This window comes from Phyllobates terribilis, unplaced genomic scaffold, assembly GCF_046119375.1.
Source record: "Phyllobates terribilis strain yellow unplaced genomic scaffold, ASM4611937v1 Scaffold_5__5_contigs__length_657084704, whole genome shotgun sequence".
Lineage (NCBI taxonomy): Eukaryota > Metazoa > Chordata > Amphibia > Anura > Dendrobatidae > Phyllobates > Phyllobates terribilis.
Window position 1 is genome coordinate 220,570,488 of NW_027362765.1, and position 72,089 is coordinate 220,642,576.

General features: G+C 44.0%; 1 protein-coding gene across 1 annotated transcript; it reads right to left on the reverse strand.

Annotated features, from left to right (window-relative positions):
- Nucleotides 1-12,227: 12,227 nt before the first annotated feature.
- Nucleotides 12,228-36,749, reverse strand: SRSF6 (serine and arginine rich splicing factor 6). The gene is made up of 6 exons (XM_073683820.1): nucleotides 36,565-36,749; nucleotides 19,779-19,927; nucleotides 16,684-16,796; nucleotides 14,685-14,887; nucleotides 14,315-14,596; nucleotides 12,228-14,154 (listed from the first exon to the last, which is right to left on the reverse strand). The coding sequence occupies exons 1-6, from the start codon at nucleotides 36,669-36,671 to the stop codon at nucleotides 13,416-13,418; spliced, it is 1,593 nt and encodes a 530-aa protein (XP_073539921.1). The 5' UTR covers nucleotides 36,672-36,749; the 3' UTR covers nucleotides 12,228-13,415.
- Between the last annotated feature and the right edge of the window lie 35,340 nt (nucleotides 36,750-72,089).

Consider the following 72,089-nt stretch of genomic DNA (forward strand, 5'->3'; position numbering starts at 1 on the left):
CTGTGAAACCTCATACCACAGTTGGATTGCAGAGCTTCAGGAGGACAGATATAACTGCGCTAATCTCTCAGGCTCATTGTATGTGAACACGTCACACTCAATAAGGTTGGTATTTTATGTTTTTATTCATCACAATTGTTTATTTAGCTTGTTTTATGAATGTATAGCACAAAGTGTGAGGATATTTCATAGAAATAAGGCAGATTAAAAAAGAAAGTGTGCTGCTCAGGCATATACAGTAGTTCCCTAACACATATTCCTTCTCTTGCTTCAGATTATCTGCTGAAATGGAGAGGAAAATGTACAATTTATCAAAAAACCTTGATGTTGAGGAAGTAACAAACATGCTGTTAGATGATGCAGACCCCACACTGAATGAGGATTTAGGAGAGGAAAGTGAGATTGATTATCATGATGAGGTGGAAGTATGTGAAGTGGATTCTGAAACAGAGCAAGATGGTGACAGTGATGAGGATGAAGATGTAGAATCTTATTATATGGGAAAAGATAAAAAAAAACAACAATGGAACAAGAAGCCACTCCAGAAAAAACGTAGGGAACCTCAAAACATTATTACTCACCTTCCTGCAGTTATAGGAACTGCAAGTAATGCAAAAACTGCAGTTGAATGCTGGAATAGTTTATTCACAGATGACATTCTGGACTCTATTGTCACATATACCAACCAATATATAGACATTATAAAGGACAAGTTCATCTGCAACAGAATCATCAAGGCCACAGATGAAATAGAACTGCGTGCTTTTTTTTGGATTATTATACCTTGCATGAGCTTATAGGGCAAATAGACAAAGTTTGGAGGAACTTTGGAGTAAAGATGGGGATTGAGTTGAAAAATTTGGCCTTGCTATGTCCATAAACAGATTCAAGCTTCTAATTCGTTGCCTTCGGTTTCACGACAGAACTACCCGAACCGAACGTAAAACACATGACCGACTTGCTCCAATTCGTGATATATTCCAAAAATTTGTTGAAAACTGTAAAAAAACCTATTGCCCTGGGGGGAATCTCACTATTGATGAAATGCTACCTGGTTTTCGTGGTAAATGTGCCTTTCGTCAATAGCCTAACAAATATGGAATAAAAATGTATGCCCTTGTTGATGCTAGTAAGACCTACACTTACAACCTGGAAGTTTATGCAGGAAAACAACCAGAAGGTCCTTACTGTGTCAGCAACAAACCCAGTGATGTTGTAAAAAGACTGGCTGAGCCCTTATTTGGATCGGGTCGCAATATAACAGCTGACAATTGGTTTTCAAATTGTGATCTGATTGATTATCTGAAAATGCAGAAGCTTTCATATGTCGGAACTGTAAGAAAAAATAAAAAAGAATTGCCTACACAGTTTGTAAGTGTGAAAGGGAGACAACAGTACAGCAGTATGTTTGCATTCCACAATGGAAAGGTTTTGGTTTCCTATGTACCACAAGCAAAAAAAAATTGTACTTCTTCTATCAACACTTCATGATGATGATGCCATCGATCCTGGGACTGAGGCACAAAAAACCCCGGAGATAATTACATTTTATAATGCAACCAAAGGGGGTGTTGATACAGCTGATCAGATGTGCTCAACTTTCAGCGTCAGCAGAAACACCAAACGCTGGCCAATGGTCATATTTTTTGCTATGTTGAATTTGGGTGGTATAAATTCACAAGTCATTTACCTTGAAAACAAGCTTGAACCACTCCGTAGACGATTCTATCTGAAAAAATTGGCCCATGAACTAGTGCTTGGAGAGCTACGCAGGAGAAGTATGAAAACAATCGGTATCCCCTCTCGCCTTCAAGTTCAGCTCAAAAGATTCCGCCCAGAAGATGATAGTGAAAATTCACCACCTGCACCACCTCCCAAAAGAAGGAGATGCACCACCTGCACCACAGAAAGCGGAATCAGAAGGCTTTCTAATTATGAATGTCAAAAATGTCATAATGCAATCTGCCTGACACATGCAAAAATGATGTGTAATTCTTGCTCTTGGCTCTGCAAGTGTAATTTTTCTGGGGAAACTTCAGGATCTAATTCTGATTGAATATGTGTTTAATAGTACTTAAGTTACCTTAAAATTAAGTTTGTTTCCATAAATTTTCTTTGTAGAGTTTTTTGACAGAGTCGAACTGGGGACTATTTGGCGGGAGTTTTGAAATGTTTGTATTTCAGAGTTATTAGTTTTATGTTAAGTAAATGGTTTTTTTTGCACCTGATTATGTGTAGTCTCTTTTATTACATCCCTATGAAGGTCACTGATCACTTTTAGAGCACTGAAATTGCAAACATTAGATATTATAGGTATTTTTCTAGCCTGCGCCTGACAGTCACATTGTATGTGAACTCGTTAGAACCGATATTGTATGTGACGGAGGGTTAACTTGGTCACACTATATAAATCCATGCCGGTTGCATGGATTCATATAGTGTGACCAAGTTGTCAAGCACTTTTCCAAGTGATGCTAAAATCACTTGGAAAAGCGCTTGATAACCCGCATGCAGAAATGCATGCAAAAACGCTTGACAAACGCTTCTACCTGGCAGGAAAAACGCATGTAAAATCGGCATGCGTTTTTCCTGCCAGGGAGATGCAGAAAAAAATCAGCATTTCCGCATCGTGGGCACTTAGCCTTAGCCCTAAATTTTTTATTTTCACAAGGGTAACAGGAGAAATTGGACCACAAAAGTTGTTGTGCATATGCTGATACCCCATGGCGGGGAAAACCACTGTTTTGGCACACAGCCAGGCTCAAAAGAAAAGTGGCACAGTTTAACCTTTTCAACACAAAATCGGCTAGAATGGAGAACGGACACCATGTTGCATTTGGAGAGCCCCTGAAGTACCTAAACAGCGGAAACCCCCCACAAGTGACCCCATTTTGGAAACTAGACCCCCCCAAGGAACTTATCTACGTGTGATGAGCACTTTGAATCCGCAGGTGCTTCACAAAATATTATAATAACTTTGAATTGTGAAAATAAAAAAATTACATTTTTTCCACAAAAATGATCTTTTAGAGCCCAATTTTTTTTTTTTTTTAATTTACAAGGGTAAAATGGATCCCAAAATCTGTTGTGCAATTTCTCCTGAGTATGCTAATATGTAGAGGAAAACCACTGTTTGGGCGCATGGCGGGGCTCAGAAGGGAAATTTTGGAATACAGACTTTGATGGAATGTTCTGCAGGCGTCATGTTGCGTTTCGAGAGCCCCTGATGTGCCTAAAAAGTGTAAACCCCCCCACACTAGTGACCCTATATTGGAATTGATCTAGTGTTTTCCTGTTAGGAGAATTTTTTCTCACACTCATAAATGGTGTCCTTTCGTATCCCCCTTTTGTAAGATTCTTTGCACTTCTTTGCGACCTTCCTCTCTTTGATCACTACTTTTTGGAACTGAATGAAGGTCCCGGTCTGGCCTGCACATCGTGATAGCATGAAAGCGTTGTACATTACCATCTGTACGATGTGCACGGCCAGCTTCTTCTATCACACCTTGGCTTTTACCATAGCACTGTACAGCTGGAGGAATCAGAGAGAGCAACTTCCCCCATGTTCTTGTTGTACTCCAGTACGCAGTTTGATTTGTGGACCTGTGTAGATGTACCTCGTACAGCGGTTGGAATGCTGCCATCACCAAGTATGGTGGTCAAGAAAAGAACATCCCTCTTGTCCTTGACCACCAGAATGTTGTCGCTATATTGGGCTTTGCTCTCACCCTGAACAGCTGGCAATGAGTGTCCTAGGAAGGCCTCTTTGATTTTTAGGGACAGTAGTGCAGGCTGCAGTTGATCGTTGAGAGGGACTTGAAGAGTGGGATGCTGGTATAAAACTTTTCTACATAGAGGTGATAACCTTGGTCCAGCAGTAGGTGCACCAAATCCCACACAATCTTCCCACTCACTCCCAGGACAGGGGAGCATTCAGGGGTTGAATCCGGGTATCCTTCCTTTCCTGAGCTCTAAACATCTGGGTGTACCCTGAGGTACTCTCACACAGCTTATAGAATTTAATTCCATACCTGGCCCTCTTGCTGGCAGGTATTGCCAGAATTTGAGCCTCCCCTTGAAATGTATTAGGGACTCATCGACGCAGCGTGTCCGGTGTATAGCCATGCAAAACACAGGAATGTTATATATAAAAAAAAAAGTCAACACTCCAATATTGCCGAATTTCTGGTTTCTTCACTAACCCCATCTGAAGAACCAGGCCCCAAAACTTCATTTCTATGGTGTCTACAGAGGTCCAGTTGGCAAATGATGAAGTTGGATTTTGGGATAAAAATTGCTGTGCGTACAAATTTGTCTGTGACACCATGAGATTTACAAAGTCCCCAGAGAAAAATACTTTGAAAAAGTACATTTCTATGAGGCCAGTGGTGTCAAATTAGATTCCTGCTTACACCACAAAATTAGGAATATGTGGCTCATAATTTTCGCCAGACGAGGTCCATACGCAGTCAGTAACGGTGGGCGCTGGTTCATTTTCTGTCCTGGGGGTGTCTGCCTAACAGTTCGGTATCACTAGAGCAGGGATGTCAAACTCAAATGACCAAATTTAAAAACTTGGACAAAGTCACAAGCCAATCTTGATATTTATAAAAAAAAATGTCTTAAAATGTCTACAATAAGCCCTTAAATCAGAGAGATATGTCACACAAAATAGTTGATAAATAACATTTTCCACATGTCTACTTTACATCAGTACAATTTTGTAAACAATTTTTTTTGTTGTTGTTAGGGAGCTATAAGGGTTAAAAGTTGATCAGCGATTTCTCATTTTTACAACAAAATTTACAAAACCATTTTTTTTTAGGATCCACGTCACATTTGAAGTCACTTTGAGGGGTCTTTATGACAGAAAATACCCCAAAGTGACACCATTCTAAAAACTGCACCCCTCAAGGTGCTCAAAACCACATTCAAGAAGTTTATTAACCCTTCACAGCAATTGAACGTGAAAGGAAAAAATGAAAATGTAACTTTTTTTTCACTAAAATTTTTACTTTAGACCCTAATTTTTTTATTTTCACGAGGGTAACGAGAAATTGGAAACCAAAAGTTGTTGTGCAATTTCTCCCGAGTACGCTGATACTCCATATGTGGGGGAAAGCCATTGTTTGGGTGCAAGGCAGGGCTCGGAGGGGAAGGAGTGACGCTTTGGAATGCAGACTTTGATGGAATGGTCTGCGGGCGTCATGTCACGTTCTCAGAGCCCCTGATGTGCCTAAACAATGGAAATGCCTATCAAGTGCCCCCTTTTTGGAAACTAGACCCCCAATGAGTTTATGTAGCTGTGTGGGGAGCACTTTGAACCCCCAGGTGCTTCACAGAAAATTATAACATTGACTTGTGAAAAAAAAAAAAAAAGTTTTGCCCCCGTTTTGGAACTGATATCTGATTTTTATAATGTGTCATACGTCAGTTGTAGAAGACAACCTGACGAACACTATTTAGTAGTCCATGGAAGTATGGTACCTTTTGAAGCATTCTTTCATGCACAGGCCAGGTGTGTCGGGGCAGAAATGGTGTCCTTGCGTATTCCCCTTTTATAACACACTCAGCACTTCTTTTGTGACTTACCTTTTTTTCTGCTGTGAGGGATCTGCCCCAGGAAATGCTGGTCTGGTACAATTCGAGGTCCTTCAGTTCTGGAAGTACTGGGGCCCACTACGTCACCACTGCCAAACATCAGGGCCTTGATCACTACCTCCTGGAAGTGAAGGTATGACATAGAAGTCTGGCCTGCACATTGTGATATAAGGAAAGCGTTGTGCATTGCCATCTGTACGATGTGCACGGCAAGCTTCTTATACCATACCTTGGCCTCTCTGAAAGCACTGTATGGCTGGAGGACTTGATCAGAGAGATCAACTCCCCCCATGTACTTGTTGTACCCCACAACAGAGTCTGGTTTGACAACCTGTGTAGTGGAACCTAATACAGTGATGCGGGTACTGCCATTACCATTTACACTACCGTTCAAAAGTTTGGGGTCATTTAGAAATTTCATTATTTTTGAAAGAAAAGCACATTTTTTTTCAATAAAGCTAACATTAAATGAATAAGAAATACACTCTATACGTTGTTAATGTGGTAAATGACTATTCTAACTGCAAACATCTTGTTTTTATTGCAATATCTAAATAGGTGTATAGATATCCAACAACCACCACTCCAGTGTTTTAATGGTACATTGTGTTTGCAAACTGTGTAAGAAGGCTAATGGATGTTTAGAAAACCCTTGCACAAAGTATGTTAGCCCAGCTGAAAACAGTTTGGCTGATTTGAGAAGCTATAAAATTGACCTTCCTTTGAGCTAGTTGAGAATCTGGAGCATTGCATTTGTTTGTTCTAGGAAACTCTTAAAACGGCCAGAAAAAGAGAACTTCCATGTGAAACTCGACAGTCTATTCTTGTTCTTATAAATGAAGGCTATCCCTATGCGAGAAAATGCCAAGATACTGAAGATTTCCTACAATGATGTGTACTACTCCCTTCAGAGGAGAGCACAAACTGGCTCTAACCTGAGTAGAAAGAGAAGTGGGAGGCCCCGCTGCACAACAAGACAAGTACATTGGAGTCTCTAGTTTGAGAAATAAACGCCTCACAGCTCCTCAACTGGCAGCTTCATTAAATAGTAAGCACAATACGCCAGTGTCAACGTCTACAGTGAAGAGGCGACTCAGGGATGCTGGCAGTCAGGGCAAAGTAAAAGCCATATCTGAGACTGGCTAATAAAAGGAAAAGATTAATATGGGCAAAAGAACACAGACATTGGACAGAGGAAGATTGGAAATAAAGTTTTATGGACAGAAGACTCAAAGTTTGAGGTGTTTGAATCACACAGAAGAACATTTGTGAGACGCAGAAGAACTGAAAAGATGCTGGAAGAGTGCCTGACAACATCTGTCAAGTATGGTGGAGGTAATGTAATTGTCTGGGGTTGCTTTGGTGCTGATAAAGTGGGAGATTTGTACAAGGTAAATGGGATTTTGAATAAGGAAGGCTATCACTCCATTTTGCAACACGATGCCATACCCTGTGGACAGTGCTTGATTGGAACCAATTTCATCCTACAATAGACAATGACCCACACATCCAAATTATGCATGAACCATTTAAGGAAGAAGCAGGCAGCTGATATTCTATCTGTAATGAAGTGGCTAGCGCAGTCACCAGACCTCAACCCCATTGAGCTGTTGTGGGAGCAGCTTGACCGTATGGTACGCAAAAAGTGCCCATCAAGCCAATCCAACTTGTGGAGGGGCTTCAGGAAGCATGGGGTAAAATTTCTCAAGATTACCTCAGCAAATTAACAGCTAAAATGCCAAATGTCCGCAATGCTGTAATTGCTGCAAAGGGAGCATTCTTTGACGAAAGCAAAGTTTGAAGGAGAAAATTATTCTAATAAAAATCATTATTTCTAACCTTGTCAATGTCTGGACTATATTTTCTAATGGAAAACACAAAATTGTCTAGGTGACCCCACAAACTTTTGAATGGTAGTGTATGGTGGTCAAGAGAAGGACATTCCTCTTGTCCTTGACCACCAGCAGGTGGTCACTACATTGGCCTCTCTGATTTTTACCGACACTGCGGTACCTCACGCAGAGAGGGACTTGAAGCGAAGGACACTGGTATAAAAGTTATCCACATACAGGTGATAACCTTTATCCAGCAGTGAGTGCACCAAATCCCAATTTTCCCACTCCCTCCCAGCACAGGGAGGCATTCAGGGGGTTCAATCCGGGAGTCCTTCCTTTGTAAACGCTAAACTTTTGCGTGTACCCCGAGGTACTCAAAGTTTATACAGCTTGATCCCATACCTGACCCTCTTACTAGGCAGGTACTGCCGGAATCCAAGCCGCCCCTTAAAGTGAGTTCGGGACTCATCCACGCAGATATACCTTTGGGGCACATACACTTCAGCAAACTTGTTGTTGAAGTGCTCGATGACCGGCCAAACTTTGAAAAGACAATCAAAGTTTGGGTCATCGCGTGCAGGATACCTTGCGTTATCGTAATGCAAGAACTTGTGGCTGGCCTCAAAACATCTCCGGATCATGACCGTTCGGAAACTGGAGCGTTATACAACACCAACACTCCAGTATTGCTGAACTTCTGGCTTCTTCAGGATCCCCATATGAAGGACCAGGCCCCAAAACTTCATTTCTTCTGCGTCTCTAGGAGACCAGTTAGAAAATGATGAAAAGGGGTTTTGTTCCAAATATTGATGAGAGTATAAATTAGTTTGGCCCACCATAAGGTTTAAGAAATCCTCAGAGGACAAAAAAAAAAAAACTTTGAAAAAGTCTATTTCTGTGAGGCCGGTGGTTTCAAACTTGATTCCGGATTCCGCCACGAAATCAGGAGCTCAATTTTCAGGGGGCGAGGTCCATATGGGGGCAGTAGTGGGGGGCACTGGTTCATCTTCTCTTCTGGGGCAACTGCGTGGCAGTCCAGCAGCACCTGAAGAGGAAGAAGAGGATGAGGAAGACGAGGAATCAGGAAAAGAAAGAAAAGTGGGATACTCACCCTCACTGTCAGAGGCAAGAAAAGCGTATGCCTCCTCCACTGAATAGCAAGTTTGGGATCAACGGGACTTTTTATTTTCTTATGGATGTGGTTCGTGTATATCAGTACTTTATTTAGAGAGTGTGTCAGTGTGCTTGGTGTGAACTTTTTTTCTCTGAAAAAAAAAAAAAAAAAAAAAGGAAAAAAAAGGGAACTACCGTAGGTGGTGCAAAAAGCGAGCACAAGTGCGGTTCGGTGAACAGTCACCAATCAACTCTCTGCAGCAGCTGGGTGTGCGTAGATGTGGTGCAAAGGAGGGGGGAGGGGGAGGGAGTGTAAAAAAGAAAGCACGAGTGCGGATCAGTGATCTGTGGTTACTAATCAGCGCTCAGCCGCTGCAGAAAACACGGAAGAAAAAAACAGACAAAAGTTGAGCGATCAAGTACTGATCGGCACTTGGTGGGAGAAAGGGGGATGGGAAGGAGGGGGAAGCAGGAGAGGGGTGGATGAGGGATCAAAAAATCCATCTGCCAGATGTTGTCTGTTGCAGGAGCGGCAATTGTGGTGTCACCGATCAACTCTCAGCGGCTGCTGGAAGCACGCACGGATGTCGTGGTGGTGCAAAGTGAGGGGAAGGGGAGAAAGAATTGACAGGGATAAAAAAAAAAAAAAAAAGACTCCGGAAAAGCAGCGAGCAAGGACGTTGATCAGGACACACAAAATAAAAAACAAAACAAAACACTGGGGGCGAGGGGGATTGGGGTGGATGAGGGGAGAACAGATTGAATTACAAAAATCTTCTGTTCTTTCAGCAGCAGGTTCTGGAGCCAGAACCGCAGCAGCAGGATGCCGGAGCGACTGGAGCAAGCAAGAAGGTCTTGTGGTGTCTCAGAAGATTCTGTGGCACTACAAGGCCCAGCACAGATCAGTGTGACCGCTCTGTAGGGCGGTTACGGGGGGGGGGGTGTGATAGGGTGGTGACAGGCAGGTCACAGGCCGGTCAGGTACTCTGACCGCACCTGAGATGGCTGGGGCCTGGGCACACACCACAAGGGGTCACAGGGAGGTGACAGGCAGGTCACAAGCCCCGTGACCACGCAGTAGTGCTATGATTGGTGATCGCAGCTATCATAGCAGGTTGGGGCCAGGGCTGGGATCTCCTAGCAACAGCCTGGGAACGGTGTTCTTAGGAGCACAGATCCTAGGCTGCACATCAGTTTCTTGCAATCTGATTGCTGGAAACAGTGAGAAATGCTGTGATTAACTGTTCAGAACTGAACAGCCAATCATAGAGATTGTGGGTGCAGGGGGGGTGGCACCGGAAATTTTATGCGATCACCGCGACTGAAGTCGGGTTGCCGCATTAAAGATATGGCGTACTAATACTTATCAGGCCCATGGCACAGATACGCATTAGTACGCCCTGGCCCAGAAAGGGGTTAATAGATCTTAGAATAAAATTAGCACATAATCATAAATGGAGCATACTGGAATAATATAAAATGTTATGCAAAAGCAGTAAAAAGCATATGGCTTAATAGCCTAATTTAAATATGTAATTATTATTATAGCACCATTTATTCCATGGCACTTTACAAGTGAAAAAGGGGGTTTACATAGCAAAAACAATTACAATAATCTTGAACAATACAAGTCAGCAACTGGTACAGGATGAGAGAGGACCCTACCCGCGAAGGCTCACAATCTACAAGGGATGGATGAGGATACAGTAGGTGAGGGTAGAGCTAGCCGTGCAGCAGTATGGTGGAACAATGTTTCCATGGTAGGCAAGAGACTAATATGTTGGGTTAGAGAGTTCCAGAGTTGGGGGGGGGGGGGGGATGCACAGGAGAAATCTTGTATGCAATTGTGGTTAGAGGCGATAAGAGGAGAGTATAGAAGATATTGTGAGGATCGGAGGTTGCGTGCAGGTAAGTACCAGGAGGCTAGGTCAGTTTTGAGACAGGTTGTGGGTGGCTTGGTATGCTAAGGTTAGGGTTTTGAACTGGAGTCTCTGGGCAATAGGGAGCCAGTGAAAGAGGAGAGGCAGGGGGACAGGTGGATTAGTCAGGCAAAGTTTAGGATAGATTAGAGGGGTGTGAGTGTGTTAAGAGGGGAGGCCACAGAGCAGGATGTTGCAGTAGTCAAGGGGGGAGATGAGGGCGTGCACAGTTTTTTTTTGCAGATTCTTCATTGAGGAGTTGGAGTCGGCAGGAAGTGGAAAGGGCTTGGATATATGGTTTGAAGGAGATCAGAGTCCAGGGTTAACCTGAGGCAGCGAGCTTGTGGTACTAGAGAGTGGGCAGCCATTGACTTTGATGGATAGGTCAGATGGGGGGGTTGGAGGAAAGATGATTAATTCTGATGTGTTCATGTTAAGTTTTAGAAATTAGCAGTGAAAAAGGATGAAATAGAGGACAGACATTGTGGGATTCTGGCTAGTAAGGTGATATCAGGTCCAGAGAGGTACATTTATGTGTCATCAGCATAGGGGTGATACTGAAAGCCATGAGACTATGAGCTGTCTCAGGCCAAAGGTGTAGTTGGAGAAGAGCAGGGGTCCGAATACTGAACCTTGCAGGGCACCGACAGATAGGGGGCAAGATGAGGAGGTGGTGTGACTGGGAGACTCTGAATGTCCGGTCTGTTAGGTATGAGGAGGTCCAAGATAGGGCCATGTCTGTGACGCCAAGAAATGAGAGTCTGTAGTAAGAGGGAATGGTCCACTGTGTCGAAGGCAGAGGACAGGTCCAGGAAGAGGACAGAGTAGTGTCACTAGGATTTGGCAGTTAGGTCATTGGTGACTTTAGTCAGGGCAGTTTCAGTGGAGTGATGAGGTCAGAAGCCAGAGGAGAGGTGGGAGGACAGTTCAAGATGGACATGTTCCAGTAGTTTTGAGGCATAGGGGAGAATGATATGGGACGATAGCTGGACAGAGGATGGGTGTGATTGAGGCATGTTTGAAACATGAGAAGAAAATATAAGTTATGGCTTTTGGAAAAAGGGGAGGGAAAAAAAAACAAACAGAAAATTGCCTGGGGCTGAAGGTGTTAAATAACAATTACCTAATGTCTGCTTTTCAGTAGCACAATTTATAAAATGTTTTCTTTTGTTAGGATGTTAAAAAGGTTTAAGAATGTAGCACCAATTTTTTCAAGGAAATCTACCCTAACCCACCTCTTCAACCTGTCACTAAAAACTGGTGTTTTTCCATCAATACAGTTGTATGAGGGCTTGTTTTTTGTAGGACGAGTTGTACTTCTGAATTACACCATTGATTTTACCATATAATGTACTGGAAAACATTCCAAGTGCAGTGAAATTGCAAAAAAAAGTGCAATGCCAAAATTGTTTTTTTATTTACCATTTTCACTATATGGTAAAACTGACCTAGTAATATGATTCCCAAGGTCAGTACAAGTATGGAGATACCAAATATGTATAGATTCTTTTTTTATTTAAGCGGTGTGAATAAAAGTAAAAGTGTGAATTTTGGAGGAAAAAAATAAATGAATTTGCTTAATGTCGCAGATCAGCTGTCATGTGCATGGAAGATGCCATCTCAGCATCAGAGCCTGCAAAGGAAGGGGACACAAGTCAAAGGACATGAAGTGGTTAAAACATTGTTGAAATTATTTTTTGATTTCACCTTCCCTTTAAACAAAAAAAATTAACACTTATTACAATGAACTCCAGAAAAGTAGCTTTCACAGCAGAAGAAAACTTTATTTGCTCTACAAAAGTGAACGTACAGAAACATTCTACAAAATGAAAAATTTCGACTAAAAAAAAAATAATAAAGCCCTGCATACACAGTACAAACGTTTATTTACAATGTCAGCAGCTAGACTGAAATGGGAACAACAATAAAGGGAATCTTTCACATTTGACCTATCTAAACTATGAATATGGTAATATAGGTTATAGACAGCTGAAAAAAAGTCCTAGCTGTGTGCATCATAGATGCCTTGCTGTGGAGAAATCATTTTTTATTACTTTAAACAAATGACCTTGCAGGTTCTGGGGAGGATGTTACCTGTAAGACAACTCTGCCTCCAGAGCTTGTTTTAAATAGAAGGGGAAATTACCAGTCAGACAAGTAACTAACACAGAACAGGAGAAATGAAATTTGTCTTCTTGCTTCTCGCAGCTCTGCTGTATTGCAATAATGCCACCCTGTCTGCTTGTGAACTGTTAGCTGAAAGCAACCTGCAGATGTCTCCAGTATAATCACACACAGCTCTGCATTGAGATCAAGATAGCAGAGAGCAGCCATCACACTGGTAACCATTACATAGCACACAGGTTGCACTGGTAACTACCCCTTCATGTAAAACAAGCCCTGGAGGCAGTTATCATCCAGGCAGCATCCTCCCCAGAACCTGGAAGAGGTCATTTATATAAAGTGATAAAGGATTTCTCAACAAGGCATTTATGAGGCATACAGGTAGGACTTTTTTCAGCTGTCGATAACCTGTAAACCCATATTAATAGTTATATTAATAGTTTAGATAGGTCAAATGTGGTGACAGATTCCCTTTAAAACTCCTCAAGCACTGTAGTTTAATACTTTATACCATCAAGAAAAAAAATACAATGAATTTCAGTGTGTACATAGAATTCACTGTGGTAATTTGAAAGCATTGTTTACTATATTAACACACTGTACTAAACTGAAGGGGAAAAGACCTTTCGTGCTAAGACCTTAGAACTAAAAATTTCATGCAAAAGAAATTATTGCCATTATATATGTACAAGGCTGACATCCTTCTGTTGCAAGGGTATCACAAAGTGAGGACATGCCTACACTGAAACATTTAACAGGGTGATTATCTATGGGAATCAACTTGTGGGACTCAGTCCTAACCTGGGCAAGTAAATCTACTTTCCTACTCTGGGGAACTGGAACGAGACCTGGAACTGGCAGCAGAGGCTGGGCGTGGAGAAGGTGACTCTTCCTTGCTAGCAGATGGTGGGATAGGAGATTTAGACAGGGATCTGGCATCACCTTTACCATTTTCCCTTGGTGAAGGAGATCTGGAACGACTATGAGAAGCTCTCTCCTGTTTAGGGTTTGATCGACTCCTGGAACGATCCCTGCTTCTTGATAGACTACGAGACCGGTCATTTTCTCCGTTGGACTGACTTCTGGACCTCTCTCTGGAATCTTCCCTATTTCCTTTTGATGGACTATGAGATCTCTCCCGAGACCTCTCTCTAGATCTCTCCCTATTACCTTTAGACTGACTGCATGATCTCTCACGAGATCGGTCCCTCGTTCCCTTGGATTGACTACGTGATCGATCCCTAGAATGATCTCTTCTACCTTTAGATTCTCGTTTGCCTTTGGAGTGACTTCGAGAACGCTCTCGTTTGCTCTTAGAACGACTACTGGATCTATCACGTTTTGATTTACTGCGACTACTGGATCTCTCACGTTTGGATCTGGGGTGGCTGCCAGAACGATCACGTTTTCCTTTAGAATGACTACGAGACCTCTTGCGTTTTCCTTTTGAGTGGCTGCGGGATCGAGATCCATGTTCTGATTTGGGTTTGCTTCTTGAACGGGACTTTCTCTGCTTTGATGGAGATCGAGAGGTTTCCTTACTTCTAGACCGAGATTTGGACCTAAAACAATAGATTGAAATGAAATGATGGCAAAGTAAAACTCCTTGCTTTATCTGAAAGTTTACACCATTTACTGCAGCATAAATCTGTATAATAAAATACAAATTAGTATTAAAAGCCATTCATTGTTTTGTTAAAACAACAAAAAAAAACCCTTTACCTTGACTGACTCTTAGCAGGTGAATGTGAACGGCTCCGTTTTACTGGAGAACGAGAGCGGCTTTCCTTAGCTGGGGACCGAGATTGACTTTTCTTAGCAGGGGAATGAGAGCGACTTTTAGCTGGAGAACGGGAATTACTCTTTTTTGCTGGTGAACGAGACCTGCTCCGCTTAGCCGGAGAACGTGAACGAGTCTTTTTGACAGAACGAGAACGGCTTCTGGATCTGCTATGGCTGCTACGCCTGCTTCTGCTGCGAGATCTTCTGCTTCTTGATCGTGACCTACTCACCCCACAGAAAAAAAAAAGTTAACCGAATATACCCCTTGTCTATAAATTGTAGTACACTTGCCACAAAATGTCTGCATTACCTTGACCGGCTTCCAGAATAAGACCTCCTGTGGCGTGTTTTACTTTCAACCAGGCGAATTTTTCTGCCATTTATCTCAGTGCCATCCAGTTTTTCCAGAGCCCTCTTCATATCGGAATAAGATCGAAATTCTATCACACCCTCATTGCTGCGCTCTTTGTGCGCATCTGCATAGGTAACCTCACCTGCTTGCCTCATAAAATCCTGCAGAGAAAAAGAAAAATAGTTAGAAAACTACAGGGGCTGATTGACTGCCCTTAACCCCTTCCCAACATGGCTATTCTCAGTGTTCTCCTTTCAAGAGCCCTGACTTTTCAGTTGACAGCCATATGATTGCTTATTTTTGAGGTAAGAGTTCAAAGTGCGGCAAAATTGCAGAAAACAAGTGCGCAGTTCCTCAATTTCTACGGGTGGAGGGGTTATTTACAATATTCATTTTACTGGATACCAAACATTGAGGGTTTTTTCCCAGAAGTGGTCAAAATTTTGGGGGAAATTTGTAAAAAAAAAAATAAATATTTGCTTGAGTCTCATCAATTGTGTGAAGGCTTCTTTTTTGCACCCTGAAATACTTTGCTTGTATGCAAAAAATGGGTTCAATAATGTTTTGATCGCCTCTTATTGTTGCAGCAGCCCAAAAACTGCCAGAATTGCATTTTTTTTGTTAAGAGTTTACAGATCAGTTTAACTTCATATTTTCATACATCAGACTTTTACAGACGTAACTACCACTTTTCTTTTTTTCTAATGGGGGAAGTGGGCGATTTGAATCGTTATATATTTTTAAAAACATTTTTCACTGTTTAGTTTCTGTATTTTTTTTTCGGTCTTCTGACAACAGCTATAACTTTTTTTTTCTACAAAATAGCTTTATGAGGGTGTGTAATTGCAGGACAAGTGAAGGACAATATTCTTTTACCATATAATGTACTGAGAAACAGGAAAAAAAAATTAAGTGCAGTGAAATTTTGGCTTTGCTTTGAGGGTGTTCATTGTGCAGTAAAAGGACTTGGAAAACATGATTTTTCAGGTCAGTACGCAGATACCAAACATGTTTTTTTTAAACATTTTTTAGTTAAAATTTTGAATTTTGTAAAAATAAATAAAAAATTAGGCTTGTGTTGCAATTTTGAGACCTGTTAATTATTTTTCCACCAACTGACATGTTTGAGGACTTTTTGTGCATCGAACAGATACATAGATATTTTGGGCCAAATATGTTTTGATCGCTTTTTTATTGCAATTTGTGGGAACTGCAGTGACCAAAAACATTAATTCTGGAGTTTAGATTTTTCCATTTTGGATTCACTACAAAAGATAAATATTTTCAGATTATTATTATTTCAGGCAATTACACACGCAGCAATATCATATGCTTTTTTTCACATTTTATATTTGTTTTCTTTGAGGACTTTAACCTGTTATTGATCCTAAAAATACACTGCAGTACCACAGTATTGCAGTGTTTTGTGAAATCACCAGTCTTGTGAGGTCCAGCCACAGGCCGGGCCTTAACAGGAGATTTCTCATGGCAGGTACAGAAACCTTCTGAAGGCCTATGGCTGCCATAGCAAATGATCGGAACCTAAATTACATCACACAAGTTAAAGGGAGCCTGTCACCTGAAAAAAATAGTTCAACTGGCAGTTTGATTAACCCCATATCTGCAGGTTAATAGGTTTTTAAAAGGTGACAGGTTCCCTTTAACAGCCGCCATGTTGAAGTTTCATAAATGCTGCAGTCTGATTTACCAGAGGCATTTAAGGGGTTAAACTGATGTGATTGTAACTACAGTAGCTCTGATGGCAGTTACTGTCAGGAGCCAGCTATGCAACAGAGCCAACACATGTGCTACATAGGGCAGGATTCGCACAAGAGTCTGCTACATACAGCGTAGTGCATGAATACTGCACATGTTCGGTGGCCATATTAAAGGGTTAAAGTCCTGTAAACAAAGTAATTTTCATTGTCTATTGGTAGACTCCATTTACTTTACTTACCTTCAGATCCTGCCAACTACACCGACTAGAGAGGTTTTCCACAATAAGTCTGAACTCTGTGCGAACAGGTGGACCATATTTGTCTCTGCCAGATCTTTGGCTCCTGTAGCCACCTTTACACATAGAGAAAAATGTCAGGGCTGCATACCAACTGCACAAGGTATTATCTAATGGTTTGTGTTTTGGGAGGGCTTTAAAACTAGAGAATGAGTTTCTTTAAATAAACCTCCTTTTGAAGCCGTGACTCTGGCAAGTGATTAGCAGCAGGGATGTTTAGTTACTCACTCCGTTCTGCTGTGTTAAGAATGGGCATGATTAAAGAGTGCACTCAGTCAACCTCAGCACCAAAATCTTACAGGAATTAATGACATTACAAGGTTTAACTTATTACATGCATTTCTACAAAGTATTTACAAGAGATGCCAGTCACTTCATTATTAAAGGCAGGAGGTATAAGTGGCACTTGGAAGCACACGCAAGGGGGGAGGGCACCTAGTCCAGATTAAAGCCGGTTTTGTCTAACCCTTGTAATCCTCACCATCACCCTGCGTCTAATGGCAATAGGCTGCTGTCGTCATGGCTTCCGGTAAGGTCAGCCAAAGGGTCATAGGGCAAGGGTCACACAATGTTTGGAAAGGCCAACCAGGAAAGGCAGTCATCTTAAGCCTCAATGGTCTCAGCCCCCACTGGTCTCTTTCAAATTGAAACATCAAGGACGGTTAAAAAGGATTTTGGAATTCAACATGCAAAAAGGTTAAGAATATACAAGTTAACAAAAATACATTCATAATACCATTCTATTTGCCTCCCACACAAGAATTAATGTCCTACCCGTAAATTACATCTTATGTTGTAACATTACCACCTGTGATGTCAGTGGGTTTAAAGTTACCAGTGACAACACAGAAAAAAAACCTTCACCCATTTGTAATTTATCAGCCCATGCTGTTCCTCCATGCCCTTTCATAGTATAAGGGTTCAGAACTGGAGAGTGGGCAAGAAACAATCTAAAAAAATTATGATTAAAGAAGTTTTGTCTGGGAAAAGTGTGCTAAAAATTCATAAATACCTATTCTTACAAACTGAAAAATCCTTTCTAAAGTGACTGCAATGGGTTGTATGCCACTTGAAGACCTGTGGGCACTGTATATTATTCCTGGCAGGCTGACTAGCGGCAAACCTAGCACAAACCAGCATAAGCAGCACTTGACCCATTTCTTAGGGCCCCCATATACAGACGAATGTCAGCCAAACACGCTGATAGCTTCAAGTTTGGCCAACCATTTAATGTGTATCTGGGTCTCCAGCCGACTGATTGTCAGCAGAGATTTTGATCATGCATATCCGATTACTGACTACCAATCACATTGTTGTACCAGAGATAAGCAGCTGTCTAATGTGTCAGCCAGTGTCACTCTCAGAAAATACAGGAACACTAAGCCAAACAAATCCTCTTGCTTATGGGAGTGTTTGCTGAGATGGCTGATGGTCAAACAATCGGCTGAAGGATCATTCAGCCGACAACAATCTAACGTTTATAGCCAGCTTTATTTCTGGCTATGTGATGGATCGACCACAAGTCCATACTGGTTACCCCTATTCACCACAGTAAACAGACATCAGCATATTCTATCCTGAAGTTGAAAAAGGGCTAGCCTGTCAGATGAAATGTTGCTAATTTTCTGTATGCGTTGCTAAATAAAGAATGTACCACTGGATGGAATATGATAAAGTCCGTTGAGGTTTACCATGGTAGTGGTAAACCTGGGCATGCACAGTCTCCTAGCAGTCTAAGGTTTTAGGAGGCACAGACCAGAGCTGCAGCATCAGCATCAGCACAGCAGGAGAGATTCCTACTATAGTGGTCTGTGCCTCCGGTATTAATCCCTGCCTGTGCAGGTCTTTAACAGCCCCATCTACATTTTAGCACACAATTCTCACAACAGACATTCTACTTTACATTTGTGGATAAGGCAAGGTTGACATTTGCATTGGCATTCTTACTGGAAGAAAAAGTGCAACATGCTGCACTTTTTTTAAAAAAAATATTGGTCTCCTAATATGAAACTGAACAGACCCCATTATAGAGAATGGGGTTTATCTGGTACAGTTTATAGCAGAGAGGATGGATGTTTCCCATGCGCAACAGAAAACCAGAATACAATACTCTAGTGTGTGAACCTAGCATTGTCACTAGACAAAGCAAGCATGTGTTAAATAAAGGTATTTATGAATTTATTTATACTACTGTTTTCACTTTTCCTGGACAAAACCCATAAACATTTTTACCCAAGTGCAGCAAGAGCCCTCTGTTAGTCTATCAACAGAAAACATGATTTTCCTGTAACACTGAGCAATAATGTACAGAAAAGCTAGGACTTGTAAATTCTTGTTTGATTAGAAGTCTATTCCAGCTATTAAAGGCAAAGAATCCAAAAGCAACTGCTCAAACCTGCCCGTTAGCTGTGGAAGAGCAGCTGCTTCCAGATTAAAGACTGGGACCAATCTACTGCAATAATCAAAGTCTAAAACAACAACTTTTTTCTCCATCAATTGTTAATTAACATACGCTTCCCAGCTACTACAAATTCTATTCCACTGTCTTGTCTGTACATATAAAAATGCAATACATTTCATAGCACAATTACAGGCAGAATCTGGGTTTTGCCTGTAATTTACCAACCTCCACGCTAGTTCATTTTCTAATCTGTCACTACTTTAATTTGGAATCCAATAAAGCAGCACTTCGGTAGGCTACAGATTACTGTATCGTACCAGGCTAAATACACTATAGAGTATGTATTAACGATACACCAGCCTGCAGCCTAACGGAGTGGCGATCAATGTGAAGCTTCGCTGGAGGGAAATCAGAGACAAATTTCTATTCTGCAAACAGGTTGATAGCGTGGAAGAGGAGCAAAGGTCCAGAATGTGCCTTATAGATCTGTTGCTTTAATTGCATATGTTCAAGACAAAAAAAAAAAATTCACGTTACACCTGGACTTCTTGTGCTACATTATTATACAGCAAAGATTGTCAAACTTTCCCTAAGACTCCCCCACCAAAGCGCGGCTATCAAAAAATGCAATGCTTACTGCGACTTCCAAAGCTGAATCCATCTCTGTCCCGGCGTGGACCTCGGGCATGCTCTACTATCACACGCTCTCCACAAAGGTCTTTCCCATTCAGTTCATATACAGCATCATCAGCATCACGTGAGTCTTCAAACTCTACAAAACCGTATCTGAAATGACAAAAAGAAGATATTACAGCCTGCAAAGTACATATTCTCCAAATAAAGAGAGAACAGAAAATGAGAACTCAAATCAGCACTTAAGAGTCTAGCTGCTAAGACAGGTATCTATGCTGACTCAGTAATAGGTAGTTTTCAGACACTGGGCTGATCCAAAGATCTTAATTGTTTTAAAGTGGTGATCTACTATTAACAATGCCCCCCATCAATTTAAATGGTGTAAAAGTGTTTCTGTAAATACTTGCGTGGTTATAGTTGCCTGTGAGCAGCGATAATGCTGACCTCTCAGCAGGCATCATGTGACCTGGCTGTAGCTGGCTCAGGCATCCGCTGATGTCACATCAAGTTCCAGCTGCAGCTAGGCGTGACTCCAGCGGCATTTGACTGGTTGTCATTTGACTGGTTGTTCGAGGCACTTGATGGTTGTTTAAATCAGCCATTAACCACTTCGCACCAGAGCCTGTTTTTGCCTTCGTGACCGGGCCAATTTTTTCAATTCTGACCACTGTCACTTTATGAAGTAATTACTCTGGAACGCTTCAACGTATTCCCCTGATTCTGAGATTGTTTTTTCGTGACATATTGTACTTCATGATACTGGTAAAATTTCTTTGATATAACTTACGTTTATTTGTGAAAAAAATCAGAAATTTGGCGAAAATTTTGCAATTTTCTAACTTTGAATTTTCATGCCCTTAAATCAGAGAGATGTGTCACACAAAATAGTTAATAACATTTCCCACATGTCTACTTTACATCAGCACAATTTTGGAACCAAAATTTTTTTTTGTTAGGGAGCTATAAGGGTTAAAAGTTGACCAGCGATTTCTCATTTTTCCAACAAAGTTTACAAAAACATTTTTTTAGGGACCACATCATATTTGAAGTCACTTTGAGCGGTCTTTATGACAGAAAATACCAAAAAGTGACACCATTCTAAAAACTGCACCCCTCAAGGTGCTCAAAACCATATTCAAGAACTTTATTAACCCTTCAGTTGCTTCACAGGAATTTTTGGAATGTGGAAGAAAAAAATTAACATTTAACTTTTTTCACAAAAATGTTACTTTAGACCCAATTTTTTCTATTTTCACAGGGGTAACAGGAAAAAATGGACCCCAATTTTTTTTGTGCAATTTCTCTTGAGCATGCCGATACCCCATATGTAAGGGAAAACCACTGTTTGGGCGCACGGCAGGGTTCGGAAGGGAAGGAGCGCCATTAGACTTTTTGAATATAAAATTTGTCTGAATAATTAGCAGACGCCATGTTGCGTTTGGAGAGCTCCTGATGTGCCTAAACAGTGGAAACCCCCCACAAGTGACACCATTTTGGCAACTAGACCCCTTAGCGAACTTATCTAGATGTGTGGTGAGCACCTTGAACCCCAAGGTGCTTCACAGAAGTTTAGAATATTGAGCTGTAAAAATAAAATTTTCACATTTTTCCCACAAAAACGTTTTTCATCCCTTAATTTTGCATTATCATAAGGGTAATAGGATAAATTGCACCATGAAATTTCTTGTGCAATTTCTCCTGAGTACGCAGATACCCCATATGTGGGGGAAAACCACTGCTTTGGTGTACAGCAGGGTTCGGAAGAGAAAGGAGCGCTATGTTGGCTGGGATAGGTGGCAGACACCATGTCACATTGGAAGAGTCGCTGACATGCCGAAACAGCAGAAACCCCCACAAGTGACCCCATTTTGTAAACTACACCTCTCAAGGAATTCATCTAGGGAAGTAGTGAGTATTTTTTAATTTTTAAATTTATACCATTGGGCAGTGAAAAAAGCATAATTATATTTTTACCTCAAAAAAATGTTTTACCCTCAGATTTTACATTTTCACACAGGGCAATGGGTAAAAATGGTGCCAAAATGTGTCACACAATTTCTTCTAAAAGTGGCAATACCCCATATGTGTCTGTACCGTACCGCTTAGCCATACGGCGAGATCTGGGGGGGACGGAGTGCTATTTGACAATTGGAGAACAAATTATGGTAGAATAGGCATTTGGATTTGGGAGCACAACATTTTCTGAATTTCTTTTGGGGGGCAAGGGCCATTTCGCTTTTCCAGAGCCTTTCTGCTACCAGTAACTTGGAAGTCCCTTATATTTTTAACAGATGACAGACCTGAGTGGGGACTAGCTTTTTTTGAGGACTGAGTTGAAGCTTTTATTGGGAACATTTTATGTAACATTTATCCGGCGCTCTAGGCTGAGCACTTACATCGGGGTTTCCATCTAAATTTCCAAGTGATATAATTCAGATGAAACCCCTGCGGGATCCATTCACTATAATGAGGCAGCAGAGTTACTCTGGACTCCGTCTGACCTCTGTTTAGCGGTGTCCTTTTTTTCAGAAGTGCACAAAACTGGACAACCGCACTTTTATGCACGCCTAAAACTTCAGGAGGGCAAAGTTTGATCAGTTAAGAGATGCCCTTCACCTTATAGACTGAGATAGTATCTTCAGTAATAGGAGCACGGATAGAAAATGTGAAATTTTCAAAACAGTCCTACATAGTCACTGTAGAAGGTACATATCTTATGGGAATAAAAGGGCTAGGAAAAGGAGGAAGCCAATGTGGCTAAATAAGGAAGTCAAGAGGGCAATGAAAAACAAAAAAAGGGCTTTCGGTAAACTTAAACAAGAAGGCAGCGAGGAAGCGCTAATATCTTATAGGGAAAAACACAAAATCTGTAAGAAACAAATAAGAATAGCAAAAGAGGAGACAGAGACTAATTGCCAAGGAAAGTAAAACAAATCCCAAACTGTTCTTTAAATATATAAACAGTAAAAGGATTAAAACTGATGGAGTTGGCCCATTGAAAAATAACCTGGGTAAAATCATAGAGGGCGATGAGGGTAAAGCAAACCTACTCAATAGCTTCTTCTCCACTGTTTTCACAAAAGGAAACAATTTATCGGAGGAAATGCAGAGTGATAAAGTAAACCCTCCGCTAAATATCACCCACCTAACCCAGGAGGAAGTTCAGAAACGCCTAAATAATATCAAAATAGACAAGTCACCAGGCCCAGATGGCATACACCCCCGGGTACTAAAAGAATTAAGTAATGTGATAGACAGACCGCTGTATCTTATATTCAAGCACTCTTTATGGACAGGGACTGTGCCACTAGACTGGCGCCAAGCAAATGTGGTACCAATATTCAAAAAGGGGTCTAAAAGTGACCCTGGGAACTATAGACCAGTCAGCTTGACGTCTGTTGTGGGTAAATTGTTTGAAGGATTTCTTAGAGATGGTATTGTAGAATATCTTAATGATAATAACTGTCTAACTCCATATCAACATGGATTCATGAGGGATCGCTCCTGCCAAACAAACCTGATGGCCTTCTACGAGGAGGTGAGCTCACAGCTGGACCGGGGAGAGTCAGTGGATGTTGTATACCTTGACTTCTCCAAAGCGTTTGATACCGTGCCACACAAAAGGTTGGTATATAAAATGAGAATGCTTGGTCTGGGGGATAATGTGTGCAAGTGGGTAAATAGCTGGCTGAGTGATAGAAAGCAGAGGGTGGTTATCAATGGAGTAAGCTCAGGGTGTGTCAGGGTTACTAGCGGGGTGCCTCAAGGGTCTGTCTTCGGCCCTATATTATTTAATATATTTATTAATGATGATCTAGTGGAAGGGTTGCATAGTAAAATAGCAATATTTGCAGATGATACTAAACTTTGTAAAGTAGTTAATACAGATGAGGATAGGGCACAGCTACAGGAGGATTTAGATAAATTGGGGAGTTGGGAAAAAAAATGGCAAATGGGGTGCAATGCCGATAAATGTAAGGTCATGCACATGGGAAAGAAAAACAGCAGTCACCCATACATATTAAATGGGAAACCGTTGGGGAAATCTGACATGGAGAAGGACCTGGGAGTCTTGGTTAATAGCAAATTAACTTGGAGTGCCCAGTGTCAGGCAGCAGCTGCGAAGGCAAATAGAGTCATGGCATGCATCAGAAGAGGGGCATATGATGAGAACATTGTTCTTCCTCTGTATAAAGCGCTGGTAAGGCCGCACTTAGAATATTGTGCACAGTTCTGGGCTCCGGTGCTCAGGAAAGACATATTGGAGCTAGAGAGGGTACAAAGGAGGGCGACTAAGGTATTAAAGGGAATGGAGGGACTAGAATACCCCGAGAGGCTGTCAAAATTAGGCTTATTTACGTTGGAAAAGAGAAGGCTTAGGGGAGACCTCAAACATGTATAAATACATCAGGGGGCAGTACAGAGATCTCTCCCATGACCTGTTTATACCAAGGATGGTGACAAAGACGAGGGGGCACACTATGCGTCTGGAGGAAAGGAGGTTCCTGCACCAGCATAGAAGGGGATTCTTTACGGTCAGAGCCGTGAGAATCTGGAACTCTCTGGGAGAGGAAGTGGTGATGTCCAACTCACTTAATGAGTTCAAGAGAGGCCTGGACGCCTTTCTTGATAACAATAAAATTATATCTTACGCTTAGTTAATTAATCCAGGGATTTAATCTGACTGCCAGATTGGTGTCGGGAAGTGAATTTTTCCTCAATGATGTAAATTGGCCTATACCGCATGGTTTTTTTTTGCCTTCCCCTGGATCAACGCTGCGGAATAGCTGCAGTGCACAAGAAATAGGCTGAACTGGATGGACGCTTGTCTTTGTTCGGCCTTATAAACTATGTAAAAATGACACCGTGGGATCCCAGGCTAGACGGCGTCCACAGTGGTCTATATTTGCCTCATTACAGGGAATCTTCCGTCATGGGTTCTGGCTGAATCACGTATTTCAGAGATTTACACAAACTCTGGTGTAAGTGCTCAGCGCAGAGCACAGGATAAATGTGAGCAGAGCCATACTGCGATCTTTGGGAGACATAATAAACAAATCAGTAGCAGGTGAAGAATTGGTTTTATTTATTGTTTACGCCGCTCCTCGTGCGGTATAAGTGATGAGATAACTTTATTCTTCGGGTCGGTGTGATTACAGAGATACCAGATTTATATCGGGTTTTTATGACTGACAGCTGTCACACACTAAAAGACGCTTTTTTTTAGCAAAATCTAGTTTTTGCATCACCATATTTTGAGAGCTATAATTTTTCCATATTTCGGCCGACAAGAGTCATGCGACGGCTTGTTTTTTGCGGGACGAGTTGACATTTTTATTGGTACCATTTTTGGGTACGTGACATTTTTTGATCGCTTTCTATTCCGTTTTTTGGGAGATAAAATTAACAAAACCCAATTCAGGAATTGTTTTTTGAGTTTTTTTTATGCCGTTCTGCGTGTGGTAAAAGTGATCAGGCAGCGTTATTCTTCGGGTCAGTACGTTTACAGCGATACTACACTTACTGTATATTTTTTTATGTTTTGGCGCTTTTACACAATAAAACAAATTTATAGAAAAAAATATTTTTTTTGCATTGCTTTATTCTGAGCACTATAACTTATTTTTCGACTGATGGAGCTGTATGGCGGCTTGTTTTTTGCGGAACAAGATGACGTTTTCAGCGGTACCATTTTTATTTCTATTTTGCTTTTTGATAGCATTTTTTTCCACTTTTTGTTTGGCGATATGATGAAAAAGCATATTTTTTTGTTCCGTTTTTTATTTATTTTTATTACGGTGTGCACAGAAGGAGTTAATTAGTGTGACAGTTTTATAGCTCGGGTTGTTTTGGACGCGGCGATACCAAATATGTGTTCTTTTTTTGATTTTGTAAAAATATACGGATTTATTGATTTAATATTTTATTTATTTATTTTTATTTATTTTGTGATTTTTTTTGAACAGTTTAAAAATTTATTTTTTTTTTTTTACATTTTTACTTAGTTCCTGTATGGGACATTAATTTTTATTTTTCTGATCACTGATCTCATGTAATGTAATAGACATATTATATTACATTACATGAGATCTTCCCTGTTTCAGTCAGAGTCTCCTGTCTGGCTCAGCTTGCAGGCTGAGCCAGACAGGACACCATATATGGCAGAGCTGGAGGAGGTCATGTGACCTCCAGCTGCCATAGCAACCCCAGGTCCTGGAAGGTAATCGGAGGCAAGTAAGACGACCCCCTCTCCTCCTGCTGTCTCCTATATGCCACGATCACTATAGATCGCAGCATATAGAAGACAGCAAAGGGTTAACATCACTGGGACCTGATCCAATCAGGTCTCGATGATATCACCTGTCAGAGCTAACGCTCTGCACTGGAATCGCAGCGCTTGCAGGACCCTGGGGGTCCTGAGCGCTGCGAGACCACCCACCGTTTTTAAACGTCCGCGCTGCACAGAGCCCAGGCAGCGCGGACGTTTATGTACAGTGGGCGGTCGGGAACCGGTTAAGTAAGGAGAATGTTGCGGGCTGGGTGCATGAGTCCACATCAAAAGCAGAGACATGGCCGATGACGTACACGTACGTCATTGGTTGTAAAGAGCACTACCAGTTCACTCACGGATTTGAAAAGTGGAGTATAAGGAAGGCACGAAAATCTAGTAGCTGGTTTTAAACTACCCCTCCAAGGCTTTGTTCACACCAGTTTCCTAATTCCGTTCTGCTCATAGAGGCAGGACTAAGATATTAAACATTAACAATCTGTGACATGCCAGACACGAGCAGCACCCGGTAGACCTTGTTGACTATAATAGGGACCATCTGGGTTCCAGCATTATTTTTTGACAGATCGTTGACAGGCAGCCAACAATATAGATTCTGAGTGAATAAGGGTGTGAATATTATAATAAGGACATTAATTCAATCTTCAGGGCTGGCTACTTCCACACCTACCATGGCTATCACATATAATGTCTGTAAAGCGCTGTGGAATTAATGGCTAGATATATATATATATATCTATATATATATATATATATCTATCTATATATACTGCTCAAAAAAATAAAGGGAACACTTTAAACAACAGACTAACTCCAATTAAATCAAACTTCAGTGAAATCAAACTGTCCACTTAGGAAGCAACACTGACAATCAATTTCACATGCTGTTGTGCAAATGGAATAGACAATAGATGGAAATTAATGGCAGTTATCAAGACACCCTCAATAAAGGAGTGGTTCTGCAGGTGGGGACCACAGACCACATCTCAGTACCAATGCTTTTTGGCTGATGTTTTGGTCACTTTTGAATGTTGGTTGTGCTTTCACACTCGTGGTAGCATGAGATGGACTCTACAACCCACAGAAGTCGCTCAGGTAGTGCAGCTCATCCAGGATAGCACATCAATGCGAGCTGTGGCAAGAAGGTTTGCTGTGTCTCTCAGCGTAGTGTCCAGAGGCTGAAGGCGCTACAAGGAGACAGGCCAGTACACCAGGAGACGTGGAGGGGGCCGTAGGAAGGCAACAGCCCAGCAGCAGGACCACTACCTATGCCTTTGTACAAGGAGGAACACTGCCAGAGCCCTGCAAAATGACCTCCAGCAGGCCACAAAATGTGCATGTGTCTGCACAAACGGTTAGCAACCGACTCCATGAGGGTAGTATGAGGACCAGACGTCCACAGATGGGGGTTGTGCTCACAGCCCAACACCCTGTGCTCTTCACAGATGAAAGCAGGTTCACACTGAGCACATGGGACAGTCTGGAGACGCCGTGGAGAGCGATCTGCTGCCTGCAACATCCTTCAGCATGACCGGTTTTTGGCAGTGGGTCAGTAATGGTGTGGGGTGGCATTTCTTTGGAGGGCCGCACAGCCCTCCATGTGCTTGCCAGAGGTAGCTTGACTGCTATTAGGTACTGAGATGAGATCCTCAGACCCCTTGTGAGACCATATGCTGGTGCGGTTGGCCCTGGGTTCCTCCTAATGCAGGACAATGGCAGACCTCATGTGGCTGGTGTGTGTCAGCCGTTCCTGCAAGATGCAGACATTGAAGCTATGAACTGGCCCACCTGTTGCCCAAACCTGAATCCGATTGAACACATCTGGGACATCATGTCTCGCTCCATCCACAGACTGTCCAGGAGTTGACGGATGCTTTAGTCCAGGTCTGGGAGGAGATCCCAAAGGAGACCATCCGCAACCTCATCAGGAGCATGCCCAGGCGTTGTAGGGAGGTCATACAGGCACGTGGAGGCCACACACACTACGGAGCCTCATTTTGACTTGTTTTAAGGACATTACATCAAAGTTGGATCAGCCTGTAGTGTGTTTTTCTACTTTAATTTTGGGGCGATTCCAAAACCAGGCCTCCATTGGTTAAAAAATTTGATTTCCATTGATGATATTTGTTGTCAGCACATTCAACTTTGCACATTACAAAGTATTCATTGAGAGTATTTCATTCAGATCTAGGATGTGTTGAGTGATATATATACACATATACATACAGTACATACACATGTACATATACAGTACAGACCAAAAGTTTGGACACCTTCTCATTTAACCCCTTTACAGCCTGTGACGTATTAGTACGCACAGGCTGTAATCCCCCGGTTCAGTGAGGGCTCCGGCGGTGAGCCCGCACTGAACCGAGCACGTCAGCTGATTATTACAGCTGACATGTGCCGGCAACAGCCGTGGGTGGAATCGCGATCCATCCGCGGCTGTTAACATGTTAAATGCCGCTGTCAATCTCCGACAGCGGCATTTAATGCGCGCTTCCGGGAAGGGCGTCGTAAGCCCCGCCCATCGGCGACCCCCGCCACGCGATCGCAGGTCACCGATGGGTGGGCATGACAACCCAGGGTCTGCAGCAGACGCATGCGGTTGTCATGAGCTGGTCGCTATGAGCGCCACCTAGTGGTCGGCGCTCATAGCACAGGACCATTTCTGCTGCATACAGGAGATCTGCTGATCCCCTGTATGTAGCAGAGGCGATCGGACAGTTGCTGCTTCTAGTCTCCTATGAAAACTATAGAAGCAAGCAAAATGTGAAAAAAAAAAAAGTTTTCAAAAATATAAAAAAAATTAAAAAAATATTAAAGTTTAAATCACCCCCTTTTCGCCCCATTCAAAATAAAAATAAAAAAACCCTACATAGACATATTTGGTATCGCCGCATTCAGAATCGCCCAATCTATCACTATAAAAAAAGAATTAATCCGATCAGTAAACGGCGTAACGAGAAAAAAATTCTAAAAGCCAGAAATACAGTTTTTGGTCGCCGCAAAATTGCAATAAAATGCAATAACGGGCGATCAAAACATCCGATCTACCCCAAAATGTTATCAATAAAAACGTCAGCCTGGCGCGCAAAAAATAAGCCCTCACCCAGCCCCAGATCCCGAAAAATGGAGACGCTAAGGGTCTCGGAAAATGGCGCTATTTTTTTTTTTTTTTTACCACATTTTGGATTTTTTTTTCACCACTTAAATAAAAATGAACCTATACATGTTTGGTATCTACGAACTCATAATGACCTGGAGAATAAGAAAGGCAGGTCAGTTTTAGCATTCAGTGAACGTGGTAAAAATAAATAAAAGAACGTGTGGTATTGCACTTTTTTTGCAATTTCACCGCACTTGGAATTTTTTTCCCGTACACGATATGGTAAAACTAGTAATGGCGTTGAAAAGTACAACTCGTCCTGCAAAAAATAAGCCCTCACATGGCCATACTGACCAAAAAATAAAAACACTATGGCTCTGGGAACAAGGGGAGCAAAAAACGAAAATGCAAAAACGACAAAACCCAAGGTTGCGAAAGTGTTAAAGATTTTTCTGTATTTTCATGACTATGAAAGTTGTACATTCACACTGAAGGCATCAAAACTATGAATTAACACATGTGGAATTATATACTGAACAAAAAAGTGTGAAACTGAAAATATGTCTTATATTCTAGGTTCTTCAAAGTAGCCACCTTTTGCTTTGATGACTGCTTTGCACACTCTTGGCATTCTCTTGATGAGCTTCAAGAGGTAGTCACCAGAAATGGTTTTCACTTCACAGGTGTGCCCTGTCAGGTTTAATAAGTGGGATTCCTTGCCTTATAAATGGGGTTGGGACCATCAGTAGTGTTGTGTAGAAGTCTGGTGGATACACAGCTGAGTAGACTTTTTCTTGCCATAATACAAATTTTAACAAGCAGCCAAGTAAAGAAAAACGAGTGGCCATCATGAAGACATGAAGCTCAGTCAGTGCAAAAAATTGGGAAAACTTTGAAAGTGTCCCCAAGTGCAGTTGCAAAAACAATCAAGCACGACAAAGAAACTGTCTCACATGAAGATCGCCCCAGGAAAGGAAGACCAAGAGTCACCTCTGCTTCTGAGGATAAGTTTATCCGAGTCACCAGCCTCAGAAATCGCAGGTTAACAGCAGCTCAGATTAGAGACCAGGTCAATGCCACACAGAGTTCTAGCAGCAGACACATCTCTTCAACTTAAGAGGAGACTTTGTGCAGCAGGCCTTCATGGTAAAAAAGCTGCTAGGAAACCACTGCTAAGGACAGGCAACAAGCAGAAGAGACTTCTTTGGGCTAAAGAACACAAGGAATGGACATTAGACCAGTGCAAATCTGTGCTTTGGTCTGATGAGTCCAAATTTGAGATTTTTGGTTCCAACCACTGTGTCTTTGTGCGACGCAGAAAAGGTGAACGGATGGACTCTACATGCCAGGTTCCCACCGTGAAGCATGGAGGAGGATGGTGTGGGGGTGCTTTGCTGGTGACACTGTTGGGGATTTATTCAAAATTGAAGGCATACTGAACCAGCATGGCTACCACAGCATCTTGCAGCGGCATGCTATTCCATCCGGTTTGCGTTTAGTTGGAACATCATTTATTTTTCAACAGGACAATGACCCCAAACACACCTCCAGGTTGTGTAAGGGCTAATTGACCAAGGTGGAAAGTGATGGGGTGCTACGCTAGATGACCTGGCCTCCAGTCACCAGACCTGAACCCAATCGAGATGGTTTGGGGTGAGCTGGACCGCAGAGTGAAGGCAAAAGGACCAACAAGTGCTAAGCATCTCTGGGAACTTCTTCAAGATTGTTGGAAGATCATATCCGGTGACTACCTCTTGAAGCTCATCAAGAGAATGCCAAGAGTGTGCAAAGCAGTCATCAAAGCAAAAAGGTGGCTGCTTTGAAGAACCTAGAATATAAGACATTTTCAGTTGTTTGACACTTTTTTGTTAAGTATATAATTCCACATGTGTTAATTCATAGTTTTGATGCCTTCAGTGTGAATGTACAATATTCATAGTCATGAAAATACAGAAAAATCTTTAAATGAGAAGGTGTGTCCAAACTTTTGGTCTGTACTGTAAATTATATATATATATATATATATATATATATATATATATATATATATATATATATATATATATATATATATATTAGATGATTTACCAGCTCAAACAAGAGCTGTGGAGACATTTCAGCTAAATATAGCCTTTTTCAAGCAAAGTGCAGAGTATACAGGTGAGGTATATATCAGATCATCCATTTGTAGGACAGTTATAAAATGCAACGTGCAAAGTGCATATAAACATACACTACATATACATACATGGATCATAATGTATAAAGGTTTGTGATTCATAAAAATACATACACATTTGTTCTCATGATATAGCTCAATTCATAATAAATGACATAATAGATACAGGTGTCCAGAATCAAAGAAAACAAGATTGACCCACCGCATCAGCATGTGAACAATGCCGAAAAACGGCGTCCCTAGTGACAAACTGCACATGTCAGAGTTACTGTTGGAAAGAGGAAGCGACCACGCTGGCATACAGGCGAAAATTCGACACTGCGCATGCACCAATGACGTTGCTGGCGGATATGACGTAGTTAAGTGCGGAAGTGGTATAGGCGCCATCTTTAATATGGTGCATATGCACACTATTGCTTAAGTGTCTATATGATTATATAGTATCAGCGCCATTTTTTGTGGTATGCCCACAAGAATCGTATATATTGGGCTATTACCATATATTAAAAGGTAGATAGGGTCTGAACTATGAAGCCTTAATATACATAGCACATGGCAGTGATAATAGGCAATAAGGGCAAAGGTGCAGTATTATATATTTTTATATTTAAAATGGGAACACAGTAGGATTTTGTTGGGCTTGAGAAAGGTCCACAATTTTGGAACAAAACGTTGCCACATGGGCTATTAAACCTGATCACTTTATTCTATTCTGTGTGCTGCCTCCATATTTTTGGGACAGCCAGTCATGTAAACAGGAAATGTGCCAATAACATGGTGCTGTATGGGGACAGAACAAACATTAAACATTATCTTGCTCTATTAGCTTTCACCGGCTTGTATAAACAAAGTAGTAAACAAATATCTGCTGCAAATACTGGTGTTGACCAGATAAACGCTATTTTAGGGTATGTGCACACGATGCAGAAATGCTCAGGATTTTTTCCTGAGCGTTTCTGCATCTCTCTGGCAGGAAAAAACGCATGCGGATTGTACATGCGGTTTCCTGCCAGGGACATGCGGAAATGGAGCGGTCTTCACTGGCATTTCTGCATGCGGGTTGACAAGCGCTTCCAAAGCGATTTTAGCATCACTTGGAAAGTGCTTGTCAACTTCACACTATATAAATCCATGCAATCGGCATGGATTTATATAGTGTGTGAATGTCAAAAAATAAATATATACTTTACCCTCTGATGGCCCCCGGTGTCCGGCTTCGCTCGGTCCCGGCTGCCGACAGTGAAGACTTTAGGACCTTCCGACGTCAGCGTCACGTGACCCGTCACATGACTCTGACGTCAGCAAAGGTCCTTCTTCATTCAACCGCGAAGTGCGGGGAATCAAGCAGGAGCGCTGCGCGGGCCGTCAGAAGGTGAGAATATATATATTTTTTATTTTATTCTTTTTTTTTTTAATGGTACCTGGGTCTGGATGAGAGTCTTCTCATCCACACCCGGGTACCATCCGCACATTAGACCGCATGAAAAGCGCATCAACATATACAGTGATGCGGATTCCATGCGGTCTAATGCAAGTCAATGGCGGCAAAAGAGCAGCGTTTCCGCAAAATTAATTGACATGCTGCATCATGGGTACAGCACATGCGAATTTCAATTGGGGAACATTGCTGCCCTTCTACCATGCGTTTTTCATGCGTTTCCGCGGCGTTTACGCAACTGCAAAAACGCATGAAAAACACATCGTGTGAACTCAGCCTTAATGTGTTTTCCCCATTCATTTAAGTGGTTGTGTAAAGGACATATTGATTCATGCTATGGCAACTCCATTTTGTCTGCTTGCCTCAAAATCATGTTATTATACTCTTTGCATAACATACATTCTTTCCTCTTGATTCACAGGCAACTTTCCCACACTAACCTTTTCTCTCAGGAACATTCTATGAGACACCCTGCTCCTGTTATCTAGCTAGTCTGAACCGGGATGTACGACCTTGTAACTTTCCACCATGTACCGAACTAACGATAATATGACCATATGTGTATTTCCGTAATAATTGTACTAACATTGGTTCAAGCTTGTAGTATGGCTAAAGGTGATTGGATATTAATAAACTCAAAGCAATATAAAATGCTAAGTAGAAATAAACGGGGTTAGAGATTCTTGAATCCCCCCATATAGAGCTTTGCCTCCGTCTGGTTTTCTATTGGATTGCGCAATCAACATTGTAAAATAATTTGACACTCACTTGGTCAACCGTGAAGGGCCATTACTACCCTCCCTCAACAGCTATTTTAGGACATTAACATTGATGACCTATCCTAAGGCTAGGCCATCAATGTCTGATTGGTGGGGGTGCAACATCCAGCACCTTCACTGATCAGGTGTCCCCGATGTGGCAGCAGCCAGAAGTACACAGCGCAGGTCCATTGACGGAATAGTGGCCATGGCCAGGTACTGCACATCAGTCCCCTATTGATTTGAATAGGTGGCAAATGTGCAGCTGCCGGCCACTATACAGTCAACTGAGCTACGCTGCTCCATAAATGAGCAGTTCCAGCTGCCACCGACTCTGGAAACAGCTAATCGGTGAGGACCAATCAGACATTGACTATTTTAATGGATAAACCATCAATGTTAAAGTCACGGACTACCTCTTTAAAATGCATGAAACCGCTGCAAAAAATGCTGAAAGAATTGACAAGCTGAAGTTCTTAGCTTAAAATCTGCAAGGAAAAAATAAACATGTACATGAGATTTCAGAAATATTCACTTTGCTGGTACAGTAAAATGCTGTGGTTTTTGCTGCAAAAATGTGATGTGTGAACGTAGCTAAACAATTCCTATTGAAACTGGGTGTCCCATAAGTCAATGGGGCACTGCTGCTAAAGAAAGGTTCGTGTTTAGTGCGCATTCTGCAGAACACATACATCTGAATTGAAAATATCTATTCAATAAATTGCACTGCATATGGACTAAAATGGGCAAGAATTTTTTTTTTGAACACCGTGCTCGATTACGGTCAATGGCAGATGTACGTCTCTAAGTCTACCACACATTTTTAATAAAGGTAATTTGTTGAGAACAAAGGTTTAACAAAAAAAACATATGTAGACAGCCATATTACATAAGATATGTTTACTAAGAAATTCGTTTGCATACGTTTTTAATCAGCACGCCCGACAAACATGTGACCCATCTAAATCTCCGTTCACATCACCGTTCCAGTTCTGTTCCATTTAGAACTGAAAAATGGAATGTGAAAAACAGATACATAATCATAACTGATGGAAAAGGTAGATAGACCCCACTGATTGTCAGTGTCAAGGCTTGTTTGGTGTCAGCTGTTTAGAAATCATTTCTGCATGCTTTTTCATCACTTGTAAAATCTGATAAGACAGACGGATGGACCTATAGTTATCAATGGGCCCTTCTACTTTTATTTACATCAGTCATCAGATCGGTTTCCAGCACCAATTTGTCTGCTCCTCTGATTGCCAGAAGGGGGATATGAATGTAAGCTATGTAGCAATGCAGGACCTGGGCCCAGGTAACTAGAACTAAAACTGCTGCAAAGAAGCTCTGGAGCAGCCAGATCCATCTTAAAGGAGCCAGACACTGGTTGCCATAGGCAACTGTGCCAATTTCTGACCCCTCTTCCCACCACATTCAGGCTATGTGCCCACGATGCAGAAATGCTGCAGATTTTTTCCGCTTCTCCCTGGCAGAAAAAACGCATGCAGATTTTACATGCGTTTTTCCCGCCAGGTAGAAGCGTTTTTGCATGCATTTCTGCATGCGGGTTATCAAGCGCTTTTCCAAGCGATTTTAGCATCACTTGGAAAAGTGCTTGACAACTTGTTCACACTATATAAATCCATGCAACCGGCATGGATTTATAGTAGTGTGACCAAGTTAGTTAAAAAAAAAAAAAAAAAAAAAAAAAAAGGTAAAAAATAAAAATTATACTTATCTTCCGATGTCCTCCCGGTGTTTTCTATGCTGCGTCCGGTGTCTTGGGCGGCGTGAAGGACCTGCGGTGATGTCATTGAGTCATGTGACAGGTCACATGACTTACGTCATGGCAGGTCCTTCATAACATCGCGACCCATACAGCAGACCAGACGGAGAGGAGAAAACACCGGGAGGACATCGGAAGGTAAGTATAATCTATATTTTAAATTCTTTTTTTTAACAGGTTCTATGGTACCCAGGTCTGGATGAGAGTCTCCTCTCCTGCAGACCTGGGTACCATCCGCACATTGAACTGTGTGATATCCGCTTGTGCAGATGCAGTGATGCCGATGTCACGCGGTCCAATGCAAGTCAATGGCGGCGATTACGCTGCGTGTCCGCAAAATTAATGGACATGCTGCGGATTGCTCCGCAAAGATAATCCGCAGCAGAAATTTCCGCAGCATGTGCACAGCACATGAGGATTATCATTGGGGACCATGGGGCACGTATTACCAAGTGTTTTTTAAGCTTTTTCACTGCGGAAATTCCACGGCAAAAAAGCTTGAAAAACGCATAGTGGGCACGCAGCCTTAGGGTTACGATATACAAGCTTTCTGCAAACGTTACCATGGAAATCAGCAAACAATTCGGAAATGTGATTTCATGGTTGTATTTTTTTTCTATATTAAATACAATTGGGGCTAAAAATCATTTTTGCCATTTGTTTCATTACAAATGTTGCTCCATTTGCTTTTACAGGCCGATTCCCTGCACTCTCTACTTTGGTGTGGGCCATAAATCAGCAGAGAGAAGCTCAGAAAAAGAAGTTTCCAGTGCTCCATCAGACTACCTGGCAGCTCACTGAGGGATTCTCAGATGACTCATTCTGCAGCCATCAATACACAGCATACCACAATGGCTATAGACGGCAAATCGAAGTTAATGAAGCCCAACTACAAAAAATCATTTTAGCCCCAACTACAAGCATTGGTGGACACATATAACCGTCAATTTAACGATCCTTTTATTTTCCCGCCTCCTGTGGTGTATTGGGAGCAGTTACACACAGGAATCGCATATTGTGACCTCATGTTCCCGCCTATGACGTCACGGCCGCCACATATCCGTTACACGCAGCACAGCCCCGCACACGTCGCGCCTCCACTCCCCACTGCTAGTAAATGGCGCCCGTGGACTTTGTTCTTCGGTAAATGCGAGCAGCAGAATTACATTTCATCACACAGGCCCGAAGCCTGGCTGCAAACACTGCGCCTATGCGGCAGCTCATCCGTCCTTACCCGTTCTTCAAGTCCACCTCCAGGAGTTTCCCGTAGCCTCCGAAAAACCTCTGTATGTCTTTCTCCCTGACGTGATAACTGAGTCTCCCGATGTAAACACGCGGCATGGCGCTGACCAAGAAGATGGCGGCCTCAGCTCCGCAGCAGAGTGACGCGACAAAAGCAAGAGGGAATGCTTTATAAACTATGTGGGCGTGGTGCTAGAACGCAGCAGTGTAGCGCATGCGCGGTTTAGCAGTAGCGTGAGGCGGAGTGACTCCCAGTCTGGGGAGCACGTGTGGTGTGGCGAGTGTGGTGGTTACTGCACCATGGAGCCTGTACAATGCGGGGCAGGTAATACTAGGTATAACCCAGCATTGTCAGCTCTCGTTTTACGTATTTGCTGCAGACTTTTCTGTAGCTGCAGCTTATCTGCCCAGAATTCTCACATACCTACTGATTGTGCGGCAGAATTTCTTGCACATTTCTCACAGGTTTACTCCTTAGGCCTCGTTCACATGTTCAGTATCTGGTGAGTTTTTTACCTCAGTGGTTATAAGTCAAAACCAGGAGTGGGTGATAAATACAGAATTGATGATTTGTTTCTATTATACTTTTCCTCTGATTGTTCCTCACCTGGTTTTGGGTTACAAATACTGAAATAAAATACGGACCAAATACTCAACGTGGCCTTATCTCTGAATTCCCCACAGAGAAGTGACGAGCTGCAGATATTAAAATCCACACCTTACATTTTTGTGCAGAAATGGATCAGTAACATATAAAGAAAGGCCAGCAAACTAGACCTGTGGCTAGTCGCTGCTATCTCCGTCCACGTCTACAGGGGCAAGGTTGTGCGACCAGAAATCCCGGAGCGTTATGCACAATGTGACATTGGGATATTGCTTCTTGGGAATTGTCTTAAATTGTGCAGGCAAATCAAGGTAACGTCACTCAAAAATAAGGCTGTTCGCAGATTGCCTTCCAGCTCCACCATCTACCACCCTACCATGCTCGCCTTTCTGCTGGAGATCTAAGTCTAACATCCTTCCATAATCTGACGTTTTTACTAGTGTTGAGCCACCCCCGTAGTGTTCGAGTTCGGTTCGGTTCGTCGAACACCCGTGTGTTCGCCGAACTGTTCGTCGAACACCTTCGAACACCGTTAAAACCAATGGCAGGCAAACAAAAACACATAGAAACACATAGAAAACACCTTCAAAGGTGTCCAAAAGCTGACAAACTGCTCAGAAGACACAACTAACACATGGAAAAGTGACAAGTACATATAGTCATGCGAAAAGAAAAGAGGTGGAGGAGTAAAAGGAGGGGGAGACACAGATATAGGCATGTCATGCCCTTCTAAAATCCAAAAAGTGAGAAGCCGAGACGGCCAGTCCGCTCCTGCCCGTGCCACCTCCGTGTCGCCGGGTTTGTGCCAGAGCCGCGGTGAACCCTGACGGCCAGCCCCCCTCTCCCAATACTGGTGCCTGTCCGCTGGTGGGTCGAGAGAGCCCCCCTGTGGTGGAGGCAGCTCTAAGCTTTTTAATTTAAATTGTCCCTCTAATTTGAATGAATACACTTTAAATCCATTTACAAGGATCTATTGGAGGGCAAGTCTCATGCCAGCAGCCGCGTAATTCCAGCTCCAGTAGCGTCCACTAAAGCTGCTGCAGTTAAAAAGCTTTTATAAGGATCGAGCTCGGCTGTCCACCGCAAGGCATCCTAGTGCCAGTCCCAGCCCCTATGCCTTGGGGTGCCTCCTGATGCTCTTCACTGAGTATCCCGTGGTCCCGAAGCATTTCCTTTGAAAAAATTAAGTGTCCAAACTACAGGTGGTGTAGCTTGCTTAACAGCCGGGATAATCCGCTGACTAGCAGACACTGCTATTAGGCACAAAGTATTTCCTGGGCTAGATGCAGTTAAAAATTTGTAAGTAGATACTCTCGTTGGATGCTGAGAAAGCATTCCATAGAGTCTCCTGGCACGCCATATATGATTCTCTTAAAAAGCTTGGGGTAGGGGTCTAGGGGACCCTTTTATAGCCAAAATCAGGGCCCTGTATCACAATACGTCACCTAGGCTGAAGATAAATGGAACTGTAGCACCGAGGGCTCGGTTGCTACAGACGTATTGCACCTCACCCAGAGGTGTGATATCTCACTCTCAGATAAGGATGGAGTGTGGATCAGGACCCGACACCTGCATGCATTACACCACATTGCCGTGGGGCAGGGCGACCAATATGCCCCTGAGATGGGCACGACAGTCCCTGTCCCTGGCTGGAGTGGGGGGAGGGAACACTGAGGAAGGGGAACCCTGCAGTGCAGGAGCAGGGAGGAAGCAGTTCCTGGGTGCATTGAGAAGGGAGTATGAAAGGTGGGCACCATCTTAGTTCAGTGCAGAGAAGTCTGAGCAGAAGTGGCAGGGAGCAGGGGCTCTGCATGAGCTCTGCTCCGGAGGCGGGCCTAGTAACAGAGGCCCAGGCCTGCAAGAGGGAGAAGGAAGGAAGAGGAGCGGAGAAGGCTCCAGGAACGAGGAATGAAGGGATCCCAGGGGTGCGGACGGGCGAGTCGCCACCGCACGCCCGAATCCACCTGCGTGGAGGGGTCAGGCCAAAGGGGGAGACCGGTCCCCGAACTAGTGGAGGCAGGAAACGACCCTCAGCTAGAAACCGGAGGCTCTGACATTTTATGTGGCGCAGCCCCTTGCTCCACCCGCTAGGAAGGCACCACATAGGGTCAGGGAAACTGGCGCCAAGTTTACCAAGAGGAGGCCCGAGGCAGCCGGACAGAAGTGTTGGTAAGAAAGGCCAGACAAAGGACACACAAAGGGGGTCCTGTGAAGCGCTCCAAAGTTATCTGGGAGTTGTCTGAGCCCCTCACCTGGTGAGCACAGTACGACGTGGGCAGCCGTTACCTGCAGATGTGGTCTGGATAATAAGAACTGTGAGTAAAGGCCCTGAACTGCATCACTGACTCCGTGTCGTTACTGCTGCTGCCCTGCACCATCACCCCCATCCTCCGCATACACTGCCCTGAGGCTATACTCCTCCCGTGGGGAGTTATGCTACGCTCTGCTGCACCCACAACACCAGCCTTAGCGGTCTGCCCTGTAGCGGCGGTTCACTCTGACCGCAATCCACGGGTGGCGTAGTCGGACATTTAAACATCAAAACCACATAAATAGTTCCGCCACTGGTTTGACCGCCCTGAGCCACGGAACCGGATCGCCGCCACGAAGACTACAACCACCTGCATCCACCAAAAAGGGTCCGGCTCCGGGTGTCCCAAGGCCCAGGGGGTGCGTCAGAACATTTTCATCACCTTTCACAATCACCAATGGGACAAGGCAGGGATGTCCTCTGTCCCCTCTCTTATACATCCTAGTGACGGAGCACCTGCTCTCATCAATTCGCCATAACCCCAATATTAGGTGGATTGAGGTGGGAGGCACCGAGTACAAGTGCTCTCTATTTGCTGATGATGTCCTAGTATATATCACTCAATCACATATATCCATCCCTGCTGTTATGGCTGAAATAGATCACTTTGTTACATGGTAAAATTTTAAAATCAATGCAGCGAAGTCTGAGGCCCTCGATGTCTCCCTCCCTAAATCCATATAGGATTCCATCCAGTCCAACTTTCCCTTTGCCTGGCCCTCACAGGGTATCAAATACTTAGGAATTCCTATTCATAGAGACCTCTCCCATCTATGTTATCTTAATTTTGGGCCCTTTATTGAACAATTCCATACAGACCACGGTTGGCAAGTTAGAACTGTAAGATTCACTACGTGAACCACTGGTGTTTTGTGGAAAAGCACATGTACACCGCGTTCCAAATTATTATGCAAAAAGTGTTTAGGAGTGATAAGGGAAGAATTTGTTTGTTTGTCAGTTAAACTCATTGATGGTGATGTGTGTCAGGGCTCTTTATATCACTGTAAGCAATTGCAGACACCTGTGCTAATTCGTTTGGCAGGTGTGTCCAATGAAAGGCAAGACTACTTAAGAAGGCTCTCTCACATTATTAAGCAGCCTACATTTTCTGCCAAAATGGGAAAGAAAAAGGATGTGTCGGCTGCTGAGAAGCAACAAATTGTGGAGTGTTTAGGTCAAGGCATGACTACAATCAACATTGTGCGATGATCAGGATGAAGTGTCTTGGCAATCAAGAAGTATGTAGCTGATTCACAGTACACACGTGTGCGTGCTGATAAGGGCAAATTGAGGACTCTTTCCTACAGGCAATTACATCAGGTTGAAAGAGCAGCGGCAAAAAAGCCTTGTCATAGCAGCAGACAAGTTTTTGAAGCTGCTTGTGCCTCCAACGTCCCCCGAACAACAAGATGCAGGGTCCTTCAGAGGTTTGCAGCTGTGCATACGCCATCCTGTCGACCTCCTCTATCCACTTCACACAAGCAGAAACGGCTCCAGTGGGCCAAACATTACATGAAGACTGATTTCAAAACTGTTTTGTTCACGGATGAGTGCCGTGCAGCGCTCGATGGTCCAGATGAATGGAGTGGAGGATGGCTGGTTGATGGACACCCCACGCAAACACGGCTACAGCGCCAACAAGGAGGAGGTGGAGTAATGTTTTGGGCTGGAATCATGGGGAGAGAGATTGTCGGCCCCTTTAGGATCCCTGAAGGCGCTAAAGATGAACTCCATAATGTATGTGGATTTTCTCAAACAGCACTTCCTGCCATGGTTCAAGAAGAAGAACCGTGTATTTCACAGCAAGATCATTTTTCTGCATGATAATGCACCATCTCATGCTGCACATAAAACATCTGCATCTCTGGCTGATATGGGCATAAAAGGGGACAAACTTATGGTGTGACCCCCATGCTCCCCTGACCTCTACCCCATTCAGAACCTTTGGAGCATCATTAAAAGGAGTGTCTATGATGGCGGGAGGCAGTTCACATCTAAGCAACAGCTCTGGGAGGGTATTCTGTCCTCATGCAAAACAATTGAAGCAGAAACCATCCAAAACCTGACAAATTCAATGGACGAGAGAGTTCAGAAGCTCCTTTCGAACAAGGGGTCCTATGTGAAAATGTAACATCACCTAGAATAAAGTTTTGAGTTGAAAACTGTTTGATTTCAGTTTCTAACAACCTGCTAATGCTTATAATTTCAAAAATGACCATTTTTTTGGTCTTTATTAAAATGAAAAGGTTGATCGAAAAGTTTGGGGGATCTAAGAGTGTGGCAACCCAGTAGTCATGATTACTTCGAATTCTGACAATATGAGGGTCATGCTGCAGGTAGTGCAGCAAGAAGGCACTTATGTGTCTTGCGCATCTCGGAGCCCCAAAATTATTTTCCGGGCTAGATGCAGCTAAAAATTATTTTTAATTTTAAATCTGGTGAAGCTTATTATAGATGGCCTAATAGGATCAGTGCTGCACACTGCTACAAAGCCCAAATTATTTTCCAGTCAAGATACAGATAAACATGATTAGTAATTTGAAAGCTTAAAACGGTTGGTAGGGTGATTTTAACCAATCATCAAGCTTTTACTCTCCCCAGGATGACACAGGGGTAGAAAAGTCGTTTCGGATCCATGATTTGTTCATCTTTATGAACGTGAGTCTGTCTACATTATCAGTGGAGAGCCGCGTGCGCTTATCTGTCAGCACACCACCAGCAGCGCTGAACACACGTTCAGACAGAACGCTGGCTGCGGGGCATGACAAGATCTCCAAGGCGTAAGTGGCTAGCTCCAGCCATTTATCCAGATTGGAAGCCCAAAAAGAGCAAGGGTCCAGTGACACAGTCGTGGCTTCAATGTTTACTTGGAGATACTCCTGTACCATCGTCTCTAGGCGTTGACTATGTGTCAGACTTCTTGTCTCCTGTGGCCTTGCAAAGGATGGGCTAAAAAAGTGGTGAAATGATTCCGCAAAATTGATGTTACCAGCAGATACTGTGGTTCTGTTACGGTTTGAGTGCTGAACACTTGACGGTCCCACGGTTGGCAAGTTGGAACTGTGAGATTCACTACGTGCACCACTGGTATTTTGTGGAAAAGCACATGTAAGATTCTGCAACAGTCTCTGCTGATACTCCTGCATGCGTGCATCCCTTTCTATGGCAGGAATAATTTCTGCAAATTTACTTTTGTACCGGGGATCTAACAGTGTGGCAACCCAGTAGTCAGGATTATTTCTAATTCTCACAATTCGAGGGTCATGTTGCAGGTAGTGCAGCAAGAAGGCACTCGTGTGTTGCGCATCCAGGAGCACCAAGTCCCTGTTGTGTTGGTGGCGAGGTAACAATCATGCTTCCTTCCTCTGTCCTCTCCCCCCAACCTCGCACAACAGAAATGTGATCAAGGTCTCCCTCATCTGATGAGTCTTCCATCAGTTCGTCCTCCACTTCTTCCTGGGCTCCTGCACCTTCCTCACTAGTTTGGCTGCTACCATGCGCCCTGGTAAAATCATCTCCCCCACCCTCACATGCCTGCCGCCTTGGTGCTGCCGACCGTCTGGACCTTGCAGATGTTAGCCCTTCCGCATATAACTCCTCCTCCTCTACTTCCTCCACCTCCTCTTGTGCCACCACCTGACTCCGAATTCTGTTTAACATGTGCTCCAGCATGTAAATCACCGGAATAGTCATGCTGATAATGGCATCGTCAGCACTAAACATCTTCGTCGCCATTTCAAAACTGTGCAGAAGGGTGCATAGGTCCCTGATCTGAGACCACTCCTCCAGCGTGATTTGCCCCACCTCTGAATCTCGTTGGCCCAGGCTATACGTCAGAACGTATTGCACCAGGGCTTGTCGGTGCTGCCACAGTCGCTGCAACATGTGCAGAGTTGAATTCCACCGGGTAGGCACATCGCATTTTAGCCGGTGAAGTGGCAGGCCCAACGACTTCTGTAGAGATGTAAGTCGCTGAGCTGCGGGATGCGAACGGCGGAAGTGAGCACACAGCGACCGTGCCCTCTGCAGAAGGCCATCTAGTCTGGGATAGTGGGCTAAAAATTGCTGGACAACCAGGTTCAACACGTGAGCCATACAAGGCACGTGTGTGACATTGCCCCGGCGAAGGGCCGCACCCAGGTTTGCAGCATTGTCGCACACGGCCTTCCCTGGTTTCAGGTCCAGTGGAGACAACCATTCATGAAATTGGTTCTCCAGAGCTGACCACAACTCCTCAGCTGTGTGACTCACATTTCCCAGACATTTCAATGTAAAAACCGCCTGATGACGTTGAGCCCTACTGCCAGCATAGTAAGGAGGTGTGCAGGATCCCTTCTGCGCAGTTAGAAAGCTTGTGGCATGACCAGACAGGCTTTGGGTGCAGGTGGAAGACCGAGAGGAGGTTGAGGAGGCAGAAGCAGTGGAGGAACTTTGACATAAAGAGGATTGACGCACAACTCGTGGGGACGGCAAGACTTGGACAGCAGCCCCTTGTCCTGCTGTCACCATAGTTACCCAGTGCCCAGTCAGCGACATGTAACGCCCCTGTCCATGCCTACTCGTCCAAGTGTCTGTGGTGAAATGCACCCTGTCACACACAGAGTTTCTCAAAGAAGCGGTGATGTTGTGTGCGACATGCTGGTGGAGCGCAGGCACACCTTTCTTTGAGAAGTAGTGCCGACTGGGCATCTGGTACTGGGGCACTGCGACGGACATAAGGTCTCGAAAATCCTCTGTGTCCACCAGGCGGAAAGGCAGCATTTCTGTAGCCAAGAGCTTGCAGATGGTGAAATTCAACCTCTTAGCTTTCTCATGGCTAGGAGGAAATGGTCTTTTACTTGTCCACATCTGAGGGACCGAGGGCTGGCTATTGTGCTTAGACGGGGTTGATAAGGGTGTCCCCGGCAAACTGCCGGTCTGTGAGGAAGATGCAGGCGGAGATGTTAGGTTGCCTTGATCCAAAGGTGGTGCTATCGATGTCGGACAGCGCTCAAGACCAGCTGGTGTTACCACCTCCAAAGAAAATGATGACCTGCCAATCACGCTGGCTGTTGCGGGTAAAGAGGTGGCAGGTCTGCGCCCCAAAACAGGTGTGACTGCTGTCCCCCCAGTCACAGAGGATGAAGAGGCCGCGGATGCACAAGATATGGCAGACGGTGGTTGGCCCGGCCGGCTAGGCCGCATTGTAGCACACTGAGCTTCCCACTGCAACTTATGCTTCATGTCCATGTGCCGGTTCATGCATGAAGTACTCAAACTATGTATTTTTTGGCCTCTACTTAGCTTTTGCTGACAAATGTTACAGATAACACGAGTTGGGTCATCTTTATCGATCTGAAAAAATGCCCAGGCTATGCAAGGCTTAGCACCCATGCGACCTGAAGAGCCACCACGACTTGTGGTGAGAGGCAGAGTTGTGTTTGAGGATGCAGTTGTTGACGTGCTTCCAGTACTACGTCTCTGTCCAGGAAGGCGCAACCTGACCTCGTCGTCACTAGCATCTTCCTCCACCTCCTCTGCTGACCTCATCTCTTGGCTGACTGTGGGTTGACAGTAAGTGGGATCTCCGACCTCATCATCATCACCCTGTGCGTTATCACACCCGTCGTCCTCAGAGCCAACCTGTTCCTGCCCTGACAAAAAACTAAAGTTGTCGCTCCAATCAGGTATTTGAGTCTTATCATCGTCTTCCTCATTGTCTCCACCAACAGGAGTTACAGTTTGGGAATGAGGGTCTACATTATGGTCAGAACCTTCTGCGTCTGGTCCTGGATCCGACTCATAAAGATTCTGGGCATCAGTGCAGATCATTTCCTCGTCTGGATTCACAGAAGCGCTGGAGTCGACCTCTGATTCCCAGGCTATAGTATGAGTAAACAGCTCTGCAGACTCAACCATCTGTTCTACCTCATACTCAGACGGGCAGCTGGAGATTTGGGAGCTGTGAGGAAGCAAGTGCGATTTGGGTGACACCTTTGAGGACTGGAGTATTTGTGATGTTGAAGTTGATGTGGAGGAGAGCCCACTTAAAGGAGCACTTGATATCCGTTGAAGCACCTGCTGTTTTTGTGCCTCATCTGGAATTTGTAGCGATTGGCGTGGCCGTAAGAAAGGGATCTTATCACATTGTCCGCTAAAAGAAGTAGACATTTTAGTTTGGCTGGAAGATGGTCTTTCTTCTGCACCTACCCCACGGACACAACCTTTTTTCCCCTTCCCAACACGCCTATTCCCCTTTCCACCAGCAGCAGGCCTTTTTCCACTCATTTTGGTGGTTAACTAATTCACAACTCTGGAGTTGTTTGCACAAAAAAACAATGGATGGTAACCGAGCAGAGCTGAGTGGCCAAACTGTGGTATTAGGCCAAAACTATTGGCTGGGTTAGATGCAGAAAAAAATTATTTTTAATTTGCAACCTGATGGAGGTCAGTATAGATGGACTAATAGACCAAGTCCCACACACCGCTAGAAGCCCAAATATTTTTTCAGAGCTAGATGCAGAAAATTTTTTTATTCAATTTGCAACCTGATGGAGGTCAGTATAGATGAACTAATAGACCAAGTCCCACACACTGCTAGAAGCCCAAATATTTTTTCAGAGCTAGATGCAGAAAAAAATTATTTTTAATTTGCAACCTGATGGAGGTCAGTATAGATGGACTAATAGACCAAGTCCCACACACCGCTAGAAGCCCAAATATTTTTTCAGAGCAAGATGCAGAAAAAAATTATATTCAATTTGCAACCTGCTGGAGGTCAGTATAGAAGGACTAATAGAACAAGTCCCACACACTGCTAGAAGCCCAAATATTTTTTCAGAGCTAAATGAAGAAAAAAATTATTTTTAATTTGCAACCTGATGGAGGTCAGTATAGATGGACTAATAGACCAAGTCCCACACACTGCTAGAAGCCCAAATATTTTTTCAGAGCTAAATGAAGAAAAAAATTATTTTTAATTTGCAACCTGATGGAGGTCAGTATAGATGGACTAATAGACCAAGTCCCACACACTGCTAGAAGCCCAAATATTTTTTCAGAGCTAGATGCAGAAAAAAATTATTTTTAATTTGCAACCTGATGGAGGTCAGTATAGATGGACTAATAGACCAAGTCCCACACACCGCTAGAAGCCCAAATATTTTTTCAGAGCTAGATGCAGAAAATTTTTTTATTCAATTTGCAACCTGATGGAGGTCAGTATAGATGGACTAATAGACCAAGTCCCACACACTGCTAGAAGCCCAAATATTTTTTCAGAGCTAGATGCAGAAAAAAATTATTTTTAATTTGCAACCTGATGGAGGTCAGTATAGATGGACTAATAGACCAAGTCCCACACACTGCTAGAAGCCCAAATATTTTTTCAGAGCTAGATGCAGAAAAAAATTATTTTTAATTTGCAACCTGATGGAGGTCAGTATAGATGGACTAATAGAACAAGTCCCACACGCTGCTAGAAGCCCAAATATTTTTTCAGAGATAAATGAAGAAAAAAATTATTTTTAATTTGCAACCTGATGGAGGTCAGTATAGATGGACTAATAGACCAAGTCCCACACACTGCTAGAAGCCCAAATATTTTTTCAGAGCTAGATGCAGAAAAAAATATATTCAAGTTGCAACCTGATGGAGATCAGTATAGATGGACTAATAGAATGATGCTATGCCCAAAAGATTTTACTTCACTAGGTGCAGTAAAAAAATTGGTATTCTATAAACAGGTGGTATATCTTGCAACACAGATAGGCTACTCCACTGACTAACACACTCTGCAATAGGCCAAAAAGGATTAGCTTTGCTAGATTCAGCCAAATGCTGTGAAAAAAACTTGCACAGCACTGGCACAGACCTGCCTGGCAAAAACTGATAGGAACTGATGTAACCTAGTCCTGAAAAGGACTCCAATTACAATTAGTCTTTACTCCCACAATCTATCTATTTAAGAGCACAGACCTGCTTGATAAAAGTCGTAGGAAATGCTGTAACCTAGTCCTTAAAAGGACTGCAATCACAACTATTCCCTACTCCCAAGCTATCTGTATATTTGTGCGAAAATTGGCTTGAAATTAACAAGGTATAGCGCACACAGCAACAGCGGTGCCGTCTAACACGCAGCTGCAGCAGTGAGAAAATGGTGGCGACGGGGAAAATGGCTTGGTCTTATAGGGCAAGGACATGTGACATACACTGCCAATCACACATGCCCTTGCTTGTGTGAAAAAAAGCACTTCGCTCCGTGTGTGCGCTGCTGATAGGCTGACAGATTGCACCTCCCCACTGCAAATGCGAGAAAGAGAAAAAAAAATGGAGATCTTCATTGTTCCTGCAGAGATCCATCCCCTGCCCCTCCCCCCGCCCCGCTGTACACTCAAACTGCGTATTAACATTAATTTTCATCATTACTGAGAAAAAATCCAGTTATGATTTTGGTGCACGAACAGTTATCGAACATAACCTCGAACAGCCGAATTTTTCTCAAATTGTTCGTGTTCGCCGACCGGCTCGAACACCGCCCAAAACAGCTCGAATTTGAGATTGGCTAACAGTTCGAGTAGAACAACGCTCATCTCTAGTTTTTACCCCCACCATCTTCAAAAATGTTCTCCACATATTGATTTGGGTAGATAAAGGAAGAAAGTCAGCTCACCCATATGGAGATTCGATGCAGGGAAACTTGCAGTGCCGCAAGAAAAGCAATTAGTGGAAAAGGAGGTTCCAGCATCAAGAGCTTCAATAAAGTCACACTTTATTAGGTAAGTATTAAAAAAGGTAGCAACCCCAGTACCAAACGCGTTTCAGACTGTTGTCTTGAATCAGGGCCATTTTTGACATAGGGTCAAAAACGTACCAAAAGCTCCTTGTGGGAATGTAGCCTAAATGTGCCCATACTGAGAACTCACCCATACTTATTAAGAGAGCTCTTCACAAGCATCCCAAACATCTTGAGGATCCCCTCCCCTGCAAACCTCAGGGTAACTTCACACATTGTGTATTTCCACATTTGTTTGTACACAGGGAACCCTCAACATAATACTATACCAGCTAAATAGATTTCAACAAATCTCACCTACATATTGGAAAAAAAATCTATGTGGAAAATCCACAGCATATTTCACCCTTTACAATTCAATCTGTGGCACAACCACAACAAAATTGGCAGCAAAATATTATATGTGGATTTTCTGCAGATAGCCTGAAGATTTGTTGTGAAAAAAGTTGCAGCAAATCTTCTACTATGAACATACCCTCACACAGGGACGGTCACTGACTACTTGGGGCCCCTCTGCAAAAATTGTGTCTGGGCCCCTCTCCTCTTATATAATACAAAAAGAGCAATATGGCACAATCTGATGTCAAAAATAAAAAAGAGGCAGCACTTCAGTACATCAGTGAAAGCAAGAGAAGGGGATTCTTCATTCACCCAAGCTTGAGAAAGGCTCCATTGAGCAGTACCACTTTTTCTTTTTTCACTGCAGTGCTGTCTCTTGTATATTATAACATGTCTGCATAGACATGTATGTATACTGATTATTATATTATACAAATATAATTCATGTCTTTGTAATCAGTGCTGTGGAGTCGGTTTAAAATGGACCAACTCTGACTCCTAAAATATATAATAAATTGGGTACAGTAGTTCAATGCAGTTTGTGGGGAATATTTTTTTATAAGAATTTGGGAAAGTTATGAAATGTCCTATAAATGTCTGTCCTAGTCCTGATCTAAGGGTCTAGACTTTTAGCTGAGATGAATCTGTGCTACAGTAAATTTATTATTTAAATATGAGCCATGTTCGTGGAGTTGGAGTCGGTGTCATGGAAATTGAGGAGTCAGAGTCGGAGGTTTGGCTTACCGACTCCACAGCCCTGTTTGTAATTGACATGTACAACACAATGAACATATGCAAGACACCTGCCACATTCATGTCAGTCATTTACTAGGGTCTAAGGGGTAGCGTTTCTCCTTGTGGGGATTGACAAGCCAGGCCTGGAATGTCAGAGTGAGGAGATTTATATGCCATGCACACTCTTCTGGGAAATTAAATATGCAAATTGCCTCTTCAGAGAGTAAGAGGACTGGAACTCTAGTGCCACCTATTGGTAGTAGAAACCCTCAAAGTCAATATCGACCCTTTAGCAAGCCGTGCCATATAACATAGAAATAAAAGCCAGACCAGAATGTCAGTTTGCAGACAATGTTTCGGGGTATTGCCCCTCGTCAGTGCAAAATATGAGATCTGATTTGGTTAGCTGAGAGGCTTAAGACTGGGATCTAAGGAGTAACGTGTCACCTTGTGGAGAGTGACAAGCCAGGTCTGGCCACTCACACATTAGATACATACACACCAGTCACACACTAGACACACGCCACATACATGCCACTCACACACTTGACACATACACACCTGTCACACACTAGACACATGCTACATACAAGCTAGTCACAGATGATACGTATACACCAATCACACATTAAACACATGCCACATACAAGCCAGTCACACATGACAATTGCACAGCAATCATACTAGACACATGCCACATACATATTATAATTATAGACACATTTTCTTTTGTTAAAGCGCACCTGTCAGCAGGATTGTGCTTAGTAAATCACATACACTGTCAGGTGGGCGCCATTACACTGAGTAAAATGATACCTTTGTTGATGAAATCTGTCCAGTGGTTCTTTTATAATCTTTTTCATTTCTGCCGTAACGATATGCTCATGCTTCGGGGCGGGACTTTAGGGAGGGGCTGTAACTGGTGCTCTCATTATGTATGCCTATCTCTGGCCTCTGACAGGTCACTGTGCTTTCTGTGACCTGCCTACTATTTTAAATACTGCCTTTGTAATTTCTGTGGCAAAGTGAAAATTTACATCCCCCAAAATGGCCGCAGCCACCCGCGCATGCTCAATAGCATCTTTCGGTTGCTGAGGGATGCTACTGCGCACGCGCGGGCGCCATTTCGCTTGAAGAAAAAGAATTTGTGTGCCGCACATGCGCCAGTAGCATCTCTCGACAAACGAGAAATGCTACTTCGCAAGCGCGGGTGGCAGGGGCCATATTGCTGCAGACAAGTTTCTTTTTCCTTAACATGGCAGCGCTTGCGCAGTAGCATCTATCGGCAATCCATCATGACACATACACACCAGTCACACATTAAAGCACCACTCCAGCGGGGTTTTTATATTGTACCCCTGGATTGGTGTTTTAAATGTAATTCCCCCGCCCCCTGTCTCATACTCACCTGCCGCCTTTATCCTTTTCCAGTGTTTCTCCCATCTGTTTCCAGCGAAAAGTGACCTGCCATCAGCTCCAGTGTTTTATGGAGCGTGCCAGAGGTCACTTTTCAATACATCTCTATGAATGCCTTGTTCTGGCTCTCAAAGAGATGCATTGAGCTCTTGTGACGTAACTTCTGACTTACGGCCAGTCAAAAGTTATGGGCACAAGATAGAGCCGAGGGACCGGCGCGGCATCAGTAAAAGATGAAGCTGCCCTAAAGTGAGTATAAGAACAGGGGCAGGGGGCTTATATTTAATGTGCCATTCCAGCGCTGAAATAAAAACGCTGGAGTGGTGCTTTAAACATATGCTAAGTACAAGGCAATCACACATGACACATGCACACCAATCACAGACCAGACACATGCCACATATATGCCACTCATACACTAGACACTGTAAGATGGCCGCTGGACACATAATTTAAGGAAGATATGTATCACAAAGGTGGTTATCCTCAGTGATGTAAGCTCAGAAGCAAGCTTCAGTGCATATAGTGCTGAGAGTGTTAAAAGGGCATGGCCAGGGCCAGGTTTATGTGCAGTCAGAGAGATGGGTGGGACTGGCTGCTCACATATAGCTTGGCGTGGATTCAGCCTTTGCACTGACTGTAGGTAGGCCAATTTCTTGTGGTCGGTGTATATGACAACTGGATGGACTGCTCCTTCGAGTATGTAACGCCATTCCTCTAGGGCAGGGATTTCAAACTTAAACACACAGAGGGCCAAAATGAAAAACCTGGACAAAGTCGCGGGCCAACCAGTATACAGTATAATGGGCCCCACATAGTCCTCCCTACAGAATAAGGGGTCTCACATCTTCAGTCCCGTGTCCGAGATGATATATCCTAGGAAAGGTAGAGAGGTCTGTTCAAAAATGCATTTTTCATACTTAGAATACAGGCGATTCTTTGCAAAACTAGACAAACATTTTTCCTATGAGAAGTCAGGTCTGGAGAGAAAACCAGGATATCGTTCAGATACACCACCATGCAGAAGCAAAGGAGATCTGTGAAGACATCGTTCTCAAACTCCTGGAAGACAGCAGGAGCGTTAATGAGCCCAAATGGCATTAAACGGTATTCATAGTGACCGTCTCAGGTGTTGAAAGTGGTCTTCCACTCGTCTCCTTGGCGTATGTGGATCAAATTATATGCTCCTCTCAGATCCAACTTGGTGAAGTTCCTGGCACCTCTTAAGCGATCAAATAATTCCGGAATCATGGGCAGAGGATTTTTGTTTTTGATTGTGATCTGATTGAGACCTCTATAATTGATACACGGTCGTAAAGAACCATCCTTCTTCTTAACAAAAAAGAAAGCTCCAGCCAGAGAATATTTCTGGATGAATCCCCTAGCCAGATTCTCCTTTACATATTCAGAGATGGCTAGGGTCTCCGCTTGCTACAGAGGATAGATATGGCCTCGAGGAGGTGAGGATCCGGGGAGCATGCCAATGGGACAATCATACGGCCTATGTGGAGGTAACATCTCCACTTCTTTCTTATCGAAGACATCCGCGTAAGACCAATAAGCGAATGGCAGACCCGGGAGATTAGATGGTTTCGCCTGCAACCGCACTGGACGAACAGGAGCAGGACATTTTTCGTGGCAAGGCTGTCTCTATTGGAGCACCTCACTGGATCTCCAGTCTAGGATAGGTTCATGAACACGTAGCGGCGGAAGACCCAAGAGAATAGGGTGCAACAGCCCAGGAAATACATAGAATGCAATCTTCTCCGTGTGTAGCATTCCTATACAGAGCTCCACTTCCTCGCTGACCACATGGACGGCTTCGAACAGGACCCTCCCATCGACAGATGACACCAACAAAGGATTCTCGAGGTGTTGAACGGGAATTTGATATTGATCTACCACCTCTTGCTGCATAAAATTTCCAGCTGCACCGGAATCTAGGAAAGCTGTTTCAACAAACTGTGAACCTCTGCAAGATATTTATATGGTCAGAATCAATGGTGGAGAGGAATCACTTTCGCCCAGGGAGGCCTCTCCTACCGACCATAAGCTTTGAAGTTTCCCGACTTCTTGGGAGACATATGGATCAGAACTTGACTGCATATTGGCCTACAGTCAGACCACCCTGAAGCAACTTGAGGAGGTAAGATGCTGCAGAAGTGACACGGCCCGGCTCGTCGACAACTTTGTAGGACGCCTCAAGGAAAACCTGCAAATCTGAGGTCACCAGATCCCTTCTTTCCCATAGGAGATTGAGCCACGCCAGGGCCTCTCCTCCTAAGTGAAACATCAGGAGCGCAATTTTAGCTAAGGGAACTGGTGGGTCAGCAGTTCATAGTGCAGGATATACTGGTTAATAAACCCATGGCGCCGCTTGGAGTCCCCGTCGAAATGTGTTGGTGCAGACACTGGGAACATGTCCCGATGCATATGTTGCAGGCGGAGTGTTCACTGTTGCAGCTGCAGCAACTTGGGCAGGGACAAATGAAGCAGCCGCCGTCAAGGTGTCCAGACTGATATTCACTGTCTGCAGATAGGACAGGATCTTGTCCTGCTGATCACGTTGCTGGGATATCTCTCAGAATAATTCAGAGACTGGAGATGTCTTGGGATCAGCGGGCTCCATGGCCTGAGCAAACTGTAACACACGTGGATCGTGGATCCACTACGCCACAGACCAGGGAGAGCCTGGAGGGGTGTAACTAGGCGACCACCTGGGTTTTCACTAGAGCCCCTGATGGCAGACCCGGCAGATTAGATGGTTTTGCCTGCGACCGCACTGGATGAACAGAAGCTAGACACTTTTGGGGCACCTCACCAGAGCTCCAGTCTAGGACAGTTCACAGTCACCACATTGGAGCACCTCACCGAATCTCCAGTCTAGGACAGTTCATGAACACGTAACAAACAAAGCAGCACACTGTAACGGTAAGTATGCGAACATAAAATATATGAAATTTGAATAGCATTACTGCTGTAGAAAATAGAAATAAATGAGAAATGTTAGCGCATAAATTGGCCAATTCATGTGTACCTGGTAGCCAAGTTAAGGCGTTTCTCAAAAATACCAGGACCCTATCAATGTGAACTCCTCTCTAAGAGACTATATCTGCTTGTGTGTGGTATAATAAGATCCTGCTGCAATTAAAATCGCCTGTCGCATAGAGGCGGAGTTCTTAGTAAAAGATTATACATAGAAACAGAAACAACTGGCCAGCACTTCCAAAATAAGAAATAGGTGTGAACAGGTGCTTACTAGGAGCAGTTACCTCCATATACAACTAACAAACAAAGCAGCACACTGTAACGCTAAGTATGCGAATATGAAATATATGAAATTTGAATAGCATTACTGCTGTAGAAAATAGAAATAAATGAGAAATCTTAGCGCATGAACACGTAGCCACAGAAGACCCAGGAGAACAGGGTGCACAGCCCAAGAAGTACACACAAGGCAATCTTCTCTGTGTGTAGTATTCCTATACGGAGCTCCACTTCCTTGGTGACCACATAGACAACTTTGGAAAAGACCCTCCCATCGATGGGTGACACAGGGTCCCCATCGAAACTTGGCAGTGCAGACAGACGGGGAGCATGTCCCAATTCATATGTTGCAGGCGGAGTGGTCACTGTTGCAGCTGAAGCAATTTGGACTGGGACGGATGAAGCTGCCAACTTCAAGGTGTCCAGATGGATATTCACTGTCTACAGATAGGACAGGATCTTGTATTGCATATCACATTGCTGGGACATCTCTCAGAATAATTTAGAGAGTGAAGAGGTCTTGGGATCAGCGGGATCCATGGCCTGAGCAAACTGTAACACACGTGGATCGTGGACCCACTGGTCCATGGAATGGGGAGAGCTTGGAGAGGCATAACAAGGTGACCACCTGGATTTTCACTAGAGCTGCTGATGGTGTGGTTAGACTTGGGCCACAGGTGGACACCAGGTGCTACTCCAGAACAGATCCCGGTACCATGACAGCTGACCCCACGGGTTAGGACGGTAGACACAGACTCGGAGTCCAAGGTGGGATCGGACACTGGTGGAACGGATAGTGCTAATACTAATGAGACAAGGTAGTAAGCACAGGTACCGGGTCACGTACTGCCAGAGCAGTTTCAGGCTCCATTACTGCAGGTACGGTTACAGGTTCACTTACCGCCAGAGCGGTTTCAGGTTCAAGTACCACCAAAGTGGTTTGGAGTTCAGGCACCGCCAGAGCAAAGAGAAAGGTTAAGTTAGCACCAGAGTGGTTTCATGTTCAAGTACTGCTGGAGCGGTTTCGGGTTCACATACCGCCGGAGCGGTTTCAGGATTGTCTCAGGTAAGACAAGTACTGGAAAGCAGATCTGGTACAGGTACAGGTTTAACTGGACTTGTACAACGACCTGATAACAAGCTGGCAGCTTGCAGACTGACTAAATACAATTGTTTCATGTGGTGGTGTCTTAAGTACTAAGTGCCTCCCAGCTATTAGCTCGGGAAACTTAGGATTGTGCGCATTGTCTCTTCAAGAGACTGGGAGCATTGCTGCGTGCCGATACTGGGACATGGGAGCCGGGGCAGGGGACATGACAGGGTGGCTTGGGTGGTGAGTAAGCTGGCGTCCCTGCCAGGAGGGAAGAGCGGCGGCATGCAGGGACACCAGCGTTACAGGCTCTCTGTGTGTGCAAGGTGAAAAAAACTTGCTTGTGTGGCTCAGTTTCTGCTAGAGGCTGACTGAAGGCTGAGCCCATGCTATATATGGACTGTTTTTTTTCTGTTTTGGTATTGTTATACCCTTTGTACACTGAAGAGACTATTTTGTTTTGTTAAGCTGGACGGTTTATGGACATTTAACCTCATAGCACTCAATACAGACACTGCACGGCATGAGCGGGTGTAAATTACCGCCGCGCAGTGTTCGTCATGGCTTTGAACTGGCACCGCTTCTTGTGTCCCTGACAGCTGAGTGGCATGAGAAGGGGTGCAGGGACCCATGCCGTCGGTCCCTGCACCCAGATCGCTGCGATCGGTCAGTCAATCTGACTGACCGATCACAGCATGATGGAGCAGGAGACTCTGAAATTTCAGTGTCTGCTGCTCTATCAGTGCCAGAGCTCAGCGCTGCCAGTGGTTGAGCTGGGGCACTAAACAGCCAGGAGCGGTGTCAGCACCGCCCCTGGCTGTTAACCCCCTGAATGCTGTGATCGCAGTGTTCAGGAGGCAGGCAGAGGGCTGGGAGCTCCCTCTGCCTTCAGGTCGGCGCCCCCGTGACGTCATTTCCTGTTTTGGAAGTGACGGTCAGTCTTTTTTGTTTATATGTATAGGCTTTCTGACTTAGCACTCCACCTCTATGCCACAGGCGGTTTTAATTACAGCCGGATCTTACCTTCCCATACACATGCAGACTTTAGTCTCTAAGAGAAGATACACATTGGTAGGGTCCTGGTAACGAGAAACGCCTTATCGTGGCTACCAGGTACACATGAATTGGCCAATTTATGCACTATGATTTCTCAGTTATTTCTATTTTCTTGAGCAGTAATGCAATTCATATTTCATATATTTCATGTTTGCATACTTAACGTTGCAGAGTGCTACTTTATTTGTTAGTTATAAACACAAACTCTGGCACCAAGACCCATGACGTCGGAGTCGTCCAGGAGCTATTAATCCCTATAATAATAGGATGGGACTTTGCTTTATTCTAGGACTTGTGGGGGAAAGTGGAGTTGCCTGGCTGCTCAGACAACCGCCAGGTCGCCCCTAAAGAAACCTCGTTGCAGTTTATCTGACTGGTTTCCCCTTTGTGTGCTTATTGGAAATGAGGATGAGGCAGCACTCCCTGAGGCCAACATCCCTGATCTGGAGGTATCCATGGGAAACTGTGGAACTGCCTAACCCAGGGACTTAACTCTTGAAAGGGTATTTGATAATTTGACTGTACTTAATGGTGTTGCTCAAGAGCTAGGGGACTGACACCTAATACCCATATTTAGCTGTAAATGGGGAGTTACTATATCGTGTCACTAAGCAGAGGGGTGAGATGATAGAGCAGTTGCTGGTGCCAGGGTCCTACAGATGCAGGGTGTTAGACATGGCCCATACTCATGTGCTATGTGGTCATCTGGGGGTAGAAAAAAAACAGGAACGGATCCACCAGAGGTTCTACTGGCCCGGCTGTCACAGAGAGATCATAAATTATTGTAGGCCCTGTCCCTTCTGCCTGCTGACCTCCCCGGGGGCTCACTTCCATAGTTCCTTAGAGCTGTTGCCCATCATTGAGGTCCCCTTTTGATTGCATAGCCATTTACCTAGTGGGACCCCTGATCAAGTCCACCAGAGGGCATCAGTATATCCTGGTGGTCTTCGACTATGCTACACGGTATCCAGAGGCCATACCAATACAAAACTCCTCCTCTAAGTGTATAGCTCGGGAGCTGGTCCATATCTTTTCCAGAACGGGGCTGCCTAAGGAGATGCTAACAGATCAAGGGACTCCTCTGATGTTGAAGGTGATAAGAGTTCTGCAAAGCCCTGAAAATGACACAACTCGGGACCTCAGTGTACCATTCACAGACAGACGTTCTGGTGGACAGGTTTAATAAAACATTGAAGGCAATGCTTAAGAAGGTTGTAGAGAAGGACGGCCGAGACTTGGAATGTTTACTTCGGTTCCTGTTATTCTCCATCTGAAAAGTTCCACAGACCTCTATTGGTTTTCCCCATATGGCCTACACCCCCGTGGACTCCTGGATATAGTGAAGGAGACCTGGGAAGCAGAGGCTACACCCTATAGGAGCATGATCGAGTATGTCACCCAAATGCAAGAAAGAATTGCTTAAGTGATGACCATTATGAGAGAGCACCTCCTCGAGGCGCAGTCACCACTGTCTAACCAATTGTCAAGGGTGAGACAGTTCAGCCCTGGAGATCGGGTACAACTGTAGTACTGGTAACCACAGTGGAGAGCAAATTTCTGGCCAAATGGCAGGGCCCCTACGAAGTGGTCAAAAAGATTGGTGAGGTCAATTTTAAAGTCCACCAACCAGAGAGAAGGAAGCCCTACTAGGTCTACCACGTCAATCTGATCAAGCCATGGCTAGATAGAGATCTCATGGAAGTTGTATGTTTGTTGGCAAAGTCCGAAGATGACATGAAAGATGTCAAGTTGGCAGAGACGCTGTCACCTGTGCAGAACCAATAGTGCAGAGAATTTCTTCATCGGAACAGAGATGATTTCAAAGTTGCTAGGTTGTACTCAGGTCATAGAACATGAAGTCCTCATGGAGCCTAATGTCCGGGAGAATTTGAAGCCATATCGGATTCCTAAAGCCCGCCGAGAGGTAATCTTGAAGGAGGTGAAATGAATGTTGAACCTAGGTGTCATTGAAGAGTCCAAGAGCAGCTGGTCTAGTCCCATCTTCTTGATGCCAACACCAGATGGAGAATGGCGGTTCCAGAAGTTGAATGAAGTTTCTAAATTTGACACATATCCAATGTCCCGTGTCGACAAGCTCATTGAAAGGCTAGGACAAGCCCGGTACATTACCACTCTAGACCTCACGAAAGGGTATTGGCAGATTCCCCTCTCCAAAGATACCAAGGAGAAGATGGCCTTTTCAATGCCAGATGGTTGTTTCCAGTATGTCAGGATGCCATTTGGGTTGCATTGAGCGCCAGCCACCTTCCAGAGAGCAATCGACTGAACTCTACCTCCCACAAGAAGTACGCAGCAGGTTACCTGGATGACATAGTGATCGTCAACCAGGATTGGGGAAGTAATTTAGGCGAAGTCCAGGCAATATCTGTTGCTTTAAGGAAGGCAAGGTTTTCCATGAACCCAAAGAAATGTGCCATGGGGATGGAAGAAATCAAGTACTAAGGATATGTCGTAGCCAGGGGTGAGATAAAACCCCAAGTGAATAAGGTTGACACAATTCAGAATTGGCCACAACCGATCTCAAAGAAACAGGTCAAAGTGTTTCGGGGCATCCTGAATTGCTACCGTCGGTTTATCCCTAACTTCATCATGATAGCAGCACCTCTGACGGACCTCCTAAAAGGGAATCTGTCATCAGTTTTTAGCTATGTAATCTGAAGACAGCATGAGGTAGGGGTTAAAACAAATTTCAGCGATGCCCCTCTTATTAAGCTCTAAGGTTTCATTTGCTTACAATGATTGTTTTAGCACCAGGAGCTTATCATTGCTATGAATAGATGGTCACATGAGCCTTGATCCAACACGCCCCCTCCTGTGATAAGCAACTCAAAGTCTATGGACTTTGTACATGGAGAGCCTGGTGTGGGCGTGAACAGCCTTTCAGCTCTAATTCATTGCTAAATCTAAAAACTCTGTGTGAGAACGGCTGCACCAAGTAATCTAAGTGATACATCGTTGGATTCAGCCTCTCTTTGCCTACATCAGGTTGATCTCAGATTTGGTAGCAAAAACCTGCTGACAGATTCCTTTTAAGGGTACGAAGTCGGCAATGGCCAAATGGTCTCCAAAAGTTGAGACAGCAATCTAGGAACTGAAGTTTGCCTTGTGTAAACAGCCAGTGTTGGTAGCAAAGGACTTCTCCGAGGAGTTTATGGCCCAGATGGCCACATCAGATGTCGGATTAGAGGCTGTCTTGTCTCAGGAAATGAACGGCGAAGAACATCCGATAATGTACATGAGTCGGAAACTATCTTCCTGCAAGAAAAACTACTGCATCATGGAGAAGAAGTGTTTGGCCATCAAGTGGGCGCTGGACACTTTAAGATACTACCATTTAGGCCGGAAGTTCAGGTTAGTGTCAGACCATGCCCTGCTGAGGTGGATGCAGGAGAAGAATAGGAACACTGTCGAGTGACCAGGTGGTTCCTAGCTCTTCAGGATTTTAGCTTCCATGTAGAACATAGGCCTGGAAAACTACCTGGCAATGCTGACGATCTTTCGAGGATCCACTGTATGATGGTGGAAGGTGCCAAGCCCCCAGGCTTTGGACAAAGGGGGGTGTGAGGAATGGAGGATTTAATGGCAGCTTACAATCCTTCTGAAAACTTATAGCTGTAACAGTATACCTGGCTCAGCAGGGGGGCCCAGCCTTCTCAGCTTCAAAGAAGGAATTCACACCCCCACCAGCTAGCTAGTATCCAAGCTCATACAGGAAGGAACCCCTGTGGATCCAACTAGGATTTCATAAGGAGAATATGGACTTATCATATGCTCTAGCCACACACCGGTTACATTTTCAAGATCTCTGGAACGGGTCGAACGTCTTCCAGGGTCTCGATCCGTGTTAGCACCACAGGATGGGGTGATACGTAGAATTGCTAATAGGAGCCAGGTAGCAAAACTGTGTTTGATCTCAACACGTAGCAGGGGCCCGTCCGGATCCGATTGCGCCAATACCGCCTCCCTAGGACCGTCCATTAAGGAGTTATGACCCATCTTAGGTTTTGAAGTTTTTAGCTGCTAGAGACAAGGGGAGGGGATTGAGGTTCAGCCCCGGGGGCAGGAGGGGAGTGACACAAATATGTTAAATGCTCATGTAAAGAATGGCCTATTGTTTTTTCTCTGGGAAGGTCACAACGACACATCGTGTGGGGAGAAGTCAAGGACAGAGGGGACCACCAGCCTCCCATGTGGAAGCCCCTCCCCGCAAGCCAGGCATTTCATCTGGCTGGTAACTGACTCATATATTCTACGTACTTTTGTACTACCACTATTTGAATTTGCATATCTGACCATTGTATATGTATAACCATTGTGTATATAATGTTTTGTCTAGTGTGCCCTTAAGGCAATTAAATATATAATTTAACCTTAGGTTGCTCTTTTATCTTGATCCACGAATCCACGTCTATGATTTCCGCTTAACTTTCCATGCTATCAGGGCTGGTTTCTGGCCCAATATAATCCCATTAATGGACCGGGCTTATGTCGAACGAGGAATTGGTGGCAGTCCTACCAGGCTGGCAGCGCTCTGTTTCACTAGTGCTAGTGAAAGGGGCCTCTCGGCATGTCCGGGTTGTGAGTGAGTGTGGTGCCACATCAGCGACTTTGTCAGCCACATTCTCTCACTCCCCGTGCCTCCCTGGTCCCGTCTGGATAGGGGGTGTCTGTGTAAAACTTTGCCTAGCTGACCTTACACGTCCCCAGGGGTTGCGGTACATCACATTGGTACAAGTGAGGAGAGCATACCACGTGATCCTTCGAACGTAATAGTGATGTCAGGCGGGGTGGCGAGGTGCGGGTTCATCACAGGGGAGGTATGTAAGATGGCTGCTGGACATATCATTGAAGGGAGATATGTATCACAGAGGTGGTTATGCTCAGTGATGTAAGCCCGGAAGCAAGGACCGGCATGTATAGTGCTGAGAGTGTTAACAGGGCATGGCAAGGGCCGGGTTTACGAATAGTCGGAGAGATGGGTGGAACTGGCTGCCCGCATATCCCCACCCCGGGGTATGGTATGGTGGATATAAGGAAGTTCAGCTTTATTATTAGCTGTCTGTGTGTGAAAGGTGAAAAGACCTTGCTTGTGTGGCTTAGTCTCTGCTAGAGGCTAAGTGAAGGACTAATATTTAAACGGTTGAGCCAGTGCTATATATGGACTGCTTATTTTCCGTTTTGGTTATGTTATATCTTTTGTACCCAGAAGAGCCTGTTTTGTTTTGTTAAGCTGGACGGTTTATGAACATTTAATAAACCGCACATTTGTTTTGAACCAGTGAATCAAACCCCTGTGTGTGCACCAGCATCTACCTGAGAGCTGATCCCTTACAACATATATACAAGTCACACACTAGACACATGCTACAAGCATGCCACTCACACTAGACACATACATACCCTTCACACACTAAATACATTCTACATACATGACACACTCACACACTAGAGACATACACACCAGTCAAACACTAGACACATGATACATACAAGCCAATCACAGATAACACATACAAACCAGTCACACGTGACACATACACACCAATCACACACTAGACACATGTCACATATATGCCACTTACACACAAGACAAATACTGTAACGCTGGTGGGTGTGGAACCACTGTACCACGGCTTACCCTGGAGGTGCATTACTAAGTGACTACCTGGTATTCACTAGAGGCTCAAATAGTGAAGATAGGCTTGGCCACAGGTAGCCACCTGGTACCACTCCAGGGCAGTAACCAGGTCTGCAGCAGCTGACCCTAGAGTCAGAGACACTGGTATGAGGAGGACAAAGGCAGAGACGTGGCCAAACAATCAGGGCAGGGAGCACAGATTGAATATACGTAGGCGAGGTCAGGAGTAGAGAGATCAGGATAAAAGGTAAACAAGCCTGGTCAATATCAAGAGAGACAGAACAAAAATGTACAAACAGGAACTAGATACAGTCTTCTAGTAACCAATGTACTCTTCAGGCTCCCTTGATCTCTCACCAGGTCCAAAACTTTTCCAGTTTACCAGATAGAAGGTCCTCCCTGAACCTTTTTAGTATCCAGTATGTCCTTTTAATATATACAGTTAGGTCCATATTTATTTGAACAGAGACAACATTTTTCTAATTTTGGTTCTAGACATTACCACAATGAATTTTAAAGAAAACAATTCAGATGCAGTTGAAGTTCAGACTTTCAGCTTTCATTTGAGGGTATCCACATTAAAATTGGATGAAGGGTTTAGGAGTTTCAGCTCCTTAACATGTGCCACCCTGTTTTTAAAGGGACCAAAAGTAATTGGACAATTGACTCCAAGGCTATTTCATGGACAGGTGTGGGCAATCCCTTCGTTATGTCATTCTCAATTAAGCAGATACAAGACCTGGAGTTGATTTGAGATGTGGTGCTTGCATTTGGAAGGTTTTGCTGTGAAGTAAACATGCGGTCAAAGGAGCTCTCCATGCAGGTGAAACAAGCCATCCTTAAGCTGCAAAAACAGAAAAAGCCCATCCGAGAAATTGCTACAATATTAGGAGTGGCAAAATCTACAGTTTGGTACATCCTGAGAAAGAAAGAAAGCACTGGTGAACTCATCAATGCAAAAAGACCTGGGCGCCCACGGAAGACAACAGTGGTGGATGATCGCAGAATAATCTCCATGGTGAAGAGAAACCCCTTCACAACAACCAACCAACGCCTACCTCTCCAGGAGGTAGGCGTATCAATATCCAAATCTACCATAAAGAGAAGACTGCATGAAAGTAAATACAGAGGGTTCACTGCACGGTGCAAGCCACTCATCAGCATCAAGAAGAAAAAGGCTAGACTGGACTTTGCTAAAAAACATCTAAAAAAGCCAGCACAGTTCTGGAAGAACATTCTTTGGACAGATGAAACCAAGATCAACCTCTACCAGAATGATGGAAAGAGAAAAGTATGGCGAAGGGGTGGTACAGCTCATGATCCAAAGCATACCACATCATCTGTAAAACACGGCAGAGGCAGTGTGATGGCTTGGGCATACATGGCTGCCAGTTGCACTGGGTCACTAGTGTTTACTAGTCCCTATAACACCCTATAATGATGGCCAAAGGGGTACCGGAATTCTTAGTGGAGAACAAACAATTTCTTGTGACAAATAGAGAAAATACAAAAAATCTATATCTGTAGCCCTGATCAGCACAATTTAACCACAGATACAAAAAGTGCAAGGATATAATCAATACGTATACATGGATCAATCTTTAAATTCACTGTTACTGGATTTCATGCCACATAGAAGGATCAATCTTAAAATGCACTGTTTAACTTTCATAACATGAACAGAGGATCCATTCCAAAAAATAAATAAATACTGCCCAGTCAGTTCATATATAGCTCATGATTACTGTTTATAAATTACATGTCATGGACAAGAGATCTACTCAAGGAAATAAATGTATATACTGACCCATCAGTGCATATATAATTCAATGCCTATACAACTGAACACGTTTCCTCTTTATCAAGGTTCATCAGGAGTATCTTATTTAGGCAAACATCTCATGGATATAAAATATAATGACAAGATTTTACTTATCTGAGTCCTCCATATGTTAAATCACATGGTCTCCACCATCTCTCTGTAGAGCTTTTTGGGAGTCCGGGGAGAGTCCCCCATATGATAAATGTGCTGGTATTGGTCCTTCAATACAAACCCCAATATTTCTATCTGGACCTCGGAGACAGGCTGTCTAGCTGTAATTGTTCAGTTTTCTTTCATCATCGGAAGCTTATCCTGGGGAACCATAGTTCTCCTCCCATGCGTAAACAGATCTCATTTTGGGGTCTGGTTCCCAGGGAAGATCTTCCCTGTTTAATTACCTGGCCAAGGCAGATTTGTGCTTCAAAAGAGGTTCAAGCATTATCTCTCTCCCCAGGTCTAATTAATCCCAGATGTTCAATGTGTAGTTCTACTTCAAAAAGAATTTAAAGTGTCGGCTTTTTCCCAGTTATAAGTAATTTTCCCACTTTCTCATATGTTCAGGTCTTATGGATTTTAATTTTCCTCTATGATAGGCACCTTCAGATGAATATTACGGGATGACAGACAGACTTTATTTCCAGGGTGATACTGAGGTCGCAAACCTCTCTTCTTGTCTGCATGAGTCTTCATCCAAGACACAGCCTTAAGGAGGGAGGCCTGTGTTTGCCGCCAGATCTGGAGGAAGTCACCATACGAGGAATCAGTTGCCCGGGGGAAGCAGACATAGCAGAGGGCACTTGAGGATACTGGGAGTATACCACGAAGAATGGAGATGCTCCGGAAGACTCCCCAGGGATTGTTGTAGGAAAACTCTGCCCAGGGAAGTAGTTGTACCCAGCCATTCTGATGGGAAGAGATAAAATGGTGAAGGTAGGTCTTGATAATCTGATTAACCCATTCCAGTTGCTTATTGGTCTGTGGATGATACGTGGAGGAGAAATCCAACTGGATATTTAGCAACTTGCAAAGAGCTCTCCAGAATTTAGAAGTGAACTAGTTCCCACTATCTGAGACCATGTGGAGAGGAAGATCATGCAGATGAAACGTATGTTGAAAGAATGATGTATCGAGTTTGGGAGTGGAGGGAAGGCCAACTAGAGGAATGAAATGAGCCATTTTTGAAAACCGATCCACCATGACCCTGATTGTGTTGCAACCCTCAGAGAGAGGCAGGTCCATGATGAAATCTATGTCTATGTGTTACCAGGGAGCGGAAGAAACTGGCCCAGGCTGAAGGAGACCAGCAGGCTTGTCCCTGGAGGACTTGTTTCTGGCACACTGTGGACAAGCAGCTACAAAGTCCCGAACATCCTTGACCAGTGAATGCCATTAGAAGCAACGAGCAATCAGCTCAGTGGACTTGCATATGCCCATATAGCAAGCCAACTTGGATTCGTATCTCCAGGACAGAATTCTCCTCCTCCTAACAGTAGGGACAAAGGTTTTACCCGGAGGTATATCCTTTAAAAGAACTTTAGCCACTTCAATAATCTTAGCCGGGTTAATTATGTGCTGTGGTTCCTCCTCAGAATCACCCACATTCTTCACCGCAGGGCGTAAGTTCAACTCAAAGTTGAAACGAGTGAAGAAGAGCGCCCACCTGGCTTGGCGAGGATTTAACCACTGGGTGGACTGCAGACAGGTTAAATTCTTGTGGTCCATATATATTATTATCGGAGAGCTGGCACCCTCCAATAGATGTCTCTTTTCTTCAAGCGCCATCTTAGTGGCCATTAATTCATGATCTCTGATAATATAGTTTCGCTCAGCCAAAGAGAACAGCTTAGAGGAAAAAAAACACAGGAGACAGACTACCCTGAAGAAGTCCTTTGCAGAGAAACTGCTCCAGCACCGATAGAGGAGGCATCCACTTCCAGAAGAAAAGGACTTATGGATGAATCCCCAAGCTAGGTTCTCTTGAATGTATTCCGACATGGCACGAGTCTCAGGAAATGATAGAGGATACACCTCAGGGTGGAGAGGTGCCAGGCTGCAGATCAATAGGACAATGGTAAGGTTTATGGGATGGCAAAACCTCTGCCTTCTCATAAAACACCTCTGTAAAGGCACGGTAATGGATGGGCAGAGAAGCTAGGTTTGAAGTCATGGAGAGCAGATTCTTGGGTGTAACCTTGCCAAGGCAGTTGGCAGCAGTTGGGAAGCACCCATGGAAGACCCAGAAAAACAGGATTCACGGATTTGGGAAGCACGCAGAAAGATTTTTTTCAGAATGCAGGTCTCCAATCCGTAGCTTAACTGGCAGCGGGATGAATTGGATAGGCCCTGCCAGCAGTAGTCCGTCAATGGAGACATTAGTCAGGAGATAATCCAGCTGTTGTGTAGGTAGCTGAAGTCAGTGGACCAGATCTTGATGGATGAAGTTGCCCGGCAAACCAGAATCCAGATGGGCAGCCACAGAGAGAATTCTCTCCTCCCAGACCAGGGCAACTTCGGTCAATAGCTTTGGAGAGCAATTACTCTCACCTAGGGTCATCTCTCCGGCCAACCCTAGGTGCTGAAGCCTCCTGGTCTCACAGGGCAAACAAAATTTCCCCTGCCTCCACAGTGCATGCATACCTTCTCTATGTACCTCCTCTTTCATTCCTGCCCAGAAGATTTGGCCTGCTCTACCTGCATCGGCTCAGTGGGTGGTGGTGAGACTTGCAGTAGCAAAGGGAACTGGAAGTTTGAAGCTAGTCTGGTTGGTCTTCTGGCACAAGGAGACGACGAAGCGCCGCTCATGGAAGCGGAGATCTATCCTAGTGGCTAGTTGTATAAGGGCATCCAGTGAGTATGGTAGATCTCTGCCTGCCGACTCATCCTTGATATGACCGGACAGGCTCTGCCAGAAGGTAACCATCAGGTTTTTTTCATTCCAGTCCACTTCCGAGGCCAAGGTGTGGAGGCGTAAGGCATACTGTGCAATGGTGTCTGTGCTCTGCTTTAGAGAGAAAAAGGACAAAGCAGCTGAAAAGGTGCAGCCTGGAACCTTGAATACCACTGGGGACATCTTCAAGAACGTCCCAACACTTCTGGACCACCACACTCCCAAATAGGATTTGCCCATGCCAGACTATGTCCAGACAGCGGACAGACAATAAATGCTATCTTGGTCTGGTCCAAAGGAAAGAGATGAGCGTGGAGTGTGAAATGGATCTGACACTGATTGATGAAGTTGGAGCTCTCCTTGGTGTCTCCATCATAGCGGGACGGAAGTGAAAGCTGGAGCTTAGCAGTTCCATCAGAAACTAAGACCCTAGGCTTTTCCCTCAGCTGGGCTGACAGTCATGAGCAGTGTTGGCCAGACGTGATAGAGGCGGAAGGCAGGGCGGACATTGCGGCGGACAGACCCTGCAGCTGGGTTGTCACTACATTGGCATCACCTTGTCCTGATGCTGACATTGAGCTTGTACAGTACTTGCGCATTAGACTTGGGATCTCTGGGTCCTGATTTGTCAACGGAGTCCATGGCCTGAATGTATTTTAACATGGTGGGTGTGGAACCACTGCGCCATGGGCCGGGCTTAACTAAATAACTACATGGTATTCACTAAAGCCTCAGATGGTGAGGATAGGCTTGGCCACGTAGTCACCAGGTACCACTCCAAGGCAGTCCCCGGGTCTGCAGCTGCTAACCGGAGGGTCAGATACACAAGTATGAGGTACAGGAGGATGAAGGCAGAGACGTAGTCAGACAATCCGAGGTCAGGGCAGGCAGCACAGGTTCAATATATGTAGCCGAGGTCAGAATCGGAGATATCAGGATAAAAGGTACACAAACAATAACAGGAGAGACAGAACGAAAATGTACAAACAGGAACTAGAGACAAGCTACTAGGGACTTATGTTTAGGGGAGGACTGGTGGGAGGAGCTCCATCATAAACCCACTGCAGCCTAGGAATAGGCTGGAGAAGTTAAACCCTGTATGACACAACAGGGGTAAGTTCCTGCAGAATCTGGCCGTGCATCCCTATAGTCAGTTGGAGACAGCAGAGATATGCAGCAGAGCTGGAAGAGGTGCATGAGGACTCACCACGGCGGCCTGACACAGGAAGGAGCAGAGCAGCAAATGCAGTGAGTAGCATGGCGCTGGGCACAAGTGCGCATTACCGCCGTGACACATACACACCAGTCACATACTAGATACATGCTACATACAAGTCACTCATACATGACACATACACAAAAATTACACACTAGATACCTTCCACATACTGTATATTCCATTAACATACTAGACACACACACACCGGTCACACATTAGACACATGCCACATACTGTACAAGCCACTCACATACTAGACACATACACACCAGTCATAAATGCCATATACACATCAGTTGCACACTAGACACATGCTAAAAACAAGCCACTCACACACAAGATACATGCACACCAGTCACACACTAGACACATGCTACATACAAGTCACTCACACATGACACATACACACCAGTCAAACATGACACATACACAAAAATTACACACTAGATACATTCCACATACTGTATATTCCACTCACATACTAGACACATACCAGTAGCACATTAGACACATGCCACTCACACACTAGACATATACACACTAGACACATGCCACATACAAGCCAGTTAGCATGACACATACAGAGCAGTCACACATTAAACACACGCCGCATACAAGTCAGTCACACATGACACATGCACACCATCCCACACTAGACAGATGCCACATATATGGTACTCACACTCTAGACACATACCAGTCACAAACTAGACATGCCACATACATGCCACTCACACACTAGACACATGCTACCATACATGCCACTTACACAATAGGCACATACACAAGTCACACACTAGACACATGCTACATACAAGCCACTCACACACTAGATACATACACACCAGTCGCACACTAGACACATACACACCTGTCACACACTAGACACATGCTACATACATGCCCCTCACACATTAGACACATGCACACCAGTCACAAACTAGACACATGCTACATGCATGCCACTAAAACACTAGACTCATTCTACATACTCACACATTATGTGACAGCGTTGCAAACAAAATTCCTCATACAGGACTTGTACATTAGACTTGGAGTTTCTAAGTCCCGATTTGTCACTGGGGTCCATGGCCTGAGCTTACTGTGACGGTGGTGGCTGTGGACCCATTACGCCACTGGCTGGGCTTATCCTGGGGTGGCATAACTATGTGACTACCTGGTCTTCACTAGAGCCTCTGATGGTAATATAGGCTTTGGCCTTTAGGGCAGTCACCAGGTTCCACTCCAGGGCAGCCCCCGGACCTGCAGCAGCTGACTAACAGGTGAAATGCAAAATACGAGGCACCGAGGGCAAAGACAGTAACGTGGTAAGGGAGTCCAAGGTCCGGAGAGGCAGCACAGGTTCATTATACGACGCCGGGGTCAGGAGCGGAGAGGTCAGTCAAAACAAAACATAAAAACAAGTCAGGCCATTGTTTAAATTACCGTTATCCGTCTCAGGACATATAAGCCTGATTAAAATGATTCTACTTCCAAAGCTCAGTTATTCCCTCCAGCATAGTGCAGTATTGATTCCTAAATCTTTCTTCTCAAACCTAAATTCATTAATCTCGTCCTTTATATGGGGGAAGACTAGACCCAAACTTAAATTGTCCACCGTACATAGATCTAAACAAATGGGAGGAGCGGCACTGCCGGATTTGTTCTTTTTGTATTATTTGGCTGGGCAAATCAAAGCTTTGAGTAAGTGGATGCCCAATAATTGCCTACCTAATTCGGAGAGCCATTTAGCCCATGCTGCAAAAGTCGATTGCCTGTTGGGTTATTTAGAAACAGATAAACCTAATACCCCTAGATTATTACCCTTACTCCGATTGGCACGATGAGTCTGGAGACAAATTAAAAAAGTAATTCGCTTTGATGACATCATAGCTGAAATGCCATTATGGAAGGAATAATACTTACTTCCCAGTGCTACTAAACCACCCGTCCACTCAATTTTGGATCTCACATAATGTTTCCTTGGTTAAAGATTTATATGATCACGGTGTCCTAATGTCCTTTGGACAAGTACAAACTAAATACAGAATCCCTAGGCCCCAATTTTTTCGCTACCTACAGCTCAGATCAGCAATTCAATCACACTTACATAACACAACTACAACTCAAACAATATTGTCTTTCCCTTTAATAGGGATCCTTACATCACAAGGTCCCCAAGGTCTTATTTCCACTTTATATACATACATGTTGTCCGTGAGTACTGATTCTACTTTATTGACAGTAAGAGAAAAATTGAAACTCCTCGTTCCTGATATCCAAGATGAAGATTGGGAGGAGATTCTTGAATCTCCAGCCAGGGTGTCCCCATCGGCTAATAACAAAATGACCCAATTATATATAGTACACCAATCATACCTGACCCCGTTACGGTTATTCAGAATGGGACGGTCTCAAACTTCAGAATGCTTACAATGGATGCAGATTTTATACATATGGTGTGGAGATGTCCAGTTATCCTATCCTTTTGGAACAAGGTAACCTCTTTGTTAACCTCCCTTATATCTACTCCTGTGCCTCTTAATCCATTAGTATGCTTATTTGGTGATGAAGAGATATGGGGATATTATGTTAAAATTTTCCTGCGGGAGACGCTTTTCTTAGCTAGGAAAATATTGGCCCTACACTGGATGGGTAATTTACATCCATCTCTTAGAGCTTGGATTGAGCTGGTAAACTCAATTATACCTTACGAGCAGACAATGTATCAGAATAGAGGCTGCTTGGGGAAATTCAATAAGATTTGGGATGTGTGGAACTCATCTCACCTTCCTATATCAACACATTGATAATGGTCCGGTACCATTATAATAGCTGTAGTAAAGAATACATTGACTCACACTTGATAGTATCATAATTTTATTAACAATGTCGAAATCGCTCTTGGCAGCAGGGTTGTCTTCGTTTTTTCGTTCTTTAAGAATATGATAGTTATGTTGGACGTATTGTATCATTCTGAGTTATGTTTAACCAAACATATATAAATCTGAATAATGAGTCTTTTAATTACTCCTCAATTGTTTCATAAGCCTCGCAAAAGAATATGGACTTGTGGAATTGAAGTTTATACAAATAACTCATTATACAAACTTGCTATTTTCTTATAATTATTATGATGAGTGTGTATACGTTATATTGGTTATATACAAAACATGTACTTTTTTTTATTATTATTATTGCTGTTTAATAAATAAATTAAAAAAAAACAAAAAACAAGTCAGGCCAGTAACAGGAGAGACAAAACTATAAAGCACCTTGATAGGGAACTAGAAACAAACTGCAACTAGGACCTAAGCTAAGGCAAGATGTGGAGGGAGGAATTGCCTAATAGATCCACTGCTGGCAGGAGATACAGGAGATAGGCCAGCGAAGCAAACCATTGCAGGACAAAGTGTTTTTAAATTCCCTTAGAGTCTGGCTGCGCCTCCCTATAGCCGGGTGGAGACTTTCTAGCAACAGGAGGATGTAGCAGTGTTGAGGCAGCTCAGCGAGATGGTTTGATACTGAGATGAGCAGAGCAGTGCACGCAGTGAGTACGGCAGCGGTTACAGTAAGACGGACGATGACAATCTTTCCCCCATTCTTCCCTTTATGTCCTTTCCTTTTTTGGCGAGACCAACGGAGAAACGTCTCAAGAATGGTAGGGGCGCAGATGTTTTCCGCAGGCTCCCAAGATCTCTCCTCACAATCAAAGCCCTTCCAATCAACCCAATAGAAGGTCTTCCCACGAACCTTAGAGTCCAGAATGTCTTTTACTTCAAACACATCCGAGGGACCCTCAGGAATAGAAGTAGAGTCAGGAGTTTGGGATCTATAGCAGCGATTTAGAACCACCAGCTTCAGGAGCGAAACGTGGAAAGAATTCATAATTTGTATATTCACTGAAAGCTGAAGACTGTAGGTCACCGGAATGATTTGTCTGAGGATCTTGAATTGCCCAAGGTACCGGGGGGGTGAACTTGGAGAGCACCATCAGGTGAATATTTTGTGAAGATGGCTAGACTTTATCTCCAGGTAGGTAAAGAGGAAGAGGACTTCTCTTCTTGTCTGTATGAGACTTCATCCAGGACACAGACTTAAGGAGGAAGGCCCGAGTCTGCTGCCAGATCTGGAAGAACTTGCCATAAGAGGAATCAGCTGCTGGTACCCCAGAAGAAGCAATCATAGGAGAGGGCACTTAAGGATGCTGGAAGTATACAAAGAAAAATGGAGATGCTCCGGAAGAGTGCCCAATGTAATTATTGTAGTAGAATTCCGCCCAGGGAAGTAATTGCACCCAATTAGTGTTGAGTGAGCACTAAAATGCTCGGGTGCTCGA

Bases quoted from the DNA above. Each gene is read 5' to 3' on its own strand.
- SRSF6 (XM_073683820.1), bottom strand. From the start codon at position 36,671: ATGCCGCGTGTTTACATCGGGAGACTCAGTTATCACGTCAGGGAGAAA. The intron at 14,888-16,683 runs GTAAGTAAAGTA...TTTTCTCTGCAG, and splicing joins GTAGTTGGCAGGATCTGAAG to GATTTTATGAGGCAAGCAGG. The intron at 14,597-14,684 runs GTAATGCAGACA...TGGGGTGAGTAG, and splicing joins TATTCTGGAAGCCGGTCAAG to GTCACGATCAAGAAGCAGAA.